The sequence below is a fragment of the Acomys russatus genome, chromosome 15 (assembly GCF_903995435.1).
Source record: "Acomys russatus chromosome 15, mAcoRus1.1, whole genome shotgun sequence".
Classification (NCBI taxonomy): Eukaryota; Metazoa; Chordata; class Mammalia; order Rodentia; family Muridae; genus Acomys; species Acomys russatus.
The window spans coordinates 41229215-41300936 of NC_067151.1; the positions used below are offsets into that span (position 1 = coordinate 41229215).

The window sequence follows — 71722 nt, forward strand, 5'->3', positions numbered from 1 at the left end:
TCAAAGAGGGGAGATGCCATCTTGCCTCTTAGCTGGTTTTGCAGAGTCGTCGACACTGAACACTGGCTCTTAGAGGACAGAAGCAGAGTTTGGGGTTCTCAGGAGGGGTTGGCCTGTGTCCCTAGAAACTCATAGGCTGTTCAAAATGCTTCAGCCTAGGCTGTGGTGTGTTAAGATGCACCCTTGCCCACATGGGATTAAAGTACATGCTTCTGTTCCAAGAGGCAGATGAATCTCTGTGAGCTTCAAATCAGCTTGTCTATATAGTGACCAAGCAAGCAGCCAGGGGAAGCCTTGTGTCAAGCAAAACAAAACAAAACAATACAACAACAACAAAAAACCCCAAAACCCACAAAATAAAACAAACCGCACTCTAGGGAGCATCATTATCTCTGAGGTACACCAGAGGTTTTGCTAATTAACGTAGTGAATACTTTAAGTTGTGAAATTGGAAGTTTTCAAGTAACTGGATTGGTCTCAGTATTCAAGAGACCTTCCTTGGGATGGAGAGAGAGTTCAGAGGTTAAGAACATTGGCTGTACTTCCAAAGGTCCTGACTTCAATTTCCAGCAACCACATGGTGGCTCACAACTGTCTATAATGAGATCTGGTGCTCTCTTCTGGCATGCAGGCAGAATACTGTATAAATAAGGAAACAAATCTTGAGAGGGGGGAGCGCTTCCTCACCCTTGCATCAGCTGGATACAGGTGGAGGGAAGTCAGAGTCTCACCCTCCAACAGCCCCTGATCCTGAGTGTTTCTGGAACTAGCAACCGGTTTTATAGAATCTGATCCTGGGGCTAGGGAAATGGCTCAGTGGTTCAGAGCACCACATGCTGGCTCACAACTATCTATAATGTGTTCTGATGCCCTCTTCTAGCCTGCAGGTGTACGTGCAGATACATAAAAATAAATAAATACTACAAATAAAAAGAATCTGATCCCAACTCTTCAGCTAACTACTGTGCTCAGGAGTGTGGGGGTCTCTCTACGTGGTCCAGACTAGCCTTGAGTTCTTCTTCAACCTCCCAAGCACGGGGGTTGCAGACGCACACTCCACCAACAGGCTGCTACCTTGAATCTTCACACCATTGCATTATCACGTTTTCTCCTAAGTGAGCCTTAAAGTCAGAACATTTTAAGATGACCCAGCTGCCTTGTTGTGAAGGTAACACAGCCTCACATCCTCTGTCTGCTGGGAGCTACTGTGTTCAGCCACAGGCAATCGAAAAGGATTGAGCTGGCTGCAGTAGCCTGGGCTGATCATGACAAGGAAGCTAACTTGGGAAAATCTAAAAGTGGAACCCTGGATCTGCTGGGTACAGAGAAATTGAAAGTGAGAAGAGAGGCTCTCCGGTGCTAGGTGAAGCTGACAGCAGAGAGGTCCTTTCAAGGAGGAGACTCCACGCAAAGAGACTAGCTGCTGGAAGGAAGTGACCATGTGAAGGGATTATGTGACGCCTGATCTCAGTTTGTCACCTTGATGGCATTTGGGATCACTGCCCGAGATATACCTGTAGGTATGTCTGTGTAGGTGATCCTAGAGCGGTTGAACTGGAAGGTGGAGACCTTCCCTGAATGTAGGTGACAGCATAGCACGGAAACTTGTTCCTGGAATGAGTGCAAAGGAGAAAACGTGAGCTCCAGCTTCCTGCCAGCTCTGCTTTCTGACTATGAGCGCAATGTGACCAGCTGCCTCACACTGTTTGTTTTTTGAGACAAGGTCTCTTTATATAGTGCTGGGGGGGGGGGGTGGAACTTACTATGTAGCCGAACCTGACCTTGAACTCACAGAGATCTGTCTGCCTCTGTCTCTCAAGTGACAGTGCCTGTGGCACCATGCCCAGTAAGAGCCATTCCTTACAGTCTCTTCGCCACCATGGTGGATTGTATCCCCTCAAACTGTAAGCCAAAAATAAACCCTTCTGTAGAATTTTGATTTCTAAAAAAAAAAAAAAGTTACATTATGTGACTCTGTTTTTGTTTTAATCCCAGGTGTAGGATATGGGGCTGCTTCAGTTTGTCCACATCTGTTAACTACAGTTGTCTCCTGCACTAGCAGGGGAGTGATTTATGTCAGCCTCAGATAGTTTAATTCTGGGAACTCTTGAGAGGGAATAAATGCCAGAGCCCCAAGAGGGGCCAGTGGGAGGCGCACTCCAAGGAAGAAGAGGCAGCTGCTGCTCCCCTCTGCTGCTCCTGGTTGCTCTTATTGTAGTTTGATGACAAGAAGTTGGAGACGCCTTGACTACGGAAATTTCCCCCAAGGAACCCTACCACCCTAATCAGTAGGAAGTAGCTTAAAAAGAGACCTACTACCCTTCTCCCCCCTCTAACTTTGTTTCTCCTTCCTGGTATTGGGGTGTTAGAAAGGAGGTCTAAAATCTAAAATAGCTATAAAAATAGCGCCAACACACTTCCTTTCTTTGCTTTTTTCTCAAGTGTTTTGTCACAGTAGTGAAAAAGTAATTAACTGATGGGCTATTATGTAAAAAGAAAAAAAGAAAAAAAAAACCTATGCAGGTGGATGCTTCTGAAAGTTCCCATGCCACCCCAGGCAGAGGCAGGCTTGGGAGTTCACATTTGAGAGCCTGTGAGGAAGGCAGGCAGCTGGCTTCTGCTTTCCAAAAGGCAGAGGAGGGACGGGAACGCTCAGGTGGGTGGCACAGCAAGAAAAACGCTCCCAGCCAGGTAATGAGCTGTCTATCCATCCGTGCTTCATCAGAGTCCACAGAGAGGTCTGAACACAAGTCCTTCAGCGACTGGCAGCCAGCAAGGCAGAAAGTGGCCTGTGAGTCAGAGCTGCCTGAGGGGTCATGGCCAGACCTTCCCAGGCCTGTTCCTCTCATCCATCCTCTCCGTTCTCCTTGGAGCAGTGACTCTGAGGGAACTGTCACAGACCCCTCTAGGGACAAAAGGAACCTCAGACATAGTGTCTCTGATGTTCTGCCACCAGCCTTCTCCTCTGTGAGACCTCACAGGCTGGTGTGCTTTGTTTTTCTAGCTCCTGTGATACATCACGGTGTTGAGAGGCCTCGCTCTATCAGTCCTGGTCAGGGTCAGAGCTTAGGTTGACTTTCTGCCTTCAACTTTGGGAAGATGCTCCAGTCTCCACAGAACCCTTCTGGTTACCTTCACCTTCAGTTTGGAGGGAGCACTCGTTGCTTACTAGCAAGAGCTCTAGGCCGCAAGTCACAAAAAAAAAAAAAAAAAAAAAGGGAGGGGGGGAGGTTTCCTGTTTCTGCCTTCCAAGAGCATTCAGCAAACTTCTCCTAGTTTCTTTGCAGTGCCAATACAAGAAGTCCAGACATCATCTTCAAATTCCCTTTTAACTCTAGAGGGTTGTCTTCCTCTGTAGTCATCACTTAGAAGCTGACTCAGCTGCAGAACCCTGGGCTAGTGCCTGCCTGCCTGCCTGCCTTCTCTCACAGGAAGGTGCTAAACCCACAGCCTCTGGAATGCCCAGGCAGTCTGCCAAGGGCATTTCTTTTGCATGATCTGATTTCTAAGTTCCTCTCCTCCCGATCTGGAACCGCACTCACCAGTCCTCCTAAGGGCGGTGGTGGCCCTGTGGAGGCAGGGAGCTGAACTGTGTCACCCGCTCAGGGATCTCTGTGACAGTTCCTCCACCCAGTTTGGCCTGCCTGGTCAGACCAGCCCTGGGTCATTCTCAGTGACCCTGAGGAGGGGCAGGGCCCATGGGTGACTGTGACCTCTGACCCTAGAGGATGGCTGACAGCATTCATTCGGGACATGATCTCCCTGTCTCACTTTCCTGGGCCTCTATGAGAAGTCCCTCTACCTGCCTCAGGCCTGGCTCCACTTTACAACCACCTCCTTACTCCCAGAATTTTTTTTTTTCTCCTGGTTAAAAAAAAAAAAAAAAAAAAAAAAGGAATGAAACGAGGCAGGACAGATAATTCAGTAGTTAAGGACACTTGTTGGATGCAGAGGACCCAGGTTCGATTCCCAGCACCCACCCATATGGTGGCTCACAACCATCTATAACTCCAGTTTCACGGGCCCCCAGGGCACTGACGTGCATGTGGTGCACAGCCATCCATGGCACATAGCACACCCTCACAAAAAAAAATAATAATTTAAGAAATAACAAAAGATTAAAAGGCACACCAGCCCAGGTTGCTTCCTGCTGTTAGAGTTAGTTGACATTTTATGTATTCCCCTAAGGAAATGAGCAATTGCTTTTCTCATCCAGGAGAGAAACTCTAGCTTTTCTTTTTCTTGTAGATTTATGCATCCCCTTCACCTTCTCCGAAAGAAACTGAACACAAATATCTGTGTGGTAATATAGTTTGCCACAGTGGCACAGTGTCCAGACTCCAGCCTGGACTTTGCCTTCTTGCTAGTGTTCCTATCACCTGAGGGTGTGCAGCTGAGGGGAAGGAGGAAAGATGGGGAGGGGGAGATCGGGACAAGGAGAGGGGGGGGAGGGGAGAGGGAGGGAGGGGAGGGAGGAAAAGGGAGGAAGGAGAGAGAGGGAGGGAGGGAGAGGGAGGGTGGGAGGGAGGGAAAGAGAGGGAGAGAGAGAGAGAGAGAGAGAGAGAGAGAGAGAGAGAGAGAGAGAGAGAGAGAGAGAGAGAGAGAAACAGCCTGTTAGCCTGTTGGAGCAGCACCCGGGCCTTCCTCCTAGGGGGCAGGAAAAAATAAAACCGGCTTCCCCAAAGTCAGATCATTTCGTGCCTGCGTTTTGTTTGTTTTCTGGCCTTTTCTTCGTCGTAATTCGCCTTTCCTGATCGTTCAGCCCATGGACTTCTCCCAATACAGTGAATTGCCCTTTGTGTTTAGTTCCCGAGGGAAGGGACTAAGTGTATCTCCCACCTGCGCAGGGTCTGAAAACGGGTGAACAAAGACATGTTTGGCCCCCGAGGGAGGCAGAGAAAGGGGGTCTGGGTCTGAGTCTAAAATACAGTCTCCTCTGGTGACACGTACAGGGCAGAACTAAGCCGTGGGACCCTAGAAGCTACTGCCTGCTCCTAGGTGTGGAAGGACTGAGCTGGGCGACATTACAGAAACTCCTGCTGGTTTCTGCCCTGCATCTACTTCACACTACCCAGTTTATCTGAGGCTTGGAGGGAGGAGTTTCCCAGGAGATTCTGGTGGGCTCCGCCTCTGCTACTCTGTGACCTCATATGACACTGATCCTCCCAGGGTAATCCTCCGTTCTTTGGCCCTCGAAGTGGGGCAATAACTCCTGCCCCACCCGCTAGTTTCCTGGGTCTGCTGTGAGAAGCAGAGGCAACACTGTGAGGAAACGCTGTGAGAGGCCAAAGCCCTTTGTGAGTCAGAGGAGGTGTCCCTTGTCTTTCCCCACAGTTTACCAATCACCCTCCACCCAACTACCCGTAAGCATCTGTGACGTCATGCTGCCCCCTAGTGGCCAAAATGCACCCGATTAATTTCTGTTGAATTTCGATTAAAATCATAAGAACATTTAAATCCAGTGTGGAAAAATAATAACAGATAATAAAAATAATAACAATAACGAGACCAACAAGATAGTCATAAAGCATGTCCAATTTTCTTTGATGGCACAAAAAGCTCTCGAAGCACATCAGGTGTTCTTAAACCTAAGACTGCTACCTGTAGGCTAAGCCTGGGCAATCTGTATGACACCTGGCAGTGGCCACTTGCCAAGGTTTCCCCAGCAGGGGTCATGTTCCCCCAAGACAAGATGAAAGAACAGGGAAGAAATCCAAGTACTTGACTGACGTCCCTCCGTACTTTCAAATCCTTTCAAGTCACTCAGGAATACAAAGCACTAGGCGTGGTATCTTTTTCTTTGTTGCCTTTGAGGCCCCCGTCGTCTGGAGAGAAGTTCTTGAAGACCAGAGAACTGCGTGGCCAATGGGCTGCTGGGCTCCCTGTGAGAGCTCCCTCTGACGTGATCCCACTGACTGTTTACGGCCTGAAGGTAGGACTGTCTCATGTGAACCGGGACGGTCACACGGTGGGGAGCGAACAGCGGCTCTAACCAGGTACTCCAACCATACATGCCCTCACTCCGTTTGCTGTGTTGATGAGTATAAGCTGCAGGGTGGAAAGCAAACACAAATTAACAGCCTGCTCCCTCATGCCAGTGGAATAAAAAAAATAAAAAACAAAATAAAAAAAATCTGGTCAACAGTCGCCCTCTAGTGTCGGCAAGTGTAACTGAAAACTCATGCCCTCTGACCCGCTTCGGAGCTTTTGTTTTGTTTTGTTTTGTTTTCTTCTGTTTTGATTTTCAAGACAGGGTTTCTCTGTGTGACAGGCCTGGTTGGCCTAGAACTCATTCTACTACTGGCTGGCCTCGAACTCAGAGAGATTAGCTTGCATCTGCCTCCTGAGTGCTGGGATTAAAAGCACATGCCACCGCCACCACCTGGCTCATGTGGGTTTTGAACTTGCTGTCTCCTGCCTCAGCCTGGAGAAGGCTCGGGTCACAAGCGTGTACACCACTGTGCGTGAAACAGTCATCTCATTTTTCTCCTTGTCATTCGTTTGATTCCCAGATTTGAGTAGTTTCCTTTAAAACCCCTGTTCCTGGACTAATGACTGCTGTGAACATTGTCCTCCAGGTCCCCTGTCCTGAGCAGATGGCATCATGGGTTCCTAGATACCCATAACAGATCTAGAGAGAATTTTGTCAACTTGGTGCCAAACATTGTGTGGCTTTCATACTACTGGCAAGCTCAGCACTGAACAGTATGAGAGGGGCTGGCAGAGAGGAGGTAGGCGGGCTCAGAGGCCTCAGAGATTCCCAAAGGCATCGCTGTGTAGCCTTGGCTGTCTTGGACTCACTTTGTAGACCACGCTGGCCTTGAACTCACAGCGATTCACCTGCCTCTGTCTCCGGAGTGCTGTTCCAGGATTGGGTTCCTTGAGAACTCGGGCACAACGCTATCTACAAAGTTCACTTCGTGGTCAAGCCAACCAGAGAAAAACAATTGCCAAATGAAGTCGGTTCACAATCATCCCGGGTGCATGTGGACCGTGACGGCATGGGCTGTAGACCCCTGAATGTGAGTCATAATTCTTCCAGTAAGCACATAGAGAGCCTTCCTGCAGCTGTTGCCTCTCTGAGAAGCATTTGGTGAAGTCATTTGCTTTTTTTTTTTTTTTTTAACTCAGTCCAGGAAAACACAAATTTCACAAACATCCAGGTGCTACGCACTGGCCTTTTCACAGGCACCGGTTCAGAACGCTCAGGAAAACCTTGCGGGGTAGGCTGGTCTGCTGTGCTGTAGGTGTCAGTACACTGAGTTCAGACAGGGTAACAGGCTTTCACAAGATCACAAGGCTGGGGAGGGACATGAGCTCCAGAAAATGGTCCACCCTGGAAATGACAGTGGGTCTGACCAAGGACACTTCTGGACACTTCTGCTTGGGGGTGAAGGCAGGCCCTAATAGTGTCTTAGGTGAGGACGTGTCTTGTTTTCACAGAATAGATGTGCAACTCAGGCCATCAGATAATTTAGTTGTTCATAGGTGTGACTGTACCCAGACTTGCCCTTTGTCCCCATTTCTGTCCCTTCCTTTCTTGTAGTCAAAGGCCAAGTCATAACCACGTCATCCCTGTGGTAGCATGGGTCTGTCCACCGCAGGTGTGTGGGCAGCTGTGGGCTACTCTACCGAGATAAGAGTGGAGAAAGCCCAGGCTGTGGGGGCTAGGTGGTTTGGGGTTTAAATTCCTCTGCAGGGATGGAGAGATAGCTTGGCAGTTAAAAGCACTAGCTCCTCTTCAGGGAGACTGCATTTGCTCTTCACCAGAGGATTGGGTCTGATCCCCAGCACCCACAGCCTTCTCTACCTCCAGTTCCAGGGGATCCAACGCCCTCTCCTGGCCTCCCCAGGGACTGCAATGCATGTAGTATACAGACATACATGCAGGCAAGACACTCATACACATAAAATTTTTTAAATCAGGCCAATAAAACTTTTTTAAAAAAACAAAGACCCAAAACAATATAAAATCCACTTGTGCTATATCTTAAAGGGGACAGAGCTACCCAAATTGTAGGGTAGGGATGGGATAAGAGGAGAGACTGAGAGGAGGTTGGTGAACACCAGGGCCACTGCTCTATGTCCAATTCACCAGCGTCTGCAAAATGGTCAGGCCCCGGGTTGGGAGCTGGCAATATTCAGTGCAAGGGACACAATTGCAGAGGTTCAAAAAGACTCAGGGAATTCCCTGATTTCTCCCCCATACAGTGCTGTAAAGCTGGCTTTGGAGGTGCGGGCCATGAACCCTGAATAAAACACAACCATCCCTAAGAGGTGATGATTCCTCACACTGTTTAGAGAGAGTCAGTGGGGGAAGGAGGGGGCCTTGGCTGTGAAGCAGGGGGATTTCTGTCTGTGCATAGGGTCTCAGCTAAGCCTCTCATAGAACAGCCAACTTGGATATAATGCAACTCTCTGTGGAACCAGTCTACATACCTTCCCTATCTCTGATCTCATGTGACACTTGCAATGGCCCAGTTCCGTGTGGCCAGTGGGATAGTCATAACTAGTCAGAGCCAGAGTGAGTAGTCCTGCTTTGAAATCTGATAGAAGTGTCCTCTCCTCCTCCTCCTCCTCCTTTGGCTGTTAGATGATCTTTTATTGAAATCATTTCTCTTGTACTTTGTTAACTAGCTGTTTGTTCCACTTGTTGATGTCATCTATGACGTCATGAGGGGGGCAACCATTGACTTTACAGAGTATGAACTGTGCTGGGCCTAGGATTTCGTTTTGTTTTGTTTGAGAGAGGGTTTCTTGGTGTAACAGCCCTGGCTGTCCTGGACTCACTTTGTAGACCAGGCTGTCCTCAAACTCACAGAGATCTGCCTCTGCCTCCCGAGTGCTCATACTAAAGGCACGCGCCACCACATCCATCTTAAATAACTAAAGAAAGCTCTCTAAGGACCAATAAGTGCTGTGCATGTCCAGCAATGTTGATAACCTCCTCAAAAGTGGCATTTCCACTGGGTTTAACCATTTTGCTTGCTTCTGTCTCTCCGTGGTTGCTTGGGGGCACTGATGGTGAGGGAGGCGGCAAAATATAGCACTCAGCTTGGGTATGTCTGTTCCAAACAATCAGCTTCACTGGGACTCTCAGGTCATTCCAGGCATTGATTACCTTGGCAATGGCATTACCAGCCATCTGAAGGGCTAGACCTCGGGAGCCAGAAAAAAACATGGTGTCAACCCTGCCTCTCAGACACAGGCTTGGGTCTAGTGAGGCTGCCCTTGGGTACAATAATAGAGACAGCTCATGGCTGATGATCCCTAAAGCCAGGCCAACTGAGGCAGCTTTCCCCGTGACCACCTCCAGCCTCAGCGGTGTCCTGTTCTTGACACTGACACAATCCTGGCACGTAAGAGCAGAGATCTTCCTTCTAGGCCTAAGAGTGGGATTAACTGAGATTGAATGTTTAGAACGTCTGGCACGAAGCAAGGACTCATGTCAGCACCAGCACCTTCTCCCTTTTGAGGAGTCAGCTACCCTTTGCCTCCATCCAGAAAGATCTATGTTGTGTGTGTGTGTGTGTGTGTGTGTGTTTGGGGGACTTAAATCAATGAATAGCCTTTATATATATGGACTTAGCCTGAAAGCCTGGGCTTTCATATGAAGACAGGACTAAACTGTCAGAGTAGTCCTCTCTGTCTGTCTATCCATCTGTCTGTCTTTCTGTGTGTGTGTGTGTGTGTGTGTGTGTGTGTGTGTGTGTATGTCTGTGTGTGTATGTGTGTGTGTGTGTGTGTGTGTGTGTGTGTGTGTGTGTGTGTGTGTAGGATCAGTACAGAGGAGTGGGAGGTCCGTTGGGGGTTGATGTAGAGTAGTAGGGTTGTTCTGTGCTAGGCCTAAGATAGCTCAGGCCCACATCCAAGTAGAGACTGTCCCACCCCTGCCCTGGCCAAGTCAACCACCACCAAGTGGAAAGTGTTTCTTGGAACCCAGAAAGAAAAAAAAAAGTTTCGGAAAGTGACACATAGCTAGCACAGGTCTCTTGGTGGAAGGTCTCCAAACCATATTGGTAGACCTAAGCCATGACCTGGCGTTACTGCCCCAGGCAAGAAGACAATGGTGACTGAGGTACACTCATTTTCTTGCTTATCTGGATCACATGGACCAAGGCTGAGGACAGCCAGGCCAAAACAAGCAGACCTTGACCTGGCAACAGACCAAAGCGTTTCACCACGTTTCATCCTAATGCCCCTCAGCTGGATTGACAGTCACCACTGGGATGGCCTCTGCACCCACTCCAACTTTAACCCTTTCTGCTTTCAGGCACAGCCTTGGAGCCAACACAGAGGGCAAGGAGGTGAGGTGCTTTTTCACAAGGTGACGCTGCTGAATCTCACTCGCTGGAAGTTCAAGGACCGGTTGTTTAAATACCACCACCCCCACCACCCCAACACACACCCAGTACAGAGGGCTCCACTCTTTGTATGCACAGTCACAGCCCCAGGATCGATTAATCTGGTGTCCTTGTTCCATTTCTTCTGTGAAACCAGCTGAGCTAATTACAAGATTTGCAGAGAATCATCAGAGAGACACCCCCCACCCCCACCTGGCTTCAGTCACTGGCATTTCAAAAAGGGTTATTGCACTGGCAAATGGTTCCTTTGCTCTGTTGACAGTTCCCTCAGCCATGAATATTTATGAAGTGCTCACACAGGGTTGCTTGCCAGTTCTGAACCCAGATAAGAGGGGAGGTCTTTTTTCTGTTTGGGGGAAGGACTATTTAGTTAGTAAAGTACATTTTTAAAATTTTCTAACAGTCCCCCCTTCAACTAAAACAAAACAAAACAAAACAAACAAAAAACCAAGAAACCCAAACCTCAATTTGTTTTTGCAAATTAAAGAGTATTATTTTGCTGGTGTGTAGTGTCGTTCTGTCATTGTGATTTTCTGGGACAGTTTTCTGAAACTCTCAAATTACTTTCTTCATTGCACTAAAAATACTTGCATAGATGGAACTCATGACTTGTGGCAAATAGTGAATTCAACAGATGATTCTGTTTCTTCCGACCCATTTTCTCCTCTTTCCTTCACCGAAGAACAAATCTGCAGCCACTAGATAGCCGGGGAAATCCTGCACCAACACCGGGTGATGAGAGGCACATCAGGCAGTCTCCAGTGCCCTGGGCGCCTACCCAGGGGAGGGTCTGGTCACAAGGTCCCACATGGTCCGAGGGGTCCTGGCACTAAATGTCATGAGATGTGTTCTTTGGTGTGAAAAGGTTTCAGGCTGTGTATTTGACTTTATTCTCCCATTTGGGACACTGTTGATCAGATTGCTTTAACACAGGATATTAGGCCTTTCCAGAAAGTTCTAGTTTGCAGCAAATCCCTAGTGAGCTTTCCTTCGCCTCGGTATTTTCAGACCTGGACAGTTGCCTAGCAAGCACATACTACATTAACACTTGGGAAGTGACTTCTGTTAATCCTCACCTCCACAGGCCCCTGTTGAACACTTAGTGTTTGAAGTCTCTGGCTAAGAGGAGGGGATAATACAAAGAGGAATGAGTTCATCTCTCCTTGGAGAGTAATTGGACAATCCGGTCTAGCACAAGAAGCGATGCTCGCTGACACAGAGCAACGATTTTTAAATACTCAAGGAATAATACTGCACTTAGCACATGATGGCGGGAGACCGCGTTTCTCATTGCTGGCAATGAGGCTGAGACTTCAAGAAGTGATGACAGGATGGAGCGCCTCCTCCTGTGCTCGGTGTCTCTGTGCACATTGCTAACTCCACAATCGTAAAAGGGGAACATTGTCTTAGCTAATCCACAGGTGAAGAAACTGTGTCACACAGCCACCAAGTAGGACAGTGCCTTCTAGTGAAGATCAGCCCAACTAGAGCCACGCCCCTTTTGCTTGCTCCCTCACTACTCCCATAGCCATTTCCTACAGGAGCACACCCTGGCAGGTAGCTAGGGAATTAACTTGAGACATTCCCAAAGCAAGTGACTGAGCACGGAAAGCTGTTGTCCTCCAGTCTGTAAAGCCCAACACTGGATGGGCTATCTCAAGACCTGGACAGGCCTTTGCATGGCTCAAAGGACTAGTTCAGGCTGGGAGCAGTATCTATTACTGAGCTCCAAAAGGCCACTGATGGTTTTAGCCTTGTTATACTCTTCATAAAGAGGTCAGCAAACCTGGATTGGAAATGGAAAGGCAGATTAAAAGGGGACTCTAGTAAAGCCAGTAGGTTGATATGTACTATAGTGGCTCAGAATCTGGACTCTGCAACAAATTGGATTTAAAAAATTAAAAAAAAAAATTTTTTTTTTGAGGGGCTGGAGAGATGGCTCAGCAGTTAAGAGCCCTGGCAGCTTTCCAGGGTTCCTGGTTTCAACTCCCAGCACCCACATGGCAGCTCACAAGTGTCTGTAACCCCAGTTCTAGGGGATCCGACACCCTCACACCCTACACAAAACATCAACGTGCGTAAGTTAAAAATAAATCACTAAAATATAAAATAAAGCGTTTTAAAAATTATGTGTGCGCAGTGTGTGGGTATGTATACACAAACACAGGTGCCCTCAGAAAACATCAGATGCCCTGGGGCTGGAGAAGACCCAAGTTTGGTTCCCAGAAGTGATGATGTTGGTGGCTCACTAACTGGGGTTTCAGAGTGGCTGGCACTAGAGGTGTCACAATACAATCTTAGGGATTTCTCCTCTATAAGAGGGGTTTGGAAAGATATGCAAAAGGGGCTGGAGACATGGCTCCCTGGCAGAGTGCTTGTTTAGTATGCATAAGGCCTTGAGTTCAATTCCCAGCGATGCAGTAAATAATAAAACAGGGAGGGAAGATTAAAAAGTTGTATGTGAAATGGAGTGCCATCAGGCACACACTGCTTATATTAAAAAGGGCCACAAGTGTATCTTCAGCTAGAAGAATTTAGCAAACGATTAGATAGACATGTCTAAAGACACTTGTGTTTCTTTGGAAACAGTTTCCTACTTTGCTTGGAACAAGGCTTTGTGGTTCAGCAGGTTTGAAACTCAGCCTAATGGTGACCTCTAGTGGCAAAGGTACTTATAACAAATTTCTATTGCACTCTCAATGAAATGAGATTGCCCACATGTAAACTGGTTATGTTTGAGACAAGTCTGGAAACAGTAACCAAGTCCCATCCATGTGGAGCAGAGTTATCATGACCTCTAAAGCCGTGTGATGGCCCCTTGCAGGCCAATACTGAAGCGCCTAAGAGATCTAGTTACACGCACTAGAGAAACACTGATGGCATGAATCCTTTAAAGTCACATATGTGAAACGAGTGTCAACGTGTTTGTCTTAACTTGGTGTTGTGATGTAAGCATGCTACTCCAGCACAGGAAGGCGGGCAGAATTTGATCCAGGGCTACATTAAACAAACAAACAAACGCGGCTATGGAACAGCGTAGGGCTGTGGACAAATGTGCTTCCTGTTGGGTTTAGAGAAGGCATCTGGACCCTCTGAGCATTTCTCACAATGACTGGTGATAAACTAGATTTCTTCGATAAAAACATGTGATTTAGGGAATTAGTTCTGAAACAGTCTCTGAGGTAACTCCAGTCAGATTCTGGGCTAAGCATTGCCTACAAGGACTCCAGGAAAACAGGGTCAGAAATTATAGGGAAAAAAGAACGCTTGAGAGGTTTCTAGACTATCAAAATCAGGTCTACAAGCAGAAAAAGCTCATTCAACAAAAGAAAGATAACTTAATACAGATGCTTGCTGAGGTAACTGGTAAAAAGCAGGAATTTGAATATGTTGACAGAAAATTACAGAATTTGGCGGGGGGTGGAGTGGTTGTTTTTCAAGACAGGGTTTCTTTGTGTAGCCTTTGTGCTTGTCCTGGAATCTGCTTGCTTCTGCCTCCTGAGTGCTGGGATTAAAGGTGTGTGCTACCAAGCCAAGCTTTTATACAGAATCTTAAGAAGAAATAATCTAGGGGAAAAAAAAAGTCATTTTTGCTGCTAAGAAACCAAATGAAGCGAGGTTGAACTGGCTGTGGAAACCAGTAGACTTGTAGAAAGATCAACTTGGAATAGAAAGTAGAACATGTGACAGTGATAGATTGCAGTTTGTGGTCACTACACTGACCCTAAGCATCGAGAGCCTGCTTATGTTTCCCTCACTCTTAAATGAACACGAGGACACGGAGCTAGGGAGGACTTACCCTGAGTGCCTGGAGATCCTCAGGAGAAGGAAGAACAGTCAGCATGTCCAGAAAGCTGTTAGGGCTGTGGGTTATAATTAATATGCAAATAGGATGTAAGGTGGCTTTTCTTTATCAGGTATATCCTGCAAGAATTCTTGTCTCTTACATGTTGGCAATTCTTGAGTGGCTGGGCAATGTGCCGGAAGCCAGGATATATCATTCCAAAATATGTCTCCTTAATATAAATACTTTTGAGCTGAGGCAGTTGTGAAGAAGCAGTAAAAAACAAAAAACACAAAAACACAAAACAAACTCTACTAAATCACAAACTGGGGCAGTGGTAGCAAACGCCTTTAATCCCAGTACAGAGGCTGGGAGAACTTTAGGAGTTCGAGGCCGGCCTGGTCTACAGAGTAAGTTCCAGGACAGTCACAGCTACACAGAGAAACTCTTGAAAAACCAAAATAAATAAATTTAAAACTCAGGACATAAAATTACAAAGGGGTCTCTACTCCTATGTCTAAAAGAAGCGACAGAAATTAATGACTAAAGAGGACTTCCTAGCAGTTCAGGTGCAGTCCCAGGGGACCCCACAAGCCACCCACTTATTTCCATACTCACTTCTCATAAGGCCCCACCAGTGGAAGCCAAAAGTTAAACCTGATATTCATTCTCCTACCACCCCCCCCAAAACCTCCTGTTCTTTAGTGAGGATGCTGTGTGACCCTAAGTTCTGAGCCACCACTCAAGAGTTCTAGTCCGTAGGTTTCTCCTGCATGCTGTGCACTGCATGCATTAAGCAACTTGCTTTGTTTCCTGTGTGTTTTTTTTTTTTTTAAATAAAGTTCATTATTAATGGAACACAAGGATTCTTTTAGGACTGAGGTTGTAGCTCAGTCATAAGAGCACTTGCTTGGGTGTAGGAAGTTCTGGATTTACTTCCCAGCATCCCTGTCCCCAAGGACTGCTATAATGTATTATATTGGCCAAACTAAAATATGTGACCAAGAATATACCCACTCCACCCGCCGTGTGTGTGCTGATTTGCCTCATTAGCTGCTGTTATTACTTAACTTTAGTCTCTTGCTAAGGTGTTGACATGACAGTATTCTTTACATATGGGTGTATAAACACACACACACACACACACACAAGCATATTGGAATGATACTGTCCTTTATAACCATATATAAATATTGTCAATTAAAAACAAAAGCAGAACATGGTGTTAGGTGCCTGAAATCCTAGCACTTGGTAGGTGGAAACTTGGCTAGCAAGTGCCAGCCTGGGATACAGAAGATCCTGTCTAAAATCGAAAATAAAAATAGGAGCTGGAGGAGTGTCTCACACCAACATCTGAGAGATCAAGAATTTCAGAGTAGCTGTACAAAGACTGTTTCTACATAGGTGGCACATGCCTGTAATCCCAGCACTCCGAGGCTGTGGTAGGACTGCAGGTTCAAGGTCAGCTTGGACTGTACATGAGATATAGTCTCCACGGGAGGGGGGGGGAGTGGTGCAGGCCGTTAATGCCAGCACTCAGGAAGACTCAGATTTCTGCAAGTTAGAGGCTTGTTTGGCACCGAGTTCCAGAGGACAGCTAGGGTACACAATGAGTTCCTCTCTCAATCTGCCCCTTTCCCCGACAAAAGCTCACAAACTGAGTACCTGCTTCAAAGACACCTTTTACAAATGGCCATTCAAGTGTGATTAGAGAAAAAAAAGGGCTAGATTACTGGTAAACTACTCACTAGACTAGAGTTGCGAGTCGGCTTAGATAACTATTGTTCTCCCTCAGTAAGTGTGTAAAGTAGTGAACTTGTAGGGTATGGGAAAGATTAGGAGAAAAACCTGACCATTACTTTTAGAGCCGTACTCCAAACTCAGGTACAGATTTTGATACAAGCAAACCCCACCCACAGTTCTGCATGCACTCTGCTCAAAATAAGCATATGGCTTTTCTTGAATGCATCGGCACAGGAGGCAACTTCCTGAACTGATAGCACAGGCGCTAAGGTCAACAAGCAATAAATGGGACCTTATGAAACTGAAAAGCCTCTCTAAGGCAAAGGACACCAACAATAGGACAAAATGGTAGCACACAGAATGGGAAAAGACTTTCACCAACTCCACATTGGACAGAGGTCTAATATCCAAAATACATAAAAAACTGAAGAAACTAGACATCAGCAAACTAATCCAATTTTAAAAGGGGTACAGATCTTGAGAATCCTCAACAGAGGAGTCTCAATTTGGGAATAGATCTACCTCAAGACCCAGCTGTACCAGTCTTGGGCATATACCCAAAAGATAATCCATCCTACCACAAGGACACTTAACTATGTACACAGAGGCTTTATTCATTATAGCTAGAAACTGCAAACAACCTAGATGTACCTCAACCAAAGAATGGATAAAGAAAATGTGGTACATCTACACAATAGAGTATTATTTAGATGTTTAAAAAAATGGCATCAGCCGGGCATGGTGGTACACGCATTTAATCCCAGTAATCGGGAGATAGAGACAGGTGGATTGCTGTGAGTTTGAGGTTTGCTTAGTCTACAAAGCAAGTCTAGGACAGCCAAGGCTACACAGAGAAACCGTGTTTCAAAGAAAAACACAACAAAAAGGCATAATGAAATTTGCTGGTAAACAGATGGAACTAGGGAAAAAAAAAAAAAATCACCCTGAGTTATGTAACCCAAACCCAGATAGACAAACATGATGACTCACTTATTAGTGGGTATTAGCTATTCACAACAATCAACCACACAACAATCCAGACTCAGAGGGGGAAATGCATGATCTCCCTAGGAAGGGGGCAGAGGATAGATTTTGCAGGTGCAGGTGGGAATAAGAGGGGTCAGGTCAGGGAGAGAAGGATGGAAAAGTATGAAGAGACTGGAATTGGGGGCACTTGGGGGATGATATGAAAATCTAGTGCAGTGGAAACATCCTAGAACCTATGAGGGTGATCCAAGCAAGGAGGTAATGGAGGATATGGAGCTGAGCTGGCCATCTTCTGTAACCAGGCAAGGTTTTCAGCGGCGGAACTGGGACACCAACCCAGCCACAAGACCCACAAGACCTACAAGCTGTCCTCCCTGCAAGATGAGTTCGGCAATAGTGGCTCAGCTTATGGGAGTGGCCAACCAGTATTTGTTCTTTTTTTAATTTACTGAACAGTAGCATGTACACCTGTACACCAGAAGAGGGCACCAGATCTACCTCATTATAGATAGTTGTGAGCTGAGATCTTTGTTAGAACAAACCTCTGAGCCATCTCTCCAGCCCCTCAATGATTCATCTTAACTTGAGGTCCACTCCAAGGAGCCCACACCTCTGACACTGCCTGGAGGGTCAATAACCAGGAACTGGATGGATGTAGAACCAAGCATATCCGGGGGGAGGGGGGGTAGAGGAAAGCTAAGAAAATGACTCCAGATTCCTGGTACTCTAAATTCATGGATGCCCAGCAGCTGATAGGAAGACACAGAGACCTAGCTCTGGGGGACCCAAGCAAGCAGGATGTGGATGAGGGGAGGCCACCCAGGCTCAGTGGGGCTGAGGCAGCAATCAGAGGCTGTAAGGGTCTGTGCTAGGTCCTCTACATATATGCTGTAATCGGTTTAACTTGGGGTTTTCGTGGGACTCCTAACAAAGGAGCAGAAGTCTCTTTGACTCTTCTGCCTCCTTAGGACTCTTCCTCCCAATGGGTTGCCTAGTCCAGCCTTGATATTCTGGTTTGTTGCATATTTATGCCATGTTCAGTTGGTATCCCGGGAAAGCCTGCTCTTTTCTGCCAAAGAGGAGCAGTAGATGTATGGCAGAGGATGTGGAGCTGGGAAGAGGTAAGGTGGGGGTGAGGGAAGGCTGGGATACACACTTGTGAGGTATGTCCTGAGATTTATGCAAGGAGCCCCTAGGGACACACCCTTGGCAGAATCACTACTAGAATGGTTGCCGAGTGAAGTAACAAGAGCTAGTTTTGAAAAACTATGTACAACTTTTAAAATTATTACAAGTTTTTAAACATTAAGTAGAAGCTGGTGAGGTGGCTCACAGTGTGAACAGAGTTATGTGCCCAATGACTGAACCCCTAGAACTGACTGCAAATGTTATGCACACTAAGCCTTTTGGTGTTTGAACATAACCCAATCTGAGTACCACACCAGATACCCTTCTTTGCAAATGCATCTCCCCCAATAATTTGTGATTGAATTGCTTTTCATCACATCTTTGTGACCACTAATGAGTTCACTGAATCAGAACAGCCTAGATTAAGCTGTACCACTGAATGTCAGTGATGCTAAAACATTTTAAACATCTATATCTGGGTCTTAGCATTGTGCTATTATTTTGGTTTGTTCAACTGGTAAATTCACATTATAAATAACTATTTATAGTTTGAAGTGAAGATTAAAGTGGGGGGGGGCACACACAAATAGTTAAGATTAAAACTATCTTGATACATTAAGCTCAAATCAGGTTTTCCATTTTAGTGGTTCGTTTAACAGTATCAGGGCACTATTTACTTTTCCTGCATCCATAAAGCTTTACATAATATAGGTTTTTGCTTCTTGGTAATTTAAATAAGATATCTGAAGCAGTTTAGAAAAAAAAAATTGTATTTTATTTCCTTGTAAAAATCTTTACACATGCAGACAAACCAGTGTTAAGAAAGTATTCACCATCATTTAAACAAATAACCACTTAAATAGAACAGTGTCTGCAAGTTTTATCTGTATAAAAATAAGATACATTTTTTACAGAATTTACGCTCCAGTTCTTATAGCAATAAACAATACACAACTATAATAAAGTACAATTGAACCTGACCATGGTTTTCAATTAGATACTGCTAGGGCATTTTAATGTGCAAAAAACCTTAACATAGTTCTTTTCCAAAGAAAATGTCCTCAGTGTTTCTAGAGACCTAGACAATTTTCATAAATCAATTCCTAATCAGTTTGCTTTTTGTTTTGATTTGAGTCCATATATCACACTGCATATAGGCAACACCAGGAACCAACCATCCAGTGTCAGAGAAAGTCAGCGCCTATGCCTGCCATGTCCTGAGCGACTGCCACCATGGTGCTTGCCTTTATGGGACCTCTCAAAAGAGCGAGATCTTTCACGCCTGTCTCTGTGATGTCCCCTTTCATGCCTGTGTTTCTTGGTAACATCTGAGTGATCCCGAGACTTGCTCTGAGATCGAGACCGAGACTTCTTCCTTTTATGACCATGTCTGTTTGAGCTTTTTAAATCTTCTCTGGTATGTTTAGCCTTAAGGTGAGGAGAACCATGATTATGATGTCTTCGAGGGCTTTCACTGTGACTGCGAGACCTGCTTCTTGATCTTGAGCTGTATGTTCCAGATCGACTTCGCCTGTTATTGTAACTTAGACAATAAAAATGTCAAGTTTAGGTTCAGCGTCTACTTGCGATAGATCAATCAAGCTCACAACAATCAGCTCTGAGCAGTGACAACCTGAACTGAACTGACCATGTTCCTTAGTCTCCCCATCCTCATCTCTCAACTGAAACTTTATTGTTAGAGAAGTCTTTGTATTCCAGAAGTGGACCACTAAACTACCTGCTAGAGTATCTCTCCCGCGCTCAGAGTGCCACTGAAGTGTCACAAGAAACCTGCGATCCAATTACAAAGCTGACTGGAAGAGTCTTAGGCTTTGTACCACAGCATTAGTGAAATATCCACATCTCTAACAAAATGGATATAACAAATACTTTGGCAATATAGGTTTACTCCTACTCCCATGGCATCTTCTAGACACTTTTCAAGAAATGGGGGGGGGGGGGGGCTAGGCACAGGACCACAACCAGAATAAAATGGCGTAAGGCACCCAATTAGAGTCGTTAAAGATGGCTCAGCAGGTAAAGGTGCCTGTCACCAAGGCCAAAGCCCATAGTTTGTTCTGGGACCCACATTTTCCTAAGTTTTTCTTAACTTCTGTACATAATCACACCTATGCATGTTTAAACACACACAAAACTCAAGCACCACATACAGCAAAAGTGTGTCCCTAGGGTTTTTCTCTTTATGTTAAAAGTCCAATACTGAAGCATGCTTGTAATCCTAGCAAATCAGTTCTATATAGTAAAGCCTACTTTTAAAACAAAACAACCGAAAGAAAAATTTAAAACCCAGACCAACCAACCAGCCGCCAAATGCTTATACCTAACTATGAAAGCAGCCCATAGTAATCTTTACAGGTCCTAAGCTTGCACCACCCAGGCCCATTACTCACTGTCTTCGTGGGGTGTGTGATCTAGAGCGTGACCTGGTTCTCGACCTTGATCTACTAGCACTTCTGCTGTTTCTGCTTCTCTTGCTGTCCTTCCTCACACTTAGGAAAGAAAGAAGCGGGCAAGCTCTATTACTTGTTTTAGGAAGCGCACAAAGGCATAACATCTCCCTGTTGCCTCGATGACACCTACCCATTGTAAGGGCTCTTGGAAGCCTGCTGTCTATCCTCAGGCTCTTTTTTGACTGTCTTCACAGTAATGGAAACTGGTGACTTCTCCTCAGCTTTTACTTCTCTCGGTGATGCTTTTAATGGACAAGGACAGGATTTAGCAGAGAACAAGTTTCTAACGTAACCCAAATGTACTAGGCTTCTAACCCTTAACCCTATTGGTCACAAACGAAACAAAACTGACCAATGCCAAACTTTCTAACAGGGACACGCTTCCAGGGCTCACATTTCATGCAAGTGTGAACATATCTTACATGGTTTAGAGGCTGGAGAAAATCCACCAAGAGTTGAAAGGGCTGGGGTTCCATCAGGATTCAATCCCTTTGCTTTCAACTTTGCTTCCTGTAAGGCGACTTTTCTTTTTTCTACTTCTTTTTCCAGCAATTCATAGTTAGGCTGTTGGATGAAAATTAAGTTAGTATTCCTCTCATAGCAGTAGATTTGTGAAAATGACATCAGCACCAACAACCTGAGTAACTGAAATTACCTTTTTCCTGGTATAAAGTCTAAGTGTCTCTATGCAGATTTCCTGAATCTCCTCTTCTGTGGTACCAAAAAGAAGAAACCAATGGGGCCGAGTTGGCAATGGAATCTAAACAATTAAAAAAAGAATGGTTCAAACTATGCTTTTCTCAGTAGTACTAAAAACTCTTGGAATTTACCCTATAAACCACAGCAGGCTACACACTCTTACCTGAAGTGCTCTAGCTGCAAGGTAGATACAAGCACACGCTATAGTCTCTGGTTGGAAGCGAACAAAAACATTGGTTCGAAGACTGTCATTCATGTAATTCCTAAAAAACATTTCAGCTGTAAGCTTAGGTCCACAAGCAAACCAATTCTTAAGTACACATAAAAATGGAGACTCAATCTACTTTATTCTTTTTTCTTCTCCTTACATTTGCATTTTAAAATTATACCAGGTGTAACAACTTCTAATCCTTCCCCCACAGCACTTTTAAGCAATTCTGTATTATTCATATAGTCCTTCCCCCCAAAATAATCTGTTAACATAGTTATAAAAAGCAACATTTTAGAAGTCAATTCTGACATGAGTTTCAGAATTCACCACTCCCAACAATACTTCAAGCCTTAGTTACTGACCATCTCTCCTTTATCCATAATGAAAAGCAGTGTCAATAAGTTCTTTTTAAAAATTCAAAATACCATGAACAGGGGTAAAAAGGCATGTTTAGTAAGAACCCACCAAGTTACTCTTACAGTTTAAAAAAAAAAAAAAAAAACTTCAAAAAAAAAATCTAAGTAGAGAAGTGAGCAATAAATACATAATGGCTGTTTACATACCTTGTTGCAATCAAGTATAGTAAAAGCAGTGACTTAAGATCAATTAAATAAACTTCTCAAACTTCTAGTGAACCTTCCCCATGATTGATATTCCTTAATTAAAAAAACTTTACAATTTGATGAAAAGCCTGAGCTGGAAATTAAATGGATTATTTCTATAAAATCCTTACACTTGTTAGAAACTGCTATATTTGCTCCACAGAACCCATTAAAAACTCATGCATTTTATAAAGCAATGTGGCTTTTCTAATGTTACCAATATCTACTGAATCCAAGAGAAGCATGGCAGACATCAAAAGATGTACTTCTGGAAAAGTCCAGAATTATTTAATCTTGTTCATCAGCAGTTGTATATAATTTATGGCGTAGACTACAACTTCCTTGTCTAAACATTCTGTAGCTCAAAGGTCCAAGGTCAAAAATATTTAAATAACATTAACTTCTTTTTAAAGATAATTGTTTCTTCTATCATTGCCTGCAATAGTTCAATAGCTGGAGTAACCTAAAATGGCAACAGGTATCATTTATAGCTCCAAGTGTAAGGTAGCCTCCTTTGTATAATGGATGCTATACACACTGCAAGTAGAAATTTAACTGAACCCAATTAAAAAAAAAAAAAACAATTCATAATGGCTGGACAACAATCTATCAAAAATGAAATGTTCATTTTGATAGTTACAGGTATACAATAAATACATAGGCATGATGCACAGTTACTTCTAGAAGCAAATATACAAATCCTTTTGACACCCCGACAGAACTAGAAGATGCTGCCAGATGGATATGGACCACTTCAGTGAATCTCGGATGAGAGCTTGCACTGGATTGGCTGGAGAGCAGGCTAGCCAATCAGGCCATCCTGAGGTCATGGGCTGAAGTGCAGAGGGCAGAGTTCTATGACTTACCATCATGGACTACCCTTTAATTAAAGAGTAGAAAAAAGAACAAAGTTAAATTGAGTTCTCCACTAAAAGTAATTAGTCAAGCCAAGAAAACAGGAAGCAGAAATAAGCATTATTTACCTTTTGGTAAAAAAAAAACAACATAAACAAAAAACAAAACACAAAATGCCCCAAAACAAACTAATTTTTTTTTATTTTTGAAAAGAGAAAATTGAAACTTACTTTATTTCTGCTTCTGTTTTCCTGACTAAAAAATTATTGTAAAAAAGGAACTTACCAGGCAGTTTGAACCAGGGTTTGGTTACGTTCACATTCTAAGACTTGTAAATACATTACAATGATCTGAGGACAAGGGAGAAAAAAGCATTTAGCATATTGGTGGTTCCCTCACAGCAGAGTTCAATGAATAAAGCAATTGAAAAATGTTAAATTCTTATAAAATTGCAAATACAGACCAATCTAAAATATACTTGAGACTCAATATTCATTATTACATTACTTAGTTCTTTAAAAATATGCTTTTAAAAGCGGTGGACAATAATTCAGTGTTTAATTTCCCAAGACATTCATAAAAGACTTTATGCTGAGGATATACACTGGCGAACAATATTTCTGCAGTAAAGCTTAGCATACTGAAGTTTAAGTAAAAGCTACAAATGATAACTCAGTGATGAAATGCTTGCCTTGGTTCCCAGTAAGACACACAAGTAGATATAAATAACTACTTCAGTTCATGCCAACTGTTTCTGGATCCACATATCATTCATTTTAAGTTTGAAGATACCAGCCAGTGTATCTCATCCAGTTAAAAGCAGAGCTAGCTATCTCATAGCTACTATTGCCACTATTCCTGCTTAGAAAAGTAATATAAAAGCCAAGAGGGAAAGCTTTTATTAATGGTTTACAGTGAGTGAGCAGCTACTACTTTCAATGTGTCAGGTTCCACAGGTATGAATTCCATATGAGCTTGTTAGGTGAAAAAATTAGAACTCAACCAAAAAAAAAGAGTATTCATGAGCACAAGAAAAATAAAGCCCGTTGCACCCCATTTTACTGACAAATATCAACATCAAAAGAAAGGTTAACTCTCCACACGTAATTTAGTTGTAGGAAAGGCCCTAATACTTACGAATTTCTGGACTCTACAACTCACCTTATGGGGATGCTTGACATGAACACAAAATCCCAACTCCTTTAGCACCCTCCTTTCTGCCTTGATAACTTGATTTTTGGTGTTAATGTAGTTCTGATCAAGGATCAGGGGGCTCGGAGTCCTATAGTTTGTAAGAAATAAAATCAAAACTGTTTTGCACATCCAAAAAATTTTATTTGTGGCATCTCCATTTTCCCTTCCAACCAACTATTGGCAACAGAAACCAGCTTTTTAAACTCCTGCTAACAAGTTAAAGCATTAATCTTATGCTGTCCAAGTTATGCTAACTATATACAACTAGACAGAACTCCTAAAAACACAGCTTTAAAAACAAACAAAAAACACATGTGACTTTCTCTTCTTGAACTTACATATTGGACTTCTGGCAACAAACCTCATCAGCCATCCAGAAACTTCCCAATGACAAGAATTAATGCAGTCCTGAAAAGATTTACTATCAAGTTCTAATATGAACAAAGGCTTTAAAAATTGAATAAATTCTTTGCTAAAATAAACACAGTAGTTAATTATGACTTCCTTTTTGTGACAACACACTAAAAAATATTTTTCTGATTAACTAGCACCCTCCATAAAAAACAAAACAAAACAAAAAAACTGAAAAACAAAAGCTCAATTGCCAAATGAAATAAATCTTTAAAAACAGGTGTCAAGAGTGAATTAGGTAACTTAGTTAATATAGTTCCCAAGAGACCAACTGTAAGGCCACAGAGAAGGAGCCAAGACTCAAAGACCACGTTTGAGGCCTGTGAAGAAATACCCCCAGAGTTGTTTTTCATATCAGCAGAAGGGACACCTAACCACTAATTTAGAGATATTATGTATATTACATAAGTTTGTCTCTTTCTTTAAAAATATGAAGTCTTGCTACAGAGCTCATCCTGTCTGACCCACTGAAGCTATTCATGTCAGAGGCAAGTGTAACCAGGATTTGGTGTTTCTTACAATCTGCCAGTTAAGTAATGCTAATATAAGCTATGAAATCTGCCATGCTTTTTGATACATTCTTACCTTTAACCAGCAAGATATACATTTTTATTAAATACTATACAATAATTATACGGGCAAAGTAACATTAAACCGCTTTCCCAAACACTCAGTTCATTTTCAGCCAAGTCTTATACTCAAGGGAGAATACACTACCCAAATACATCAATATATAACCTTTAAAAAAGAAAGCCCGAGTAACTTAAAACAAAAAAATCTATTTAAGTATATTCACTTGAAAGTTAATAAAACAACCCAATCTATAATATTGAGCTCATATTCATAATCCAAGCATTTAGAGGGGTGGAGGTAGAGTGACTTCATGAAGATAAACAGTTCGTGGACATCCTCCACTGTATCAGGTGAGTTGAGGCAAACGTGACTTTACACAGGAGTGAAAAAAAAAATCTGAAATAAAGTATATTAACTACCTCCCGGGTAGCAGGCTATCAGTAAAAACTAGCTATTTTCTACTTTCCTTATTTTCATTTAAAAGCAAAATTCACTTACTGTTGTTTTTAAATTTGTATTAAACTACTAATAGCTGGCAGAAGTAACATCACAAACAGTAATAAAGTAATGATGAAAAACTGCCCAATTCCTACTAGCTTCAAAAACCCATGAGAGGTAAGGCAGTTAGTTAAGTGGGGAATAGACTATTTTGAATCAGTTTTATCAGGACAATACCTACCAATCACACATTACAGGAAAAAAAAAGTCAAACAACTCAAATAGGAGCCACCAATATATGAAAACATACTCCTAAAGATGCTAGGTGAGGGCTTATGATTTTTCAGGTTTTATATGCACCGTAAGAAAAGTTGGAGGCAATCCCACAATAGACTAATTAGACGGCTCTCCTTCAATTGATATTAGGAGTCAAAGAGGCTCCAGTGTTTTATCTGTACACAGTACACAGTTTAGCTCTTAATCCCTGAAAGCCAGACAGTAAACAGGACCATTAAAAAAAAATCCCTATGTAAATAGTCCACAAAAGCCAAGCTGTCTCACTTTTCTTCATCTGTTAAAATTTATACCAACTTTTTTTTTTTTTTTTTTTGGTTTTTTGAGACAGGGTTTCTCTGTTTAGCCTCGGCTATACTGGACTCGCTGTGTAGACCAGGCTGGCCTTGAACTCACAGCGATCTGCCTGCCTCTACCTCCCAAGTGCTGGGATTAAAGGTGTGCACCACCATGTCCGGCCCCTACCAACTCTTACTAAGAAAACTGCGTTATGGAGTTATTTTTAAATTATATAAAATGTTCAACCAAACAGCTGAACACTTGTTTCAACTGTGGCTACCAACTGCTGCCAAATTTAAGGATTCATCATTAATTCTGATTAAACAAGTATCTTAGATTTATTATTCTGCCATAAGCACATTTTCCACACCATCAGCTTCCCAAAAAACGTGTGAAGGCCCAGGCTTTTATTTTCTCTTTTAAAGTCACAGGAGTGCAGTGGTTGAGCACAAGGATCATAAATTAGCGAACACCTTGAGCTACCACACAGTGAGACCTTGAATCTTAAAATTCCAAAACTCTCAATTGCTTTAAAACAGGCCAAGGAAGAAACCCATTCATTCTTTACTACAACCTAACCATCCGAGGTCTTGCTCAGTCATGCCACTACTAGCTTTGTAAATGCATAATCTCCTCTTCACTTTGTTCCGAATGTAGTTTACCTTATAAATCAAAGAGCAGGCTCAATGAATACAAAATCATTTTATACCATGGTGAAACACAGAAAAACGTCTCCATAAACCATTGAGTGAAGAGTCTAAAAAAGCATTTAAGCAAAAGTTTTTTTATAGTAGCAAATTTATCAGTTAAAAGTACTTTTGGCAACATTAAGTTGAATCAAGGCTTGCCAGAATTTCCTCCCAATCAGGTAAACAACCTTACTCAGCACAAAGACCAAGAGTGGCACTTAACACTAAGGGAGAAAATGCTCATCTACTCTGAACTCAGGACAACTAGCAAACTCCACCTCTGACAGCTCTTTTAGTACCATTCTTTGCTCACTGACATATCTGAAAACAATTTTCAATCTTTAGGAAATCTGGTCTATGGCCATCAGAAGTTTGTATGATGGCTACTTTTTATAGTGTGACGGAAATAGCACACTAGTTACAAAAACTTAAAACTAGGGGGTGTTTGAACATGGTTAGTCCTACTCATGACTTCCAAGGACCGGTACTTTGTGAAAGTAGCTCAAGGAACTACACTATAAATTAGATGGCAAATATACACAGAGACAAGGTTGCTTCCAAACACAAGGAAATTTCTAACACTTATTTTGAAGTAAATAGAAGCATTCTTTCAATGTCAACAAAATGACACTACCTTAGAACCACAGAAATAAAGCACAGATGAGTAGATAAATGCCAGTACTGACCTGACCCTTCCAATTTATTTTTATACATTAAAAATAACATCAACAGTCACCAGTAATAGTTAAATCTTTTAAAAGTTTATCTTCTTTTAACACAAGCCTTAAAAGATATGAACACAGTCATCTTTAAAGAAAAGACCCTTAACATATTGGCAATATTTCATATAAACCACCAATTTAATCTATAAACTACTGATATGAAGAGCTTTCCCTTTCCTTTAAATTCAACCTTTCTAAAGAATTATCAAAATATAAAAACTAACGGGGGACAAGTTAAACTGAGAACTGTCATTGATTGGTACTTACTGTTTTTTCTTCAAACATTTGATTTTACTATTTGTAGGTAGCCCTGACTAAAAACAATTACTTTAGGGCTACATGAATGTGCCCCCTGTAACTGTCAAGTCCATACATTAATCTAGTTATTTCACACAAATTGGACTAAAATTCAAGAAACTAATCAGATTATAACATTTATGAATACTTTCTAAACATACCATGCAAAAACATCTAAGCTACAAGTCTCAATAACTTGGACAGCAAAGACAAAAGCTTATAACAAGAAACAGGAGTTTTTTTTTGTTTTTTGTTTTTCTCTAAATGGTTCACCAGTGGCCAACCTGTTAGTCCCCGATTCCAGTGACCTATTCTCAGAACACTGGCTTCTCCTTGGGGATTTTCGATACTTCACTCACTGTTGCCATGACGACAGCTTCATCTCTATGTACCACTCCACATCACCCAGGCTTTGGTAAATGTAGCTGGTCGCTGTATAGTCGGTTGCAAGGGAAAAAAGAGTTGAAGTTAATAACATATACAAGTTACATGTCTGCGTAAACTTGTAATATGCATAGAAACACTTATATCCTGCTTTTAAAAGGGGGGGCACTTCCATGCAATTAATTCTTTAAGATTTTTATGCTATAATCAAAGTTGTAACATTGAAACAAAAATCACTTTCTCTTTATTGATGATGGAAAATGAAGTTACATCCAACACAAGTCAGACAGATTGGATTATTTTAAATTCTGAAGTTTTATAGTTAAGACGATCCTATTCTGACACCTAGGAAGGAAAGTTAAGTCCCAAAGAAAACCGCCAAAAGATCATGTGATATAGTTGGCTCAACAACTCATATACTAGAAAATGTCCTTTTAAAGCAAAGTCCTTTGACCTAAGATAAGAATTCTGTATTTTATCAGTGTTTCATTTAAAAACACCCCGAAGGGAAAATAGCCATGTATCTAGAATACAAGCTCAGAACATACTAAACACTAGTTTTAAATTTCCCCATTTCTTGACTTTTTTCACAAAGACCTAAAAGTGTTTTCAAACAAAAGAAGTTGTATCTGGGCACACAATGAGAAAAGATGAGGCTAGATAGCATGGAGGAAAAATGCTATAAAAAATTGGGGCAGCAATTTTGACTATGCTATGCATTTTGAACTCACATTAATACTTGCTTATCTGGCTACCCCCACTACCACCAACTTATAGACTCCACAAGAGACTACATGTGCCTGATACTCATTTAGACTAAGCAACACCCAGCTCCCAAAACAACTTATCTTTTCGCAGCTAACTTTCTTTCAAACTCACAATTCCTCAGAAACTAACCTACACCATGAACATCCATCAGCCTGTCCTAGAATCACCTGTAGAACAGGGAGTCCTGCAACAAGCTTTGGTACTGCCGCAGATGAACACAGACCCACATAAAGGTACCAAGTGATCACTACACCTCAAGGATACTGTTTCAGGCTGTATGTATTTCCTTCCAAGAGCAAATAAGGAGCCCTATTTGAAGGCAACTCCAGCAATGAATTATTCTTCTAACCCACTCACTCAGAGTGGTCTGACCAAAACAAAATACCTGTTCAATCCCTTTGACTTCAAACTTTACCATCCTCCAGTCCTTTCAGATCCGGTATTAAGCGATATAGCGCAGTTCAAGGCGGAGAAGTACTCTAACAAAAGCCAACCTAAATTGACGAAGAATCTGGGGCTCCAAGCAGAAAAACCACCTACAGAACTTTGCCACAGCATTAACTTCTACTACAGCGCTTCGTGTACAGCCTTCAGTTTTCAAGAAGGGGAGGGGGAAAGTAACTTACAGAATACACTCCCACTGGAGCCAACCGTACTGCCTCTCTTTCTTGTTTTATCTTAAGCCAAGGGACTGGCTTCACAGCACTGCTAGGATTGTCCACAAAGCAACTGCCTCTACAAACTTTAGATAGCTGGTTAATGGAGGGTTTTGTTTTTAAGCTTGAGTTTCATTCAGTGTTCCTATGTGAATTTCAACACCTAATGTCAGTTTTCTTTTGCCTCCATACTGACTTGAGGGGGGAGGGGAGGAGATGTTTTGACTCAATGATTGGTGCACAGTACAGCAGTAGCAAGAGGTACTAAGGTCAATAGGCCAATCTTACCTTTTTCCTCTTAACTGGCGAAGATGGTGGAACACATTAATCACATCTCTTATTCTTCTTGGCGCTTCTTCGATCTTTGATGCAAGATTAATACAGGCCATGGCAACAATCTGAAAGAGCCCAGCAAAGAACAAAAACTAAAGCGAAGGATGAAGTTAAAACTGCCCAAAGTCTAAAAAAAAAAAAAACTTTTTTGTCTTTTTGTTTTGTTTCTCAAGACTGGGACCTGGAACTCAATCGGTATACCAGGAGGCCTCGCCACCACCGACCGGCTCAACCAACGTTATTCTTAAAAGAGACAGTCTAGGATACAACGGGGCTTTTGGCGAAATAAACCCAAGCCCAACATTTTTAGAGCACGGGCTTACCAGCTGTTAACGTCTTTTTGCTCAACTGCTCCTAACTTTGGGGCCAGAAGCAAGCTGCATTCCCACAAGAGTTGTGCAGTGGCCTGCCAACGTAGTTCTTGGTTACAGAGCACGTGGGCTCAGAATCCATTTGCTAGCTCTTGAGACATGTTCCAAGGGCCCCACTTCCTTAGGGGTGGGAACTAGGTACAAAGGCCTAAGCTAACCACTCCCTTTCTGGAAAAGCTGGTTACTACCCCCTTCCCTTCCCGCTTCCGGATGAAGAAATCCCTTCTCGCCCGCCTCCGCCGCGCTCACCTCGAAACTGTGTTTGACGAAAGACTTGGAGTAGAAAAAACGATGAAACAACACCTGCCCCGTTGCCATCGCCACCTGCAGACAAGAGAGGAGAACGGAAGCGCCGGGGTCAGGCGGGCCCGCACCAGGCGCCGCCGCCATTTTGTGCGGCCGCTCGCTTCCCTTCCCTTCCCCCCCGCCCCGGCCGAGCGGCGCCGCCGGCCCCCGCACCCGCCCCGCCACTCCTACCCGTCCTAGCGCCCGGCGCCGGCTCCCGAGAAATCTAGCCGAGGCCAAGAGGCCGGTAAGCCAACCGGGACTCTCACCTGCGGCAGGCGGAGGAGAATGCCGGCGGCCTGGATGAGCTCGCAGCCCAAGATGCGCAGGTCCGTCTCGCTGGGCAGGTCGAGGCCGTCCTGCATGGACGGCGTAGGCGAGAGCCGCTCCTCCGGAATCAGCGAGTGGTCGATGGTTAGCGACACCTCCGAGTACAGGCGGTCGCCAATCAGGATCCCTCCGGTCGTCGTCGTCGTCGTGGTGGTCGTGCCCGAGCTGGAGCCGCCCGCGCTCGGGGCGGCGGACGAGGCGGAGGCGGCGGCAGCGGTCGAGGTCGGGTGAGGCCCGGACGCCATAGTTCCCAGCGAGCTTACACGCACGCCCGACGCAGCCGGAACCCAAAGCGAGACTAACCAGCGTCCTCGGCGCGACGGATATTCCCGTGACCGCCGGCTTCCAGGCCGCTGCACGCAGCGTGCGCTTCCGCCCTGACGTCACCACGCCGCCACGCCCTCACCGTCACTCCACCCCTCCTACCCCACCTCGGCGGGCGCCAACTAGTTCCTCCGGGTTTCGGTCGCCTAGGGGTGGGGAATCGGGCGGGCGTGGTGGATGCTTGCTAGACGGCTCAGGGCTGGTAATATACCTTTAGGCACCGGATAATCCGCAGCCTCTCCAGGTGGATCAGCCCCGGAGACCCCTGCGCGGTCTGCGTGTTGGGAAGCGTCCGGCTGTCGACGACACCGGTGTGTAACAAAGTGACTCTCAAACAGGGCAGCTGCACAGTTTCAGAAACTAGGGAGAGGTCGAGCGCGTGGGTTTACGGAAAGCTCCGAGCGTGCGTGGGTGTCGGGGTGGAGCTCTGAAGATGCATGAGTGGCCCTGACCTCACCTCTCCGGGGTTTACAGTAATCTGGAAAATCCCAAGATCCAAAAATAGATTTAGGGTGAGGACATTACACGGGCTCTATGGAGTCTAATCCTAAATGTTTGCCGTGGTTTGGCAGGAGGGTGGAGGGGAAGGGGGGCTGTAGTTACTCCTATGTCAACGTAAAAAACACTGCTCTCATTTTACATGGAATTTGAGGTAACCTAAATCTGTGTTCCTGGGCCGTGGTCAATCAAAATGGCTCCAGAATAAACCATCTCTTATCGCCTTTAAGATGAGATCTGTAGTTTTTACACGTCCACGCTAAAACTTCCAAGGTCGACCTTGGTACAGATCCTTCTGCCTGCATCTCTGATCCTCTCCGACCCTCCCAAGGGTCTTTTTATTCCAGCTAAATCCTCTGAGAAACCCTCTAGGGAGAAAAAAAAAACTCTTTGTCTCAGTACACAGTTTGGGGATTATTACTTTGTTAAGGCTTAGTTTCTTAAGGAAAGTTGCCTTAATCTTGGACCACTAAGAATTGGATACATCTTAATACTTGTTAGTGACGTCACCAAAGGAAGATATTTTTACAACTAGGTTTTCCTGCTGGCTGTGTTGGGGCACTGTGATCCCAACACTCTGGAGACAAAGGCAGGTGGATCTCTGAGTTGAGGGGTCAGCCTGCTCTTCATTTGGAGTTCCAAGCCAGTCAGAGCTACACAATAAAACCCACAAAACAAAATAAAACCTCTTGAGGAGCGACTGAAGTCTTTAATCCCAGACTGAAAGTCTTTAATTCCAGTACGCAACAACGAAACCCACCAAAACAAAAACTCCATGATTGCAATAGCTTTTTGTTGCCGACAGGTTACTGAGAAAATTCACAATGAGACTTTATTTTAGTTTATGATTTCTGAGGTTTCAGGCTACAGTCACATGGCCCTATACTTGTAGGGCTGTGTCTAGGCAGAATTTTATGGTGTTAGAACTTGGTAAAAAACAAATACTGCCACCAACGGAAGAGGAGGGAGGAGAGGGAATATAACCCGGGACCTTGTTCCTCAAGTAGGTTGCCAACTCCTAATTGCTTGTCCAGCCATGGACTCACCAATGTATTAACCCCGTTATGAGGTGTGTGCCTTCCTGATTAAACCATCTCTCAGTGTTACTAGCTAAGGACAAGGTCTTTAACACATGGTCTGTGGCAGGCATAGGAGAGAGACAAGTCCAAGGAAGAGAACTTGTGTGACAAAACTTCTGGTGAGACACTACACACACACACACACCTGCTCTTACCCCAGATACGGAACCCACCACAGACCAAAGTGTGGATACTACCCAACTTGGTGAACCAATGAGTTTTATTTTTGGTTTTTCTTTTCTTTTTTTTTTTTTAATTTATTTATTTAATTTGAATACAGTATTCTGCCTGCACGTAACACCTTTATGCCAGAAGAGTTAACCTGACCTCATTATAAATGGTTGTAAGTCACCATGTGGTTGCTGGGAACTGAACTCAGGACCTTTGGGAAAGCAACCAAGTGCTCTTAACCTCTGAGCCATCTCTCCAGCCCCTATTTTTGGTTTTTCAAGACAGAGTTTTTCTTTAGTGCTGGTTGTCATAGAGCTTACTCTGTAGACCAGGCTGGCTTTGAACCCAGAGATCTGCCTGCCTCTGTGTCCTGAGTGCTGGGATTACAGATGTGCGCCACCAATGAGTTATTCGGGTTACTTACAGGAATATGGATAAGGGACTTCTTTCACATGAGCAGAAATGACTCAAGCCACACCACCAGTTTTAGGCATATTTTAACCTCAGTACAATTTGGTGAAAACTTTTCTGGTGATAACTCAATCCTATGTGGACAATAAAGTTTAAGATGTGACTTCATCAAAACTCTTTGTAAAGTACATGTGACATTTTCTATAAAGATGGGTTCTATAGATTGACTACATGTGACACTTTACATGATGATTCTATAGATTGACACACTCATTATAAAGGTCTGGAGGAGGATCTCAAGTGGCCTTGGCCACAAGGGGAAAGGTCACCCGGGCTATTAGCCACATCTGCTCCCAGCCTTCTGGGTGTATAACAGGTTATGTATCCCTTCCTTAGAATGAACAACCCTGGGGGTTTTTTTTGTTTGTTTGTTTGTTTGTGTCTTTGTTTATTTGTTTGGTTTTTTTGAGACAGGGTTTCTCTGTGTAGCTTTGGTTGTCCTGGAATTGCATTGTAGGCCTCGAATTCACAGGATCTGTCTGCTTCTGCCTCCCAAGTGCTGGGATTAAAAGTGTGCGCCACCCTGCCCTGCTGACAACCCTGTATTTAACATTACTGGTTCCTAGCTGGGAATGGTAGTAGTACACACCTGTAGTCCCAGCGCTTGAGAGGCAGAGGCTCTTAAGTTCAAGGCTAGTGTGGTCTAAAGAGCAAGTTCCAAGACAGCCAGAGCTATACAGAGAAACCCTGTCCTGAAAAACAGAGGAAACATTCCTAGTTCCTTTACCGCTTATCTGTTAGCACAAGGACCTTCATTCCTCCCACAGAAGAGATGGCTCAGCATCGTATGTATATTTGCTCCTCGTTGAGTCATCAAACTACTGTTACTTTTTATTTCGTTAAAAAAAAAAAAGTCTGTGACTAATCCAGAAGATGGAAGGTGATAGTCTAGTGACCCTACTCCTACAAGGGCCTTTGTTTGTTTGGTTTTTAAAGTAACTCTCATATTCATTCCTGTAATATAATCTGCTTGGGGAAACCATTACATTGTTTCTAGGTTATTATGGAGAAAATTTTGTTTCTAAATTACTATCCGCTTATTTATAATTAACAAGAATTCAGCTTGAGGAGGAGTAAAAATGCATTTTGTTTTATTTATTTTATTTTTATTTTTTGTGATCCACCTGCCTCTGCCTCCTGGGTGCTGGACACATTTTATTCATAGAAAAGCATTAGTGGAAATGAATCCTGCCAAGTGAGGCTGTTGAGAGGTGAGTGACTGAGTTGAACACACACACACACACACACACACACACACACACACACACACACACATGCACTGCATAGTCTACTGTTATTGTTATTATTATTTATTACTGAAACAAGGTCTCACACTGTGGCCCGGGCTGTCCGTGAGTTCATTGCAACCACTTTGTCTCAGTTTCCCAAGTGCTGCTACTACAGGCCTGAGCCACCACACCTAGCTTTTCTTATCTTTTTAGACAGGGAGCCTGCTAGTACAGCCTGAGTCCCTGTATGTCTGGAAGAAAACCTAGTGATAATAAAGTTCCATTTTTCTGCTTTAAGATAAACAGGAGTCAGACGGTACCACAAAGACTAATGTCTTTCCTGAGCTACTAAAGTATCATATTCTCTGTGCCTAATTCGTTCTCATGTCATTAGGTGCAGCCTTCTGGCAAGTGTGCTTTTGATACCAGTTTTTAAGTCTTGACACCAAAGTTGGTGCTATTATTTTTATTTCTTCAGTCATCAGTCATTCACCAACAGACTACAGGAATTTAATAACACACACACACACACACACACACACACACACACACACACACACACACACACACAAATAGAGCCTAAATCAAATGAAACTAAAGCTCCAAAAGAAGAGCCTATGATCTCAGTAGATGGAGGACTTCCTAGGAAAGTGTTTAAATGACCATAGGTGCAAAAAAGATGCAGAAATCATGATAAAGGATACCACCAGGGAGAATGTGAGCTTCAAGGAGTCAGATTTTGGGGTAGCAGAGAACAGGGAATCTGACCATACACATTAACTAGTCATGTAATTTTTATTATCTACCACAGCAAACATGAAGGTGAAAGAGCAGCTTGGAGGGATTTTTTTTTTTCCTTCCACTATGTTGGTCTTAGTGATTGAACCCACATTGTCAGACTTGGTGGAAAGCACCTCTACTCACTGAGACAATTTGCCACCTTTACTCATGGATTTAATGATTCCTTTAGTTCCGTGACGAAAGTTAGACAAGACTTCCGGTCGGCAGACAAAGGTGCCATGGCTACCGTTAAAGATGCCAAATTTCTAAGATGGCCAACTTCTTCCTCCACCTCAAGACTTGAGACAAAAGCCTGGCAGCTTTTGTCTCCTACCAGCAGGGGGTGGGAGGCAAGGCCCCTCGTCACTTATGTTTTAGACCAATCAACTCATGTATTTGTGTTCAAACAGTGGCCTTAAAACCCCCAGGCCCAAGAAGAGATTTTATTTTCAGAGAGTCCTGTCTTTGCAGAAGTCTGTCTGTTTTGGAGTCTGCTACACACGTGTTTCCTCACCATCCATAAATAGTGATTCTGTTTGTGGGGCTTGAGATTTCCTGTTGCTAATTGTCGACACCAGATTTTTCTAGCCTTTTAATTCTCTAACTGGCAGACAAAACACAATCAAGACCCTTAGATTGTATCATTTGTAGACTGAACACAAGGTAGAAAGCTCCGGGGCTGCCATTTCTTCCAGAATATTCTCTTTACAGCATTTTGAGGCAGAGCTGTCAGGTGTGTACATTTGCTCTATTCTGTGTCCTTAAAGTTAATGAGTAGTCCACCACCTCTACTCCAACAGGAGGCCTACTGGAATGGGTGCTTCCCCTGCAGAGGAGGTGACAACTCAAAAAAAAAAAAAAAATGGGGAGAAGTGTTGGAGTCTGAGCACAGACAGGCTATAGGGCAGTTTGGAGGCACATCTATAATCAGATGTGCGCCTGACAGGGTAGGTGCCTATTCTTGATAAACCACGAAGCCAACCATCCCACCAAGTTGTTTTTAGAGCTGGATTAGAATTAACATTATCTAGTCCAACTGTTTGTTTTTGACACACAGAAAGCCAAGTCCCAAGAGGAAGATAAACACTGCGGACTGTACATAATCCAGTTGAGCTAGGCATTGGGTTTGTCCATTCTTGGTGGTATTTAATGTCAGAAACTGGCCATGTAGTGTGGATTTTAGTCAGTTCGTGAGTAAAGAGACAGCTTGAGTGCGTGACCATCATAGGCCACATCAGGAAGTCTGGTCTTGGGGACACTTTGGTTTCAGCCTAGTGAAGCTTGGAGATCTAAACCCTAAACAGTAAGAAAAAGTGTACTTCATTGATCCCCTACTTTGAAGCCATTTGCTACTACAGTCCTAGGGCACATGGTGACTGGCCTTCAGTTTTGCAGAGATAAGACTCCTAGTATCTTTATCCCAGGAGCCCTGTAAAAAGGGAGAAGACACAGTAATCAAGTTTTTTACGGGGTTAGATGTGGGCCACCAGCCTGAAGCCAGGCATCTCTAAGATGAAAAGCAAAGGTCAGCTGTCACTTAGTTCTGAGTGAGACAACTAGTGAGAATCCGTCACATATACAGAGAAAAGTACGGAGTGTGAATTCCTACAAAATGGAGAAGGATACGTTCACTCATGTAGTGCACCTGTAGAGTAAATGTGGGTACCTCGGGATGCCTGTCCAGTCTAAAGCTAGTCCTATTTGTAACAAAATACATAGCTGAATTATGCACAGTACTGACAGGGTCTACTTGTTCAGTTATTCATTTGGGTTTAAGACACTGTCTTATGAGCTAGGCATGTTGGCGCACACCTGTAATCATGGCACTCAGGCAGAGGTAGGTGGATCTCTGTGAGTTCAAGGCCAGCCTAGTCTACAAATTGACTACAGGGCAGCCGAGGCTACATAGAGAAACTCTGTCTTGAAAAAAACAAAACGAAAGACACTGTCTTATGAAACTGTCAAACACCAGCCATTGAAGTACCTATTCAAGAATTTTAAAAGAAAGCTGTTTTATATGAAACTTAATTCTGCCCCATTCCCCACCCCCACTCCAGACAGGGTTTCTCTGTGTAGCCTTGGCTGCCGTGGACTCCCTTTACAGACCAGGCTGGCCTTGAACTCAAAGATCCACCTGCCTCTGCCTCCTTGAGTGCTGGGATTACGGGTGTGTACTTCCATGCCCGGCTAAATTAATACTTATTCTTAATATTTCATCAATACCTATAAACATTTTCCAAAGCCTGTGATCAGACTTGGGATGTAGATCAGAAAGAATGTCTACTGTGAATGAGGAAAAAAAACAGTGAGTCAGAGTAAGGCTGCTAGCCCCTCTATAGATGCACATGGCTTGTGATATGTTTGTGCCTTGTTCATATCAGCTATGAATCAAGACATATCTTGAATAAATTAAGTGGATTACATCTTTGCATTTAGTATCTATGTGTACACATATTAGTGTTCATATCTATCTCTGTATTTAGTAAATTTATGCAATACACATATATATAATAGCATGTGCTTCTTGAAATTTTTAGGATTGGTGACATTATTAGAATTATTTTTATTGTATTTAATTATGTGTATGGCTTACTCATGTGATGAAACAACATAACCAAAAGCAACCAGGGAAAGAAAGGGTTTACTTGCTTTCATTCACAGTTTATCACTGTAGGAAGTCATGGCAGGAACTCAATTGGTAGGAACCTGGAGGCAGGAGCTTGTACAGTAGTAGCCAGAGGAGGAGTATTCATTACTGGCTTCCTCTTTATGGCTTGCTCAGCCTGCTTTATTATAGAACCCAGGACTATCAGTCCAGGAATGGTACCAACCAGCACTGACTGGGCACGCCCACGTCGATAACTCATTAAGATATTGCCCTACAGGCTTGCCTACAGCCTGATCTTTTGTTTTGTTTTGTTTTTTTGTTTTTCGAGAAAGGGTTTCTCTTGCCATACTAGCTGTCCCAGACTGCTTTGTAAAGCAGGCTGGCCTCAAACTCACAGAGATCCTCCTGCTTCTGCCACCTGATTGCTGGGATTAAAGGCATGTGTCACAACTGCCTGTCAGCTCCTAATTTTCATATCTGTGAATTTGTTACCTTATAACCAAAGGCTGTTGCATTGTGGTTACATTAAAGCATAAGACAAACACTTTGCTATTTGCCTGCAATTCCAGCACTCAGGAGCTGAGACTAGAGATTGTTGAGGCCAACCTGGGATACATGTAGAGACCCTGCCTTAAAAGAAACAAACCAGGGGCTGGAGAGATGGCTCAGGGGTTGAGAGCACTGCCAAGGGTCTTGAGTTCAGTTCCCAGCAGCCACGTGGTGGCTCACAACCATCTATAGTGAGATCTGGTGTCCTCTTCTGGTGTACATGAAGGCAAAACACTGTGTATCTATGATAAATAAGTAAAATCTTAAAAAACAAACAAACAAACTAGGCAACCATACTGGCACATGCTTGTAAACACAGCACTTAAAAGGTAGAAGCAGCAAGCGGATCAGGAGTTCAAGGTCACCCTCCACTACATAGCAAGATACAGGCTAGCCTGAGTTACATGAGCCCCCTTCTCCCAATTTCAGAAAAAGGAAAGAGAAAGCAAGCACAAACAAAATACGAAACTCCTATGCTACTCAGTCTTTCTCTATTTCTTGCTTGTTTGGGGATTGTTTTTCCAGACTGACTTTTTTTGTGTGTGTGTGTAGTCTGGGCTGTCCTGGAACTCAAGAGATCTGCCTGCCTCTATAAGGCCCCCTCTCTCAGCCAGCCTGGGAACGTGACCCAGGCAAGCTTGGGAAAATGACCCAAAAAGAATTGAAGGGCAACTCAGCTTCAGTTTCTGAGATCAAGGTGGCCAACCGAGATAAACAATTTTAACTAAGGTAAACAATTACCATCTGGAAATTCTCTGAAAACTCCCCAACACCCCTCCCTGCAATAGCCAATAACATTTAGACAAGCACCTTAGCGACCACCAGAGCCAATCCTGGCATAGGGCATGTAGCCTCTCCTAACCTTTGCAGTTTTAGCCTTTAAAAAGTCTGTACCAGTGACTGGGGAGGGGAAGGTGCCTCCCTTGCTCCCGAGTGAGTGCCGAGGCGCCCTGTGCCTTGTGCCTTTGCATCAACACTGTGGTTCTCGGGTGGCCTCTGGCGACGACCCCCCACCCGAGTAGACTCAAGGGTCCAACACCTCTGCCTCTCAAATACTGGGATTGAATGTGTGGACCACCACACCCGGCAATTTTATGTTATTTCTTATATCGGTACAAGAAGTAAAGAACAGGGTTTGAAAGTACTAGCACTGGAGTCACATCTGTTGTTTAATATCTCATAGACTTTAAGCAAGTTACTTAACATAGGCAGTTCCTAAAGCTTCTCACCAATAAAAGGATGTTGTGAGGATCTACTAATGTTTCTGAGTCTTGCTGGGAAACTACTGTGAATAACAGGACATCATCATGGAAACAACAATAAGCTGCCACAGGCTGCAGTGAGGTCAGAGCACACCAGCGCAAGCACTGCTCAGTCTCGGAATGAATGCCCACCTGCCGTTGTTCAGGCCTTAGTGCCTGCTGTGGCCCCAGGGACTTTTTGGTTGCCAGCTGTAGAAATTCATTCATTCTGTGGACGATGGAGAAGAGCAGAGGCCAGGACTAGCTGCAGAAACCAGTGAGTTAATCCAAGTCTCTGAGTAGAAGCGCCCTATCTTTCACCCCTAGGATTTTTGGTTATTCATTTTCTGTTGTTTATTTAATCTGAAATCCATTTTTACAGATGCCCCTGCCTCCGAGGAATGCTGGGATTAAAGGTGTGACCATCTGTCTGGAGACAGGGTCTTGATGGTAACATTCTTGGGGATGTTTCTCAATTATTGGTAACATGTTCTTAAGCTGCAAGAGACACAAATTTACAATTGTAACTATTTTTGATTGTTTTGGTCAAGGTCACGCTTATATTTCCTCCAACTTTCTATCTCCTGCTTAGCGTCTTAAATGCCAGGATTAAAGTCACAGGCCATTGAGTCAGCTGTGAGGACCTTTCGGTAACTACCCAGCAGATAGTTGTGCGTCCTGGAACAAGAATTAGGCTGTAGTATCGTCTAATCTATTTTTACATTGCTGCAATAAGACAAATGGCCATAGTAACTTATTAAAGTGTTTATTTGTGTCTTACAGTTTCTGTGTTACAGTCCGTGACCATCATGGTGGGGGAGCATGGCAGCAGGCCTGCAGGTGTGATGCTTGAGTGTAGCAGCTGAGAGCTCATACCTTGAGACACAACCACAAGGCAGAGAGCAGAGAGAGCTAACAGGGACTGGTATAGGCTTTTGGAATCTCAAAGCTGACCTGCACTGACACACCTGCTTCAGCAAAGCCATAGCTCCCAATTCTTCTGGGGACCAAGTATTTACACATATGAGTTTTTGGAGGTCATTCTCATTCAAATCTCCACAAGTACTAAGGAAGCTTAGAAATGGCCCTGGAGCACAAATAGGAAGGACTTGACAAGGTTTTTAAAGTGACATTTTAAAAATCCTATTTTGCTTTTAGGGCTTGAGTTGTTTAATTTTACCCCAGCTAGTTAGTAGTTTTTCCTATTTCTTAAAAAAAAAAAAAAAAAAAAAAAAAAAAAAAGTTGGGGCTGGAGAGATGGCTCTGAGGTTAAGTGCACTGACTGTTCTTCCTGTGTTTGTTCCACCCTGCGTTTGTTGGGATTATGAAGCATCTTCTGCCTCAGTAGATGTATCACCTGATTGGTTAAAGAAAGAGTTGACCAGCCAATAGCTGAGCAGGAGAAGAAGGTAGAACTTCTGAGCCCAGTGAGAGGCTATCAGGTGGGGACCTGATCCAAATCCCAACAAACACAGGGTGGCTTCAACCATCTATAATGTAACCTGATGCCCTCTTCTGGCATACAGGTGTACATGCAGGCAGAGTACTGTATACATAATAAATAAATGAATTTGTAAAAGATTTTTCCTCCTCTTCTCCTATTATTATTATTATTAGTAGTAGTAGTAGTAGTAATAGTAGTAGTTGTAGTCATAGGCATAGTAGTGTGTGTGTGTGAACATACCATGGCGTGTGTGTGGAGATCAGAGTACAACTTTGTAATCAAATGGTTGTCTTTCTTTCTTTCTTTCTTTCCCTCTTTCTTTCTTCCTTCCTTCCTTCCTTCCTTTCTTTCTTTTTTAAGATAAGGTTTCTCTGTGTAGCCTTGGCTGTTCTGGACTCACTTTGTAGACCAAGCCGGCCTTGAACTCACAGGGATCCACATGCTTCTGTCTCCAAAGTGCCTGGCTTATATGGTTTTTCTATGCCCGCCCTTGCTCTAAATAATGACACAGCGACCCTTACATTTATTATAACCTTCAGGCACTATAGCTGGGCAGATACTCAGCTATTCTAACTAGAAAATACTGGCGTGGCCTGTGTCCATGTCCCACCATTTGGCCCACTACCTGCCATCTTAGTTTCATCCTGGCACCTGCTTCTTCATCCCTGTCCAAATAGCAACTCCTTGTCTCTGAGGGTCCACACCTGATACCCTCTCACTGGGCTCAGAAGTTCTACCTTCTCCTGCCCAGCTATTGGCTGGTCAGCTCTTTCTTTAGCCAATCAGGTGATGCATCCAATGAGGCAGAAGATTCTTCATAATAATGACAATACGAAACCCCAGCCTGTAATCAGATTTGCACAGAAATCAGCATTTGAGAACACAGAGACAGTCTTTATGCAGTGCCCAAAGACATCACTGCAACATAACTTTGTAAAATTAATTACTCCTTCTACCTTAACGTGGGTTTCAGGATGGACCACAGAAAGTTAGGCATCTGTGGCAAGCACATTTACCCACTGAGTCATCTCTCCAGCCCAGGCTTCCTATTTTGAATACACATTCAGCACAAGAAGAATTTCCCTGAAAAAAGGAAAAAAAAAAAAAAAAAAAAAAAGGAAATGAGGCAGGGCTGTGTTGTCCCATGCCATTAAGTCCCACCACTTGGGAGGCAGAAGTAGGCAGATCTATGTGAGTTCCATGTAAACCTGGTCTACAGAGTGAATTCCAGCACAGCCTGGGCTACACAAAGAACCTTGTCTCAAAAAACCAAAAGTCAGCCAGGTGTGGTGGCGAAAGCCTTTAATCCCAGCACTCAGGAGGCAGAGGCAGGTGAATCCCTGTGAGTTGGAGGCCAGCCTGGTCTACATAGTCATGACAGCCAGGGATACACAAAGAGAAACCCTGTCTGGAAAAACCAAAACAGCAACAGCAAAAACAAAACAAGGCAAAACAAAAACAAACAACAACAACCAAAAAAACCAAAAGCCAACCAATCAACAAAACAAACAAAAAACTAGAAACCTCCAGGTGTGGTGGCGCACACCTTTAATCCCAGCACTTGGGAGGCAGAAGCAGGCAGATCACTGTGAGCTCGAGGCCAGCATGGTCTACAGAGCCAGTCTGGGACAGCCAAGGCTACACAGAAAAACCCTGTCTCAAAAAAGCAAAAACAACAACAACCCCCCCCCCCAAAAAAAACTAGAAACCATTAGGCCTTTTGAAGTTTGTTTGTCATATGTCTTCACTTTTGCTTTCTTGATGGAAACAATAACTCTGGAAACCTAATGAACATTATAATTTTGAACATTTAAACATAAAACAAAAATAAGTTCAAGTTCCCTTTGTGTCATTTCATTAGAATCCCCTAGTTTATTGTGTTATTTTGGTATCTTCTTATGAATCCATGAAAAATCCATTTTTAATGCATCTGCAGCACTATCCGTTTGGATTTAGTTGTTTTCCTCTGATTGGATTTTGGTTAAACATTTTTTTTTTCAGGACAACTCCAATATGGTATGCTTATCTACATGGTTTCTGTCAGGGGGCACGTGTTGCCCAAATAGCGTCAAATTTTGTTCATTTATTAACTTTGATTATTTGATCAAGGTGATGTGTACTAGATTTGTCCATTGAAAAGGTACCTTTACATTCTTCTTAAAATGTGTGTGTGTGTGTGTGTGTGTGTGTGTGTGTGTGTGTGTGTGTGTAGGTCAGAGACAACTTGCAGCAGTGGGTTCTCCACTATGAGTTATGAGAATGGAACTCAGATCTCTTCTCTCTCTCTCTCTCTCTCTCTCTCTCTCTCTCTCTCTCTCTCCCTCCCTCCCTCTCTCCTTTTCTCTCTCTCCCCCCTTCTCTCCCTCTCTGTCTCCTCTCCCTCTGTCCCTCCACTCCCTCCCTCACTTTCTTTTCTGAGAAAGGATTTCACTGTGTAACCTTAGCTGTCCTGGAACTAATGCTATAGACCACGCTGCCCTCCAACTCAGAGATCCACCTGCTTCTGCCTCCTGAGGGCTGGGATTAAAGATGTGCTCCTCCTGGCTGGCTGAACTCAGGTTTTCATGTTTGCATAGCATGAGTTTTACCTGCTGCGATGTCTCACCAGCCTGGTACCTTTACTTTGTCAAGATTAACAACTTTTTTATATGGTACAATTCTTTAACATTACATAGTTTTTGTTCTTGTTTTTAATTTGTGTGTGTGGCAGGACATGGCATGAGAGTGGAGGTCAAAGGACAGCTTGTGGGACTACAGAAGCCATTTCTGTCCCCATAAGGGACTGGTTGTATCCCATCTTCTCTAGGAATTTTGGCCATGTGCACACGCAGCTAACGAAATATCCCCTCACTGTGATATAGACATAAGGTCAGACCAAACCTCATTCTCAGACCATATTTATAGTTTATTTTTCACAAGATGACTTAGATCAGTGGTTCTCAACCTGTGGGTCTTGACCCCTTTGAGTGTCAAATGAACCTTTCACTGGGTTGCCTAAGACCACCAGACAACAGGCATTTTACATTACAATTCACAATAATAGTAAACTTACAGGATGATGTAGCAGTGAAAATAATTTTATGGTTGGGGCTCCCCACAACATGAACTGTATTAAATGGTCACAGCATTAGAGAGGTTGAACACCACTGACTTAGATGGAGAGTCTCTCCAGCCTGCGCTCAACTCATGCTGTCTTGAGAACATAATCTAGAATCTACAAAGGCCTGTGCTCTTGAGGCCTGCAAGGACTATCTTTTCTAAAACTCTCCAAAGCCAATACTTGTTAAAGCTCATTTATTTTGGTTGTCTTGCTTTACAAATTATGCCTCTAAACAACCAATCTATGTTGAGATGTGCTTAACTGCTGTCAGTATATGGTGACCTAGAGATCTGTCCGGCGACAAAACGAGTTACCTTTTTTAGTCTTGTTAATTCAGTGCTTGTTACATGTAGGTTACTACAGATTGGGCCTGACTGACTCCTTTCATGGTTGCTCTGTTGGCTGAGTGTATGGAATGAGAATGTAGCTCTGTCCTAAAGATTCTGTTAATAGGATTAATTTTTTAAGATCATTCTGGTTGTTCAGTGTAAACTTTGTAAAATGAAGGATTTGCTTTTGACACAGCAGTCACTGGTGTGGGTCTTGGCATGGGATGTTTCTAAAATGCTGTTTTTCCTGATTCCCAACCGCCCCCCACCTAGTTCTTCCTGTGACAGCAAAGGTTCTAGAACAATGCAGCTGTAGGAGGACTGTGACATCACAATGAACACCTCATTTTGTAACTAAAGGAAAAGACTTTTTGAAAATACATCAGAGAGTACTTTGGAGGAAATTTTAGTCAGACTTAAGTTGCATACACTGTAATATTGGCCTCACTGGAGACAAGTTTGACATTGGTGATGGTTGTGTGTTCTTTATAGTGTCACACACATACCACAGAAGCAGATGTTGCTCATCTAGGACACCACCAAACCTTTGCATACAAGTTTTTTTTTTAACCAATCAATAAAGAGTTTAAAGGTATTTACATTCCTAAGCATTTCAGCTACATTACAACTGAACAATTAGAATATATACAGAATTGCTTTTTAGTTCACAGTGTTTTCATGTGTATCATTGGATTCTCAAAAGCAACCAAGTTTCTAGTTTCTGTGGTTCCCAAGGATCAGTGGAGTGCTGGCTGGACTACTGTTTTGTACTTAGATATAAGAACAATCTACACCAAATTTTTAGAATTTCAGCTTTTTGATGGTGGTACAGGCCTTTAATCCCAGTACTTGGGAGACAGAGGTAGGTTGGATCTTTGAGTTCAAGGCCAGCCTGGTCTACAGAGCAAGTTCCAGGACAGCCAGAACTACCCAGAGAAATTAATTCCAGCGCTGGGGAGACAGTGGTAGGTGGATCTCTGTGAGTTCAAGGCCAGCCTGGTCTACAAAGTGAGTTCAGGATAGCCAAGGAAGGCTACACAAGATCCTGCTGCAGGCCTGCCTTCTACCAAGGGACAGGGCTTCCTCTTTCCCAGAGATTTACTATATAAACCAGACATTTTGGTTCCGGAGCTTTTTTCGCCCACCTCCCTATCCTCTCTCGTTCCCTTCCCCCACCCCCAGCAAGTGCACCCCTTCTCCCCCTCCCATGCCACTTCTTGTAAACCTACATTTATATGTTATGGCTTTGTCACCAATTAGCTCATTCTGATTATTTATTCAATCATTATATATTATATAACAATATATAAAAATTATGTATTCATATATATTTAATATAGGAAAGTATATTTTATATTCACATATTAAAATATATTAAAGATATAACTTAATAAAATATAAAAACAAGGCGGGTGTGGTGGCACATGCCTTTAATCCCAGCACGTAGGAGGCAGAGGCAGGTGGATCGCTGTGAGTTCAAGACAAGCCTGATCTAAAAAGCGAGTCCAGGACAGCCAAGGCTAACACAGAGAGACCCTGTCTATAAAAACAAACAACAATAAAAATACAATAAAAACAACAATTATATATATGATAATATAAAAGGCACTGCATTGAGTCATTTATGTCAGTTTTACTCTGGATAGTTAGTCCAGCTTGGCTTTAAACTTAAAATCTTGATGCCTAGACATCAGCCTGTGATGGTGAAGCATGCTATTTCCTATTGTGTTGTATGGAATATGCGGACACTCAGCCCCAACGCGGACTATGCCTTAGGCTTGAAAGAGTTCATGAGAAACAAAGCTGTTTCTACTCTCCATTAAAGCCTTCGGGAACTTTGTAAATGCCAAGGCCATGACATCACATGCACTTTATCTTCATGATAGGAAAACTGGTGAATGTTCTGGGACAAGTGAATTTTGCAAACAGATATTACTAAGGCATTTCCAAGTGTTATGGGACTCTGGTAACTTCTTTGTCAGCACAACCCGATAGGACACCGGAGAGGAGACCAAGACCCTGGACAGCCGAGCGGTGCCTCGAGCGGGGTGGGTGGAGCTGGGCAGTTCTTTTTCCCTCTGCTCAACTCCGGGAGGGCCCACTTGTCCATTTCTGGGAAGGCCCGCGGGCCGTCGCGCCGGTAGGGGAGGAGGGGAGGGGCGGACTAGACGAGCCGGGCACAAGCCGGAAGCCGTCCTCCAGGGCCAACCGTGCGGCTCCCTCCTCCACCCGCTCTGTGGCGGTTCTAACTGGCTAGCTCGGCTTCAGTCCTCGCTTTCGGTGACGCAGCCAGCCCCGCCTCCTCTGGCCCCCTGCAGCGCCAGCCTGTGACGCCAGCAGCGTAATCCTCTGTTGGGTGTTGGGGGTGGAGCCTTGGCCTCCACATTGTTTTGAGTTTCTTCAAATGTTAAAATGTACCCGTTCCTTGTATGAAACTACAATTTAGCATCTTCAAAACTGGATGTTTCGGGGCCGGGCATGGTGTCCAACGCTCGTAATCCCCCGGGCGGGGGCGGGGGCGGGGAAGGTGGTTAAAAGAAAACAACTACAAAATAGGTCAATTAGATTCATCTGGAAACTTTGAGCTGTATTTATGCCTTCCCTCTGTACATGGGAGATAGCATGGAGGCTTTCTATGTGAGGGCTGGGATAAGACACCCTTAGCCGGGCCTGAATTGATTAATGTAATTTTAAATTTAATTTTCCTGTGAATTATCCTTTCCAAGTACTGCCTCTTGAAAGTCTGGGCGTGATAAGCAGCTGAAGTTTTAGAGGATAGTTAATTGTTTTTAAAAGTCCGAAAGGCTTTGTCTAACTTTACAGATTAAAAACAAGCTCAAAGATTGCCTAAGGGATGATGCTATTTAAGCCACTGCCTTCGTGCCAGTACTTTGGCCAGCTTGATTAAGGTGCCTTTAACTTGCAGAGTCTGAGTGTGCCCCGCTCCTACTCCCAGGCGCTGCGCACTTGTCGATTTCCTCTTTACTATGTTTTTTAGTTTTCGTCTTAAATTCCCTTTGTGTCAGGTCTCCCCCCGACCCCCCCCCCCCCGACCCGCTCCATCATTGCTTTTGTATAAAATCAGATCTTTGGCTTCTTTCCTGATGATTGAGCTGGCATTTCGTTCTTGCCCTTTAAATCACCACAAACTGAAATTGCAGGGTTAAAAAAACATTTTCATAAGGGTATCAAAACAAAATTAGCAGGCCCCCCAGAGATATCAACTGAACATGGCCTAACTTACAGTAAGACTAGGCACATCTCTTATGTCAAGGCTGGAAGAGGCAACCCAGGAGGAGGAAACGGAACCTAAGAGCAGACAAAAGAGCCCCTACTCCCACTTGTTAGGAGTCCCACAGGAACAGCAAGCTAGCAGCCACAACATATATGCAGAGGACATAGCTCAGCCTCATACAAGCTCGTGAGTGTCCCTTCAGTCTCCCAGCCCCTGTGAGCCCTGTTGATTCTGTGAGCTATGTTTTTGTGGTGTCTTCGACCCCTCTGACTCCTACAATCCTTCCTCCCCATCTTCCTCAGGGTTCTCTGAGCTCAGACAGGCCATTGCTTTTTTTGGTTTTTGTCTATTTGTTTGCTTGTTTGTTGACAGGGTTTCTCTGTGAAACAATTCTGGCTGTCCTGGACTCCCTCTGTAGACCAGGCTGGCCCAGAGCTCCTAGAGATCTGCCTGTTTCTGAATCCCTGGTGATGGGATCAAAGGTGTGACCTACCACATCTGGCTTTAAAAAAAAAAATCACTATAAACTCCAAAGTATTTTGTTTTTAAAAAGATTCAGATTTTTGGAGTATTCTGGGTTTGGAGATTAGGGATGTTTAACGGGTAAAAGTCTAAGCAAAGATGGGCAAACTGTGAGACATTTCTGGCCAGAGAAGGGGCACACCGTGTGCACCACTGACTGAAGCTTTCGTTCCTTACTGGCTGATCTCCATAGTGTTTGTGATTCTTTTGTGTCAACAGTAATTTGCAGAAACTGGTTGGAAAGAAACTCTTCAATTTCCTGAAAGCATATATAAGGACTTTTTATTTCAGTTTGCATATATTAAAAATATAGAGAGCCCACTGCTCTATATTGCATATATTGTATACTTGAGAAATAATTGTTTTGCTGGTTGGTGATGGCACACACCTTTAATTCCAGCACTATGGAGGCAGAGGCAGGTGGATCTTTGTGAGTTGAGGCCAGCCTGGTCTACATAGCAAGTTCCAGGACAGCCTAGGCTACACAGAGAAACCCTGTCTAAAAAAAAAAAAAAAAAGTTGGGTCTTACAACCAGCTCCAACTTCTACTTCAGGGAACCCCACTCCCTGTTCTGGCCTTGAGGGTTTCTACTTGCCAGTGTACATACCCTTTCTTTTTAAAAAACTGTTGATTTTAATGACAATTGCTAGATGGATAGTAAAAACAGGAAATAAAGGGGGGTTAAGTCTGTAATCTTAGATCCATTCTTTTTTTTTTTAAGATAAATGATTCCCAGATCTCTGTATTTCTGTGTGCTCTCCTTGGTGTCTGTAAATCTGTTTTTCAAAAACAGAACAAAACAAAAAGCTCTGCCATCTACGGTGCTGATTCCTTAACCTCATCCCCTCGGAAGTAAACCACAAAGTTCTGAACCTACATCACAGAATGGTAGAAGAAGAAAGGGTGCTTGTTCAGAGAGAGTTTTGTACGTGTATAGGACTTTGTTCTCTGTGCTCTATGTTGTATTTTGAGACAGCAGAGGGGACAAGAGCATTATTGTTAGTTTTTGTGGCTTTAAAATACAAATAAGACAATTATTGGATGATATTTATCTTTAAATGTCAACAGTACTGCTGACATTTTCTCTGGCAGAGCAAGAAATAAGATTTTTACACCTAAAGTGACATGGGAAGGGTAGGCATACATCTTATTCTCACATTCATGCAATAAAACTGAAACGAGAGCTTAAAAGGACATCGGAGCTGAGTCCTTCAGCCCAGCAGTTAAGGTGGATGCTCTAAGGCCAAGGAGTGTAGCTCAGAGGTGGAAGGGTAAGCTGGGCTCCACCTCCAACAAGAAGAAACAAATAGTTACCCTTAAAGCGGACAATGGAAGTAGGCTGGTGGTACGCAGGTGTCTAATCACAGCATTCCAAGGGCAGAAGTGGGCGGTTCTCTGAGTTTAAGGCCAGGCTGATCAATCCACAGAGCAAGATCCAGGACAGCCAGAGCTACGTAGAGAAATTCTGTCTTAAAAAAAAATAAAAAATGTAGGGAAGTGAAAAGACAGCATTAGTGGAGGATCTGGATTTCCGTTTCATTGCTCTGGTGCAGAATAGGAAACATCAAGTAGGATGCCACATACATGAAAGACCATAGTGTTTGGAAAGCCGTTTATTCTGGTGTGGTGAGTTTCCTGAATTGATTGGAAAGCAGTTGACTTTATTTGCAGCAATATTAAGTAACTACAGCCGTTACTTAGCAAATTAAATTTTTTAAAAGATTCATTTATTATGTATACAGTGCTCTGCCTGCATGACAGAAGAGGGTATTAGATCACATTGTAGATGGTTGTCATCCACCATGTGGTCGCTGGAAATTGAACTCAGGACCCCTGGAAAAGCAGTCAGTGCTCTTAGCCTCTGAGTTATCTCTCCAGCCCCGTAAATTAAATTTTTAATTTTGCTTGGCCTGTTGGCTAAAATCAAGCATCAAAACAACCATTTTGTTTTATTCATGGTTTCTATAAGCCAGAGATTCAGTCAAGATATGACAGAGATGGTTTAACGATATTTGAGGTTTCGCTACAGAATAGGACTTCTGCCTTATGGGGCTTGCTCTTTTTACAGTGAGCACTCTCAGAATAGTCAGATGATTTTGTAGTAGTTCTGGGCTCTAAACATGAGGCTTCTGTTGAGTAAGGTAAACACTGTACTACCTTATTGCTCTGCCTTAGCCCCATGTCCAAGAGCTATAGGTTGGAGTAGTCACAAGGAGTGGCCACATCCCCCATATCTCCAAGGAAAGTGTGTCAAAGATATGGGGCCATACATCGCAATATAACCATAAAGGTCCATTAGTGGCACTCATACCTTGGAGGTAACCAACAGGTCTCTAATTGGTCAGAAGATCTGCTCAACACGAGGTAAATCATGCCTAGTACTGGAAACCTAGCCAACTACCCAGGGCTAGTGAAGTCATGGATCTTGGAGGAGAACCTAAAACCACCTCTGTAATAGACCAGAACAATCCCTAACTATACTTTAAGCATTTGTCCTTATACCCACAGATGAGTGTGGTCCTCAGACCCTCATCAAGGAAACTGCCCTTTGCACCAGATGGCGACAGACCTTATGGAAAACCACAACCAGTCAAAATGCAAGGCTGTAGAACCCAGTCCCAATGCATATGTCCACAGAACACCTGAGCACCTAAAGGTCAGGGACATCGTACGAGAGCAGACAGAAAGCTTGTGTCCCTGTTTCTGAAAGTTGATGATAGCCTTGTTCCTTGCTGCTCATTCTTCCTCTGTCCTCATAAAACCTTCTTCCTGTGTGTTTCTGTCATCTCCTCCTCCCATAAGGAAACCAGACATTGGGTTTAGGACCTAATTCAGAAAGGGACTTCTTTTTAATTAGTTTGCAAAGACACACCTTTCAAACAAGGTCACAGTTTGGTGTTCTCGATGGATGCGAATTTCAATACTGTAGGCAGGATTGGCATCACAGATTCCTCCCTTTGCCTTAGGAGCCAGTGTGGCTCAGCGGGGAGCTCCTACTTCACCAATCTCTAAGTGTCATCTTTAAATCAACTACAAACAAAAACATCAAATATATTTTGTATTAAAGTAGAATTACCAGCCTGGTCTACAAAAGCGAGTCCAGGACAGTCAAGGCTACACAGCGAAACCCTGTCTTAAAAAAAAAAAAAAAAAAACCCAAAAACCAAAACAAAACAAAACAAAAAATAGAATTACAAGATCACTTTGTAGCAGGAAGTTGGCCACTGACAGGAGTTACCCATCAGCCCTGGGGCCTCACCAGGAGCCTGCTCTCTGCACTCTTCCCAAGAGGGTTTGTTTGTCCCTCACCCACTTTAGCATCCATCTTTCTGTGCATGCTCCTATATTTCTCCTGCTTCCTTTTTCTTCTGAGTTCTATATTTCTTTTCCCACTTTTTTGTTTTGCTTTGGTTTTGGTTTTTGGTTTTTCAAGACAGGGTCTCTCTGTGGAGCCCTGGCTGTCCTGAACTCACTTTGTAGACCGGAATGGCCTCCAACTCACAGAGATCCTCCTGCCTCCGCCTCCCGAGTGCTGGGATTACAAGTGTGTGCCACTGTGCCGGGCTCTTTTTTCCAGGTGTTACTAGACATTCTGATAACACTAAACTGTAAGCATCTTTGATTCTCAGATTACATTCTACCTCAAAGTAATGAAGTTTTTAGGTTTTCTTGTTCCTTTCCCCTGACTCTTATTGTTCTCCTCCAAACTAACCCTCATCAATACCTAGAGGCGTCATCTCACTTCTGCTCTCTTCCCGTCATAGCATCTCCCCAGGTCCACCATCCACTGCCCGGATCCTCAGGCTTTCATCAGCATTCGCCTGTGTTTAGAGCTATTTCTAGGGACTATTATGTCTTTGGTGGTCTGCTTGGAAAATGAGAATGCTGCTTAGCCATCGAGTACATTTTGGACCACAAAGTCAACTAGTTACAGATAACTTTGGACTCTCCAGCTTGACTTGGACCTTGTGTTTGATGCTTTAGTAGTGTCATACTTGCTCACTCACACAGGTTCCTTCTACTCTCTAGTCTGTCTCTTTGCTTCCCTGGTAACTGGGAAACTGGATAACCCAGAGGAAACCTCTTCCTCTGCAGTCCTCTCTAGTGCACTGGCACAGGCTTCTGCCTTTGAGCCTGCTTCTCCTGGCAGCTTTCAGACCATTTCTCCACCTCTTCCCTCTTGCCAACACCTGTTTTCCAATTACACCATGCTCTACTCCTCTGTAGTGCATTCTTTATGTAGCCCGGGTTCTATCACTGCATGTGCATGTGTGTGTGTGTGTGTGTGTGTATGTGTGTGTGTGAACTTGACATGTAAGATAGAGTTATCTGGGAAGGGAAATCTCAGCTGAGACAATGATTCTATCTGATTTCCTATTGGCAAGTCTGTAGGGCATTTTCTTCTCTCTCTCTCTCTCTCTCTCTCTCTCTCTCTCTCTCTCTCTCTCTTTTCTATATTTTTTAAAGGACTGATGTGGAAGGCCTCAGCTCACTGAAGGTAGTATCACTACTGGGCTGGTGGTCCCGGGCTCTATAAGAAGGCAGGCTGAGCAAGCCATAGGTGCAGGGCAGTAAGCAGCACCCCTCCATGGTCTTTGCTTTAGTTCTGGCATCAAGTTTCTGCCTTGCTGTCCCCTTCATGATTGTAACTGTAAGCTGAAATAAACCCCTTCCTCCCCAAGTTGTTTTTGGCTGTGATGTTTATCACAACATAAAAGCAACGCAGGGCAAGCTGTCTTTCATTTTCTGAAGCAACTCTTGATCTTAATATTTAAGTTTATGATTTCAACAGACAATCTTTATAGTTCCCTTCCCTGGTAATCATGTCCTCTTCCTTTTAACAGCTGCCTGTGGACTTACTGTAACTTTGCCTCACCTATACACCCTGCCAAAATCTCAGTGTTGTTTTATTGTGTAGCTGCCAAAATCTCAGTGTTGTTTTATTGTGTAGCTGTTTCCTATTCCATCTAGGTTGAGCATAACCATTGCCATCTTGAATCAGCACCTATGATCTCCCATACAAGACTCCTTGGGGATCTGGCTATTAGCATGGAGAGGCTCACAGGCTTAAATAAGGTCTCCTTCCCAAGGTTTTATAAGCTGTAAATAGTGGTATGTATGTGTGTGTGTGTGTGTGTGTGTGTGTGTTTGGGTACTTGAGTTTTGGGCTCTGGGTATTGAACTCAGGTCACAAATCTTGACCATTTTACTGGCCTGCGAATAGGGACATTTCTTTCTGTCTTCCCAGGGGAAGCCTTGGTACTTTGCCCCTCACTTCTAGTGGTACTTTTCAACCTGCATTGCATTTTAACGGTTCTCTTTAACTAGTTTAAATTCGATAATCAGTCATTATGATCAATCACCCACTAGCATAACCCAGCTCCCAGCTTGAACTCAGTCAGTATAATGTCACAGTAGAAAACAACGAGGCTGACTAGGCTAACGTTAAGGGATCCCAACCTCAAATGAACCCCAGTTTTGCAGCCACATGTTTTTCTGTCACAGTCATCCCACACCCCCGTAACTGGTGTTTTGGTTACTTTGGGAGGTTCTTTTATCTACCTCCCTACACCACCTCTATTCCTTCTAACCCCCCAAAACTAGGTAGGAAAGAAAGAAGGTTACAGGGGAAAGGAGGCACTGATATCATTAGAGAGAGTACGTTCTGCTATTAGGGGCATCGAGTTTCTTGGGCGGCAAATTTGGTCTTCATCATCAGGGTATCGCCAACTAGCAACCAGCAATCCAGCAAACAGCAACAGCAGCAGCATCCTTTTTAAATAACGACAATCGGGTCGAGAGAGATGGCTCAGAGGTTAAGAGCAAAGGCTGTTCTTCCAAAGGTTTTGAGTTCAATTCCCAGAAACCACGTGGTGGCTCACAACATCTATAATGAGATCTAGTGCCCTCTTCTGGCCTGCTGGCTCACATGCAGGCAGATAGTGTATAAATAATAAATAAATAAATCTTTTTTTGTTTGTTTTGTTTTGTTTTTTGACACAGGGTCTCTCTGTGTAGCCTTGGCTGTCCTGGACTCGCTTTGTAGACCGGGCTGTCCTCAAACTCACAGTAATCCACCTGCCTCTGCCTCCCGAGTGCTGGGATTACAGGCATGCACCACCACCACTCGGCTTGTGTTTGGGATTTCTATGCATTGGCTTCCTGCTGCCTGCTTCTTTTTTTAGCCACAGGCCCTGTGCAGCCACATTCTCCGCCCAGCTCCAAGGTCCCTGTGGCAGCCAGCTGTGAGCTGCAGCCATTTTTCATCTTCTCAGTGGTTTCCTTCAGCTGCTGTTCACCGGCTCCCATGGTTAGTCAGCCTGGAAGGGCCAGTCACGCTTTTGAACGCCACGAGTGCTTGTAGAAGTCTCCCTAGAGTCTGTAGTTTGGCTCTGGCACCCGTCCACTGCACTGGATGCTCACAGGCTCTGTTCAAATGCCCAGTGGCTGGCCTCGCTGCACCATGGGACGTTGTAAAGCACCATGCCTCGCACGCATGCATGTCGAGGAAACCTCATCCAGCTCCCTGTCCAGAACTTTGGTCTAATGCCTGAATTTAGTGCCTAATCTTGGATTATGTGCCTTATGTTGGGGGCCAAATATATCACAACTTCCTTGGACCTGCCAGTGGTTAAATAAAGGCATGGAAACGTATTAATATTTAAAAACTGTTCTGTTTGTTTTGTTTTTTTCCAAGACAGGGTTTTTCTTATAGTCCTGGCTGTCCTAGACTTGCTTTGTAAACCAGGCTGGCCTCGAACTCAAAAAGCGATCTGTCTGCCTCTGCCTTTCAAGTGCTGGAATTAAAGGCATGCACCACCATGCCCTTAGCTGGGCAGACTCCAACCAGCTCATCCCGACTATTCTAGTCTACATCCCCAGAAGTGGCTAGTGCTTTTGTCTCTCTTTTAGCCCTAGTACGTCTGCTCCTTCCTGTGTCAGGCTGGGGAATCCCCTGTGTCTGACTTCTTCTCCCAGAGACCCTCTTTCTGCGTGGAAGCTCTGCCTTCCCCTTCTACCCAGTCATTGGCCAGCAGAGTTTTATTAGAGTCAACCAAATACAATTCTAGATGGCCTTAGGCAGGTAAGGGAAAGAATGAGGCCAGTGGTGGGTCATAGTTCTCAGCTGGCACAGAATTAACAATTGAATATATAGAGACACACCTTCACACAGCATACCCACACACACACACACACACACACACACACACACACACACACACACACACCCCTTTTTTAGAATGCTGAGTTGGAAAAAAAATCTAATATCTTACAATTGCTACCCATAATCTCATGGTTTATAAGACATTCATGCTTTCTTCTAAAGATTTTAGGATGTGTTATTAACATTAATGGGTCCTTTACTTAGATGGCCAGTTAAGGTAAACATTTCTGAGATGGTTCTACTACTGATTAAGACTGTGGTGGCAGGTGTTAGGGGGAGTATTCATGTAGCCTCCTGAGCTCTCTGGGAAGTATTGATGACTCACTCGCACAGCCCTCTTTCTCACCCGTGCTTTGATGTCAGGCACAACAGCTTACGTCATAAGCTAAAAAATGATCCAGAGGAGGACAGTTGCTCTTGTAGCATCCCCCCAGAATGGCTACTGATCTTTTCCTTCAGCTCAGCAAACTTGCAAGCAGTGTGAGCTATAAATCCACCTAGTGTGTGGGCCTCTGCTGAGCAGTGAAGCCAGCTGCCTCCACCGATGGGTCACTTTTACTGATATGAAGACAAGGGTTACATACTGAGAACCTGTTTTGAAAATAGGTTGGAAGAATTTATCAATGGTAAATCCACCTACTGCCAAGGCTGATGAACTTTGTTGTCTGAATTAAAAAAAATTTGTGTGTGTGTATGTGTGTGTGTGTGTGTGTGTGTGTGTTTTCAGACAGGGTTTCTCTTGTAATTCTGGCTTTCCTAGACTCACTTTGTAGATCAGGTTGGCCTTGAATTCACAGAGATCCACCTGCCTCTGCCTCCTGAGTGCTGGGATTAAAGGCAGGTACCACAATGTCTGGCTTTTATAAAATTTTTAAAAAGGTCTTTTAATAAACTACAACTCTTTTTTTTTTTTTGGAGATCCATATAAAGATGCTCTTAATATGCTTTATTCTTTCCTGCAATAGTTTTCTTTCTTTCTTTTCTTTTTACTTTTCTCTTCTCTTTGTTTCTTTTTTTCTCTTTCTTTCTTTTTTTTGAGATAGGTTTTCTTTGTGTAGCCCTGACTACTCTGGAACTCATTCTGTAGACCAGGCTGGCCTCAAACTTGGAGATCCACCTGCTTCTATGTCTGGAGTGCTGGAATTAAAGGCGTGTACCACCTGGCCGACTTTCTTCCTTTTAAAAAAATTTTTTTTTTCTTTTGGTTTTTCGAGACATGGTGTCTCTGTGTAGCCTTGGCTGTCTTGGACTCACTTTGTGGACCAGGCTGGCCTTGAACTCACAGCGATCCACCTGCCTCTGCCTCCCAAGTGCTGGGATTAAAGGCATGTGCTACCACGCCTGGCTCAGACTTTCTAACTTTTAATAAATCCCAGCTGTGCTTCATACTGACTTGTCTTGAAATTACTTTCCCCTGCCCCCATGAAACCAAGGATTTGGTTTTACTTGAATTGAGGTTTCTAAAAGATTAAAGATATTCCCCAGGCTTCTGTGGGTGGCAGTATAGACCTGCACCCCATCCCTGCTCCTGGCAATACCAGTAACAGTGCCAAGGTGAATGTCTTTTATAGACATGCTCTTGACATTGAAGCATAACTGTTCTCAAGAAGTCCTTCACCCAGGGCTTTGTGGTGCATTTCAACAGACTTCCTTGTGACATTAACAGGAGCAAAGGTGACCGCCACGCTGGGTTTGAGAGCTCCAGTCTCCACTTGGTCTGTAAGGACTGTATGGATACCATCAGTTGTAAACGTTGTGGAGGGCCAGATTCAAAGGCTGAACAGCTAGGCAAGCTGGTGGCAGAATGTAACCTAAAGCTTCCTGCAGTGGGAGTCCACTGCCACTGACATCTTTATAGGTGACTTTCCAGCTCCCGAGGCAAGGCATATTGGCTTCAGCGTGCTGTCATCATTCCAGGCAGAAACTGGCCCCAAAACTACTGTGTCAAAGCTTTAACCAGCTTCCTTGTTAGGTCATCACTTCCGGAACGATTTCCTCATTTCTGGATGAAAGGTGACTCTATGTGATTCATTTTGTTTACGTTGGTACGTAATTGTTTCATACCCAGTGCATAACAGAAGGGCGTTGGCATAGGTGCACCTATTCTTAGACAGTCCAGTTTCACATCCAGCCACACCAGCAGCAACAGCCCGGACAGAACACACAATCAGCCTGAGATTGCATGTTGTAACGTTGTTTGGATGAAGTCTCTGTGTCCAGGGGCATCAACGCCAGTCGCACATCTGCTGGTCTCAGATTTCCACAGTTGCTGGTCAGGTGCCCAGTGGTGGCAGGCTTCTTCATATAAATGTGCCCAGTGATGGTGATATTGGTACGCATCCCTTCCACTTCCAGCTGTGACTTAGTGGGAGTTTTCATAAAACTTACGTTTCAGCAGTAATCTCATTACTCGGGATAGAAAGTTATTGGCAATTTAAAATATAGTAGCTATAATGTGTTTATCATTTCTAATAAATTTAACATTGCCACAATATTTAAGAATATACAGTCCCTACTAATTTTTCCAACTATCTCAGAAAATATAGTTTTAAAAGTTTACATCAAGATTCTATTAATCTTCCATATTGATTTACTTCCTAATGTCGACACAAAACATCCTCCCTTGCTTCTTGAAGAAACCCCAACTCTTCTGTCTGTGTGTCTGTCTTTTTTTCGTTCCCATATTTACTTTAGGTCAGTCACCGGACCTGTGCAGAGCACAGCATGAATGTATACATTTTTCTTTCCCTTTGGGTTGGAGTAGAGTAGAAATTAAAGCTTGTATTCAAATTTCCACATTGTTAGGTGATTAATTTTTAATCAAAATTTTTAATAATTAATCAAATTTTAGAGGAGCATTTCTTCATCATAAATATATTAAATATGCCTCATTCTATTTTATCACGTGAATAAATGGTTCTCTGGTTAAGGAGACTTAGCATGTAACATACCAGTGCCATCTAGTGGACAGTATGAATTTAGCATCATTGGCTTTGTGTTTGACAGGAAGTCTGAAACTTGCAAGGGCTAGAAAGCTGTATCCTTGGTGTCTCTGTGAAAAATCTTCCCAAGTAGAAGAGTATCGTGAGACCTAAGTGTGGCGGAACACACCTGTTATACTAGCACTGGGAGACGGAGGCGCAAGGACCCCAAGTTCCAGGTCAGTGTGGACTGTATGTTTCTAAATCCCAAACCAACCAGCTAACCAACCAAAACCAAATCCAATCTCACTGGGTGTGATGACGTACACCTTTAATCTCACTTATGATGCAGAGGCAGGGGCAATCTCTGAATTTGAGGCCAGCCTGGTCTATAGAGTGAGTTCCAGGACAGCCAGGGCTATACAAGAAAACTCTTGTCTCAAACAAAAACAAAAACAAACCAACAATACAAAAATGAATATCATCTCTACTTTATGGCCCCTACACTTACATTTATTTTTTGGTTTATTTTAGCATCCATTTAATTTTAATCTTTTGTTTTGAGGTAAAGTATGCGAAGCTCAGGCTAGCCTGGAACTTGCAACCCCTGTACTTCTGCCTCTTGAGTGTTGGGATGACAGGCACGGGCCACTGCGTCTAGCTTCATTTAACTTAATGGCTACCTGGAAAATATTACTGTGAGACATCACAAGAATATTTTAATATTCTTTTGTGTGGGGGAAAAATGGGCCTCTAGTTTCATGCCAACTGCCTGGCTATTAAAGGAGACTGTGTTGTGTCCCTGTTTCCTGTGGGGTATTGCACTAGTCCATCTGTAGTTGGCCTTTTCTAGTAATGAACAAAGAGGAAAATGGTAGCTATGATGGGCTGGACCTGGTAAAATGATACAGACTCAAGGCAGCCGTGGCTGAGACAAGCTGCTAGTGAACGGTGCTGCCGTGTGGTTATTTAAACACCATGCCACACGAGTTATCCAAGTCTCGGTCATTTATTTTAATTATTTATTTTATTTTATTTGTATAAGTGCATTGTCTGCATGCCATGTGTGTGCCTGGTGCCCAAAGAGGCCAGGAGAGGATGTCAGATGGCTTTGAATAAAGAGTTACAAATGGTTGCAAGCTACCACTCAAACCTTGGGTCTCCAGAAGATCAGTAAGTGCTCTTAACTGCTATCTCTCTGGTCTCAGCCATCTAGTTAAAAGAAAAAAAATAATGGATCTAAAGATTTCAGGCAGAAATTTAAGACACTTTTCTCTTTGCAAGACTCCAAAAGGGTTGTAGCCAAACCCAAAAGGGTTGCAAGACTCCAAAAGATGCTGAGGGTGGTAGCCTCAGAACCTGCTGTGGATATTTCTGTTCAATCCAGCCAACTCCTGAGAGTTCCTGCAGTGTCAAAATATTGTGTTGTGTGTGAATCACCAGTGCTTGGGCCAAGTGCAAACCAACTACAGTTTTAGATAGGCTAAATGGGAGCCAGGACCTGCTACATAATTGACGTGTTATCTAGCAAGTAGTCTTTAGGCCTTAGAGCGATTTCGGTGTCTTCTCTCTTCTCTCTCTTTTGTTTAAAGGTTGATTTGCCAAATGATTTTGAGTCATGAATAAGACAGTTGCCTCTGCTATTGAGTAAAATGAAATTGGACTATTTCTTCATCATAAAAAGCCCTTAACAGCTTGCCATGTGCTTAATCCCCAGCTTCTGTTCCAGGAGCATCTGCTCATATAATCGACTAATAGGACATCAAATGGCACCAGCAGTTATTTTATTTTTACTGCTTTGCAATTGAAAAACAAGTAGGGTGTGTGTATAGTAAGTTAATGTAAATAGTCCGTGAACATAAGCTTCTAAAGAAAAAGCTGCAGCCTCAGGAGATTGAAGTGCATAAGAAACATGCCTGTTCCCTGCATACCTTGGGCAGCAGGTTTGTGTGACAGCAACGGTGGTGGCAGTGAGAGCAGCACTCAACACACACAGAACACTTCTACACCAGGCCATGCTGGCCCATGTCATCTTCACAGCAATCTAATGAGAGAGATTCTGGTCTGTAGCCTTGGCTGTCCTGGAACTTGATCTGTAGACCAGGCTGGCCTCGAACTCACAGAAACCTGCCTGCTTTTGGCTTCCGAGTGCTGGGATTAAAGGTGTGTGCCACCAATGCCCAATAATATTGTTCTTACGCACATTTTAGAGACAGCATTGAGGCATGACGCGGCTAACTTGCATGCTCACTACTCTGCAGAGACACAGACCATGTGCTGTGATCAGCTCTAGATTTCTCCATATTGTATAAAACAGTGGGTCATCTCCCCCCAACTGTGCCTTGCTTTGAGAGACTCTACATTTCAAGTAGTTTTGGAGTCCGTTTTGAGGGGGAAGGACCCCTTGTAATGAACTATAGAAATGATCCCTGAAAGTATAGTCTTGAAGGACCACTTGTAAGCCACACCATCTGTGTGGCCCTACCCAGGCAGCTCAGACTGGTGAGTGGCTTATTCCTGGGAGTAGAAAGAGTGCCATACTATGGGACTGGAGAGACAGCTCAGTGAGTAAGAACAGTGGCTGCTCTTGTAGAGAACACTGGTTCAGTTCCCAGCGCCAGCATCAGGGAGATAGCAAGTGGCTATAACTGTGGTTCCAGGGTACCCTATTCTTACTTCTGGCCTCCTGGGATATCTGCATGGACACAGTGCACACACAGTTACCCAGGCTAATAAACACGATACAGAACAACACAAAGTAAGTCTTAGATAAAACGAGTGCTACACTATAAATTTGTCATGGTGAGTTGAGACAATAGGGGCACATGGGAGTATTAAAATCATGTCAGGAAAGACAGGCCCAAGAACTCATCAGGCTCATCATACAAGGCAGGGAGGGGTATAGTGCCCTCATCTAGACCCCACAAAAAGCTGAGCACATCACACTGTGATGACAGCAGTCTCCACCATCCTATCACCTGACTACCAGGTAACTGCTGTGTGTGTAGCAGAGGACTCAGGACTGTCCCAGGGTTCTAGTGTCACTAAGTCTCTACTCCTGCACCTCCCCCCCACCTTCTCGCCACCCCCCCCCCCACAAGCCTCCCCCACCACTCCCTCCACCCCGGCAAGGCAAGGTCCCTATGTAGTCCTGGGCATCTTAGAGCCTGCTGTTGAGTAAGCTGTCTTCCAATTTACAGAGTTCCACCTGCCTCTGCCTCCCGAGTGCTAGGATTAAAGGCGTGCACCACTCCCAAACCTGACCCACAACAGCAGCTTCTCCAGCCTGGCTTCTTATCTTATCAATAAAGAGACTTTGAATTCATATCAGTTTTTCAGATTTGGTTTCTTGGAGAGAGGACTCCTGGAAACGTTTAGCCTCTTAACTTTCTATAACCATTCTGCCAGCCTCCCCCACTCCCCAGGTATATTTACCATATGGATGACACGTAGCATGTGATCTGAGAACTAATATTAGCAATTAAGATCGGAGTAAAAGAGCCAGTGTTTGCCTTATCTGGGTTGATGCAGGAAGTAGTGGTATCTGTAAGCCGCTGTGAGGGACTGTGACCACCATCCCTGGTGCATTGATTGTTACTGAATAAATTATGACATCGTAGTGGGGACAGTAAGATGGCTCAGTGAGAAAGGCTTTTAGCCCCAAGTCTGAAAACCTGGTCTATTCCCAGAACCCACAGGGAAGGAGACAACTGAATCCTCGAAGTTGTCCTCCATCTTCCACCCACATGCTGAGGCATGGACCCCCTCTACCCCTAACTCATTAGCGAGGCCTGGGCCATTTTGTAAAGCTCCCCCTGGTTAGTGATTTCCTGAAACATGATGATTAGCAATCCTAAAACTAAAGCAACTTGTTTCCCTAGATTCCTGCTACTCCGTACCACTGACCCCAAGGTACCCCTGGCCACCAGAGTTGTTTATCAATTGCCTGGCATTCCTTTACTCGATATTCACCACTCAATTTCTGGACATAAAGGAAGCTTTCCAACGCCCTTTCCCTTCTGCCCACTTTCCCCTTTTAACTGTCCCTAGTATGTAAGTGGATAGTGACTTCCCTGCTTTCAAGGTCTGGAGCTTTCCCTTTGGCAGGTTTTTCTTGGATTAAACATGTCTATTGTTGAAAACACTCCTTTTCTTATCTGTCTGTGTTTCTTGACATTTTGCTCAGTGGCCTTTTCAGGGAGTTGGGGTGCAGGCTCTCTAATAGGGTTTCTCTTCTGTTCCTTTCTTCCTTTGCCCCTCTCCAACTCATGAAGCCCTTCTTTATGCTCCAGTGATTCGGACAGGGCATGTCTCTCCATTCCATTCCTTTCGTCCACCACTAGCTGAGTCAAATTTGGGTGAATTTTGAGAATTTCCCTCTTCTATAGGCTCTTCCTTCTTGACCACGCACTGGCCAGACCAGGTGGAGAGCTCCTCTCAGATAGGGTCATCCTGTCAGCCCACCCTCTGCCCCCACACCACCCTCGCCCCACAGAGGATTTGTTGATGTGTTCCTCCACTCCTGAGGGTACCTATTAGCATTAGGATCCCTTAAGAAAAGGCATCCTTTTCCTTCTTGCTGCCCTGCTTTCTTTCCTAATGACTTTATTTCTTGTGTGTAAACAATTTTTTTTCCCTGCATGTATGTGCACCACCAGCATTCCCAGTGTGGAGTTCAGAAGCCACACATGGGTGCTGAGAATCAAAACCGAGCTCTCTGCATGAGCAACAAGCGCTTTTAACCTTTGAACCATCTCTCTCATTCCTGCCTTTCTTCCTGTTGGGGAAAGTCTCCTTTCTCATCCCTTCTTGTTTCCATGGCCCAGGGGAATCTTCTGACCAAACTAGACACTCTCTTTGGCATGTCTCTTCAAACATTCGCCAGCCCTGTATTAAAAGGGAGTAATTAGTAAGTCAAAATGGCTCATATTTTATTGGAACATGGCCTGGCCACTATGCCCCCTTGAAATTCAAAGGGACCCTGAGTTTTTCCAGTGTAACAGGAAGTGGCTGACCATCCCCTGCATTGAAGCTTTTGTCTGTCTCCACTCCCATCCTCCTCTTTGTTCATCTTGCTCCACTTTTCTCCTTTGTGAGGCTCTTCCCTGTTAGTCTCCTAAAGCAGACACCCCTCCTCTCAGAGCTAAGCCTCCTCTTGATTTGTTTTCTTCGTGGGCCTACAGTTAAGTCCCTTCTTGTCCTTGATGACACTCCCTGCTTTCCCTGCTGCTCTCCCTCTTCCTCCTTATCCAGTCAGACCTAATCTGAGGACACCATCCTCTCCAGACCTAGCCTCAGCCTTTGAGCCACCTCCTGTTCCTGAACCAAGCCTGTACCCGCTCCCTCCTTTTTCTGCTAAGCCTCCACCCACCCCACCTTTTGCCACCAAACCTCTACCTGTCTTGACTTTCCCCACTACATACTCATCCTTGGTCTGCTATTTTCCTTGCCAAGCCCTACTCCATTCTTCTACTTTTCAATGGGAATGGGTCTCTGAGAGCTCCATACATATCCATGACTTCTCTCTCTTGAAGATCTATCTCAAAAAAAGCCTTTGGGCTCCTTTGTCCCAACAGTAATGCTGGTCACAAAGAATTTCAGTGTTTTACTCAGACTTTACCTGGCATGGCAGCTACATCACTTTGATTTCTATCCCTTCTCCTGAAAACAGGAAGTATATTGGATCTTTAAAAAGAAAAAAAAAAACAAAACACTTTTTTTTTTTCAAGACAGGGTTTCTCTGTGTAGCCTTGGCTGTCCTGGAGTCACGTTGTAGACCAGGCTGACCTCGAATTCACAGCAATCTGCCTGCCTCTGCTTCCCGAGTGCTGGGATTAAAATAAAAAACTTTTTTTTTTATTCTCTGTGAATTTCACATTATGCACCCTAATCCCACTCATCTCCCCATTCCTTCTCATCCACTCTTCACTCTTGCTACCTCCCCCGACAAAGGAAAACAAAAACAAAAACAAAGAAAAAATAAAACAAAACATTAAGAGACAACAACTCTCGATGGAAGCTGTAAAGTGTCATATTGTGTCTCACAGTATTTCCTTTTGTCCACACATCTTTGCTTGTAAATGTTCATTGTAATGAGTCACTGGTCTGGTATGAGGCCTCTGGCTTCTGCTACACTATCAACACTGGATCCTCACTGGGACGTCTCTCGGATACCCTGCTGTTGCCCTGTGTCATGGACATCTGCAGGACCGGCTTGTAGGTGTACTTTTTTTGGGCTATTTATTGGGTTCTTATATTGACCACATTTCTAACCTTTGTTCCACCCTAATCCCTTTCAACCTCCCAACACTAGGTTGGAGGGAAAGAAAGTTAAGAGTGCTGATTAAGGTTCCTAGGGCAGAGTACAATCTATGTTGTCAGAATATCCAGCAATCCAGCAAAACAGCAATGGAAAATGCAGCATCAGGGACCACCAGCAGCAGGGACCAGCAACAGGGACCAGCAGTCAGGATAGCAGCAGGGGAGCAGCAGCTGCCCCAGGCCCTCTCAAGGCTCTCCCATTTATGCCCTCTCTAGAGTCCCAAGAATCAAACTATCTGTGTCTGGCAAAGATCATGCCCCTCCTAGAGCATGAGACAATCATAGTTATTGGCTGTGGGCAAACTGAAGCAGCCTCATATCCCACACCCGGGATTAAAACAAAAGCACATTCACACAACATAACTGGGTTCTCAAATTCTCACTACATGAGTCTTTTCATGCTCTCCAGCAGTTCATACATGAGGTAGATGTTGGGGTAGGCCAACTCAAAGCTCTGGGCCTGGGTGGTATCTGAGTTGGTCAACCTGCCAGCTCTCCTGCACCCACACCACCAGGGTGAACTCTCTAGTGCTGCCCTGGCTAGCTCACCCAATGCGACAGCCAGTGAGGGGCAAGGGAATCTCTCCCTTGCCCACACCACACACAACAGACAAATAGCTCTTCTTTGCTCATGTCCTCAGGGACAGCTCACCAGTGCCCCAACCACCTAACCAGCTCTACTGTGCAGCCTACATGAGAGGTGGGCCAGCTCTTGAGGATTCTGAGCCAGTGAGGGGCAAGGCCGCCTCTGCATAGGCCATGGACATGAACGTGGTCCCAAGTGGCTGCCCAGACAGGGACATCTGCATGGTCTTCAGTTGTAATATGAGCCATGGACTTTTAAACAGACCCTGTTGCTACATGGCCACAGACCCAGACATGGCCCTCAGTGACTGGGACATCACCACGGCCTCTGGTAGCAGGGCAGCTACTCACATCAGGCCATTCCTCTCTACCCTTCCACCCCTCTTCATGATGCTCAAATTGTTCTTTTTATCTTCCTCTCCCATTACTCTACCATATACTTGCATGTTATAGTGGCTTCTGCTACTGGGGTGGGCTGGTTGGCTGTGTGGTGTGGTGGCCAGCAGGCCTCTGTGTGTCTACAGCTCATCCATGCATCATGGCTGCAGGCAGGCTTCTGGGGTGTCTTTTCCTGCCCTCGGATCTTCTTCATGACCAGGAATATTAAAAGGAGCTCTGGTTTCTTACCTCCTCAGAGGAACTAACACTCCAGTCCAGACATTCATTCCTCTTGAATCTCTAGATTTTCATGGAAAAAAAAAAAAGATTATATCTACCTCCCAATGTCAGCCCATCTCTTAAATAATTGTAGTGTTACCTTTTTAGAACCTAATGTTACAGCAACACCGAACACCCACTGAGGGAGGTTGTTGTCTCCTAACCCAAAGAATGGATTCTACTATGGGTGGAGACATGCCATGAGCTCTTCCCATAAGACCAAAAATACCAACAAATCTGGGCCTGGGGGGGTGGCTGTGGAGACTGATGCACCAACCAAGGATGGTGCATAGAGAAGACCTGGGCCCCCTGCTCAGATGTAGCCGATAGGCAGCTCTGTTACCATAGGGGTCCTCTAGTAAGGGGAGCAGGGGCTGTCTTTGCCATGGACTCTGTTGCCTGATCTTTGATAAGGGGCATGAGGGTGCTGAGAAGGGGCTACAATCAGGATGTAAAGTAACAAACAAACAAACAAACAAAAAGAAGATAAATAAATAAATAAATGAATAAAACACCTAAACCGGATGATGGCATGACCAATCACCTAGCCAAGGGATCATGCCACAGGAAGATGGGTTCGCTTTAAGCTATCCTAAAAAGATATGAAGAATTATTAACACTCTAATTTAATTCTTTCCTAGAATCTCCACCCTCATGCAGTAGCTTACAGAGCCACTGTCACACAGCTTTGTGAGCAGCTTACAGAGCCACCAGCACACAGCTTTGTGAGTAGCTTACAGAACCACGGTCACACAGCTTTGTGAGTAGCTTACAGAGCCACTGTCACACAGCTTTGTGAGCAGCTTACAGAGCCACCAGCACACAGCTTTGTGAGTAGCTTACAGAGCCACCAGCACACAACTTTGTGAGTCTGTTTTACTCAGAAGAGTAAATTACTCAGAAAAGTGTCATTTTCCTTTTCTTCTTTCTTTCCTTTTTCTAAGCATAATTTCTCTATACTCTGGAGTTCACTTAAAAATTCTATTTTAGGCCGGATGTGGTGGCACACTCCTTTAATCGCTGTACTCAGGAGGCAGAGGCAGGAGGATCTCTGCAAGTTTAAGGCCAACCGGGTCCACAAATCACATCCAGGACAGCCAGGGCTGTTATATAGAGAAACCTTGTCTTGAAAAACCAAAACCAAAACAAAACAAAACAAAAAAACCTATTTTATCTGTATGGGTATTCTGTCTGTAGGGATGTCTGCAACACTTTGCCTAGTGTCCAAGGAGGCTGGGGGATGTGTTGGATCCTCTGGAACTGGAGTTACAGATTGGGAGCCACCAAGTGGGGACTGGGAACTGAACCTCAGCCCTCTGGAAGGACAGGTGGTGCTCTTAATCACTGACCCATCTCTCCAGCCTCTGGAATTCACTGCATCTCTACAGCTCCCCTTCCCACCGTGTAGCAGACCTACATGCTGGCTTAGCTCAACCAACACAGCATTTTCCCTTTCTCTGCTCCATCTCCCTCCAACAGGCAGCTGGCAAGATTTACAGTTTGCCTGTCCTGGGGTTTTCTTCTAAACTCTAATAAGGTTGTCTTCAAGCTACTTTTGGACTGTTCTTAAATTCTTCTATCAGTGAGATTAACATTCTTCACAGTTGAGTGGAGAGTGGGGTCTGACTTTTACACGAACTCTGGTGTCCCATATTTGACCACGTCTCCTGGATGGGGAGGCCTGGTGGCACTCAGAGGAAGGATAGCAGGCTACCAAGAAGAGACTTGATACCCTATGAGCATATACAGGGGCAGGAGGTCCCCCTCAGTCACAGTATAGGGGAAGGGAGTAAGGGGAAAATGGGAGGGAGGGAGGAATGGGAGGATACAAGGGATGGGATAATAATTGGGATGTAATATGAATAAATTAATAAAAAACCCATCTCTTTGGTAACAAAATCTCATGCATGAGATACATGGTTTAGGTACTTCATTACTTCAGAGGCAGACTCTAGGTAATTCTTTAAGTGAACTCTTCAGCTTCTATTCCTTTACATTAAAAAATTCCTTTAAAAAGGTCTCCTCTTCTCCTTCGCCTAAGTGGCTGTTTTCTATGCATACAGGTTTCTCATGTGTATATGTTTATCCAGAAGGAGGCAGCATTTCACTATTAAACTGATGCTTCTGCAGAGGTTTATATAAGTTTCTCCCTTAAAAACTTTAGTTTAGTTTTGTTTTTTAATAAAGACAAAATCTACTAAACACATATTACCAAAAAACCTCCCAGGGCAAAGATTTTTGGAGACCTCTAGAGCTTTGCATATTGAGAAAGTTATTAAATCCAAGTCTTGCTCAGATTAAATGCAGCTAATGTTACGAACACATATGTGGTAGCTGAATTCATTGACCCAGAATTGTCTTTGTGGCAAAGCTACTGATTAGAAGGATAAAGAATGAAAAGGAAGGCGACGTCAGAGGGAGGGAAGATGATTCTGCTGTTACTAACTTGTAGAAAATACGCATTTGGCCAATAAGAGAGCAACATTTGGGAGAACTAGTTGATTCACTAAGAAGTAAGAATATTAATCAGTAGATTGGCAGATGTAACTTCCTGTTTCCTGTTCTTACGGTGTCATGGCATTTGACATAAGGTCAGTGCTAAAAAAAAAAAAAAAAAAAAAAAAAAAAATGCAGGTTGACACATGTTCCATAAAGGGAATCTGGGGGAAGCAATGTGGAGGATTCTTCCTCGCTGGAGGGGAGCTGCTTGCAACTCCCATGGGTCCCACCATGACAAGCCTGAAGACTGGCCCTGCTTATCTCCTGCTCCGCAGCGTACTGAAGCATCTCCCCCTACCACCAACCCCCGCCTCTTAGTCACAAACTTCCTGTTCTTTGACTTTAGGCATGTGATTATTTAGGACCTATAAGTTAGTACGAACAAAACCATTTGTTCTCTGACTTTCATCCTACCACATCTTCCCAGAGAGCAGAAGATAAAAGCTGGAGAGAGATGGACCAGAGAGAAAATGTTGTTGCAGAACATTTGGTTTGCCTGCCCAGGAAGCAAGGAGGTTTGTTTATAGTCTTTTATGATACAGCTCAGGAAAGCTAAAGTCTCTTAAAGCATCAACATTACTCAAAATGGAACTCACCAGGGGGTGTGTTAGAATGAGTTGAAGGCAGCCTATGTAGAGAGAGGGTTGGAACAGAGCCTTGCGAATCCTTTGGATTCAGAATTACTTTTAATGATTTATTTATACACCATAAATTTATTTATGTGTATGGCTAGATGTTTTACCTGTGCGTTTGTAAGTGCACTGTGTGCATCCCCGGTGCCCCTGGAACTGGTGTTACATATGGTTGCACACTATCATGTGGGTGCTGGGAACTGAACCTGGGTCCTCAGCAAGAGCAGCAAGTACTCTTAACCACTGTGCTATCTCTCCAGCATCCTGGAAGTTCTTAACGTATGTCAAGGCAAGGACTGAAACCAGTCTTCTTACAGTTCTGGTAGGCACAGGTGGGATATGCTCCCGCCTCCCCATTTGCAACCTGCCAGCTGCTTTTGCAAGCTGAAGAGGAGGCAGATGCCAAGGACTTTTCAGGGCTAGCCTAGTCTAAAGTGAAGCAAAGACTCCCGAGACCCTCAGCTTTTCCAGAAAGGAACTTATCACAATGTCACCAGCAGGATGCTTCCAACTCCATTCCAACGCCATGACCAACAGAACTTGGGGAGGAAAGGGTTTATTTGGCCTATACATTCACATCACTGTTCATCACAGAAGGAAGTAAGGCGAAGAACTAAAACAGGGCAGGAACCTAAAGGCTCCTTAGGAACTGATGCAGAGGCCATGCAAGAATGCTGCTTACTGGTTTGCTTCTCATGGCTTGCTCAGCCTGCTTTCTCATAGATCACCAGCCCAGGAGTGATGATCCATTCTTAACTGGTTGGGCCTTCGTCCATCAAGAACTAAGTATGAAAATGCCATACAGGCCAGCCTATTGCCATTTTTTTTTTTTTGACAGTGTTTCTACGTGTAGCCTTGGCTGTTCTGGGCTTACTTTATAGACCAGGCTGGCCTTGAACTCACAGAGGTCCTCCCACCTCTGCCTCCCAATGCTGGGATTAAAGGCATGTGTCACCATGCCCAGTTTATAGCCAGATCTTATAGAGACATTTACTTGTCACAAGCTAGAGACATCTGAGAGGGAATAAGGTCAAGTGAAAAACGTCTCTTTAGTTTCCTCCTCTCAGGTGACTCTAGCTTGTGACAAGTTGATATTAAAATTAGTGAGAACAGTTACCATTCTTTTGGTTACTCAAGTTACAATGTTTCATAAAATCTTATCACAAGTTTTTTTTTTTTAATTTTTTATTTTTTTGCTTTTATTGGTTCGTTGTGAGTTTCATTCTCATCATGCTTCCCAGTCCTGCTCATATTCCCATCCTCACATATCCACCCTTTGATTTTATAACCTCCCCCTAAAATAACACACACACACACACACACACACACACACACACACACACACACACACCAGTACCACCACCACCACCACCACCACCACCACCACCACCACCACCACCACCACCACTACCACCACCATCAAAACCAAAAACAAAGCATAGAAAACATTTCATTGTGGAAGCTGTAGTATTGTCACAGTGTATCCCACAGTATACCCCTTTGTCCTTCACTTGCAAATATTCATAGCAATGAATCCTTGGTCTGGTTTGAGTTGTCTGGCTTCTCTGACACCATCATCATTAGATCCTTATCGGGACTTCTCCTAGTTACCCTGGTGTTGCCCTGTGTCACGGAGATCTGCAGCTTTGGATCAGCAAGTCTGGTCCTTTCACACATCCTAAACGTTTGCAGATGACAGAGATTTTGGGGCCCTGGATTCAGAGTTCTGCATCTGGACCTGGACCTAAGCTGGTCAGCTTGCTTGCTCTCCCTTATCCACACCACCAGGGAGCTCTCCAGCACTGCTTTTGCTAGAGCACCCAGTGATGCTGTCAGCAGGAGGAAAGGTCAGCTCTCCTGATCTCATGCCCTCAGGGCCAGCTTACCTGCACCCACACCTCCAAAGCCAGCTCTACTGTGCTGCTCAGTCAAGCGGTGTCTATGGCCTGCCTGTGTCTTGCACTGGAGGGTAGGTCTGTGAGTGCCATGGGAGGTTTGCAGGTCTCTGTGTGTCTTCCTCCTTCTGCATTGCATTGCCTGGATCTGATCTGATTTGATTTGATTTTTATGAGTCCTAGGCATGAGACAGATTTGGCCACCAAGCCAGCAATCAAGCTAGGATGAACAAAGGATTGCCATCTGCTCTGCCCTTGACTGATAAAAGAACACCACCACCAAGGTGTCTTTTTGCCCATTGGCAGAAGGGCTCACAGTGTCTTTTTTAAAAATTATTTAATTATTTATTAATTATTTAAACAGTATTCTGCCCACATGTGTGCCTGAACACCAGAAGAGGGCACCAAATCTCACTATAGATGGTTGTGAGCCATGTGGTTGCTGGGAATTGAACTCAGGACCTTTGGAAGAAAAGACAATGCTCTTAACCTCTGCTCACAGTGTCTTTGTATCTACATCTCATGCTAGTGCCTGTGTGGGAAAAGAAAGAGGCAAAAGCATGTATTTGAATGGGAAGAAGAAAGGGGAGATAAAGAG

At 43.9% G+C, this 71722-nt stretch overlaps 1 protein-coding gene, 1 non-coding gene and 1 pseudogene across 6 annotated transcripts; all 3 read right to left on the reverse strand.

Moving 5' to 3' along the window:
• Positions 1-19113: 19113 nt before the first annotated feature.
• Ccnl1 (cyclin L1) lies at positions 19114-31245 on the reverse strand. Of its 5 annotated transcripts, XM_051157264.1 has the most exons (11): positions 30808-31234; positions 30503-30577; positions 29838-29947; positions 24006-24126; positions 23130-23194; positions 21340-21439; positions 21133-21237; positions 20900-21041; positions 20608-20719; positions 20418-20516; positions 19114-19549 (listed from the first exon to the last, which is right to left on the reverse strand). In XM_051157264.1, the coding sequence occupies exons 1-11, from the start codon at positions 31111-31113 to the stop codon at positions 19201-19203; spliced, it is 1584 nt and encodes a 527-aa protein (XP_051013221.1). In that variant the 5' UTR covers positions 31114-31234; the 3' UTR covers positions 19114-19200. The 5 variants fall into 5 exon arrangements, with proteins under 5 accessions (XP_051013221.1, XP_051013222.1, XP_051013224.1 ...); XM_051157265.1 differs by lacking the exon at positions 20418-20516 and having other exon boundaries at positions 30808-31236; XM_051157267.1 differs by lacking the exons at positions 30503-30577; positions 30808-31234 and adding an exon at positions 28101-28173.
• Positions 31246-60891: 29646 nt separating this feature from the next.
• LOC127199711 (uncharacterized) lies at positions 60892-60980 on the reverse strand (annotated as a pseudogene).
• Positions 60981-71294: 10314 nt separating this feature from the next.
• Positions 71295-71437, reverse strand: LOC127199668 (small nucleolar RNA SNORA48). Its single transcript, XR_007831948.1, has one exon. It is a non-coding gene; the product is annotated as a small nucleolar RNA SNORA48 (small nucleolar RNA).
• Positions 71438-71722: the final 285 nt, after the last annotated feature.

Coding starts and splice junctions, on each gene's coding strand:
- Ccnl1 (XM_051157264.1), bottom strand. CDS start 31,113: ATGGCGTCCGGGCCTCACCCGACCTCGACCGCTGCCGCCGCCTCCGCC. Junction 29,948..30,502: donor TCGTCAAACACAGTTTCGAG/GTGAGCGCGGCG, acceptor GGGCTCTTTCAG/ATTGTTGCCATGGCCTGTAT. Junction 20,720..20,899: donor TTCTCCAGCCTCTAAACCAT/GTAAGATATGTT, acceptor GTCCATTAAAAG/CATCACCGAGAGAAGTAAAA.